The following is a 72,089-nucleotide window of genomic DNA, read 5'->3' as shown; positions in this document are numbered from 1 at the left end:
TTCTATATAGATGAATTTGCAAGAAGATTTCCATACTACATTAGTCAAGGTCGGAGACCAACTTGATGCAGGTTAGTAATTTATATCTTTACGTTTGAACTTCAGTCACAAAAACAAAAACAAAAATTTCGTTGTTTTTTTTTAAACACATTTATTATGCGATAATTGGATTTCTTCTTGAAAGCACAACGTACAGTCAAACTACTGTAAATTCAGAAACTATTGCGTGAATTTATTATTGCATTTTTTGAAGAATTATCACATTTGCAATGTTAATTACTGTAATTTGAGGAAAAGCAACATACAGATATATGTATTTGATTATTGCGATACTAAAGAAGTCGCAGTATTCACTTTAATAAAAACCTCCCAATGATTTCTAAATTTAAAGTAATACAAAATAATGAAAAACAAAGTGATTACATTAACTCCCTTTTATTTATATACAACCGCAAAGGTCGTAAAATTTTGCGGTCGTAAAATGTGTTGGCGTTGTCGTCGTCGTCGTCTTCGTCTAAAGACATTTGGTTTCCAGAAAATAACTTGAGTATAAGTATATGGATCTCTATGACCTTGTACCACAAGGTTACATACCACAGAAGGAAGGTTGGGATTGATTTTGGGGGTTATTGTCCTAATTGTTTAGAAGCCAAAAGGCTAAAAAAGTAAAATAACAAAAATACCGAACTCCAAGAAAAATTCAAATTGGAAATATCCTTATCATTGGCAAAATAAAAGCTCAAATACATGAAACAAATAGAAAACAACTGTCATGTTCCTGACTTGGTACAGGCATTTCCTTAAGTAGAAAATGGTGGATTAAACCTAGTTTTATAGCTAGCTCAACCTCTCACTTGTATGACAGTCGCATAAAATTCCATTATAATGACAAGAATGTGTGAACAAAACAAACATACATAATAGGTAAACATGTCAAAAATAGGGGTACAGCAGTCAACATTGTGTAATAATTTAATCACTATAAAAACAAACAAATATGTTTACAAAGAAAAGCAAAATGGCATCAAGACAAAGCACATAAGCAAAAATGAAAGACAAGAATACAAAAAATTACCACAGCACAACACCACATTGGCGGGATGCCTAATTACCGAGCCACGCCAAAAGGATACTACCAAAAATTGACTAAACAGTAAAGGTCAACAATTTACAGACACAAATAAAAGAACACTATAACACGTAATTAAGGAGCCACAAACAATAATCGTCTAATATTTTGTATAAATTGCTTATTTCTTGACCAATTTCAATGGTGGTTTAATTCAAAAATCTTGAATTCTTGTGTTCTTTGATATGCTGAATCTAACCGTGTAATTAGATTTCGGCCCTGTTTTCAAATTGGTCCACATTAAGGTTCAAAGGGTTCAAAATTAAACTTTGTTTGAGTTCATCAAAAACTGAATTCTTGGAGTTCTTTGATATGCCGAATCCAATCGTGTAATTAGATTTTAAATTTTGGGCCGCATTTTCAAATTTGACCAAATTAAGGTCCAAAGGGTTCAAAATTAAACTTTGTTTGATTTCAACAAACGGACGAGGGTTTCTTTTAACGACATTGACCACCCATGAGGGTCTCTCATGGTCGGTTTTCAACAAAAAATGAAGTCTTGGGGTTCTTTGATATGCTGAACCTAATTGTGAATTTAGTTTTATAGTTTTGGGCCTGGTTTTTAAATTGGTCCTTATTAAGGTCCAAAGGGTCCAAAATTAAACTTAGTTTGTTTTAACAAAAATTGCATTCTTGAGGTTCTTTGATATGCTGAATCTAAATATGTATTTAGATATTTGATTTTGGGCCTAGTTTCGTCAATGAACAAGTTGGTCCAAATTGAGGTCCAAAATTAAACTTCTTTTGATATCAACAAAAATTGAATAAATAGGATTCTTTGATATGCGGAATCTTACCGTGTATTTAGATTTTGGATTTTTAGGGCTCCGTTATCAAATTGGTCAACATTGAGGTCCAAAGGGTCCAAAATTAAACTTTGTTTTATTTCATCAAAAATGTAATTATTGGGGTTCTTTGATATGTTGAATCTAACCATTTATTTAGATTTCGGATATTGAACCATAATAGGTAAATGTCTTATTTCAAATTTTTAAGTTTTTAAACTACATTCATTCTGTGTCAGAAACCTATACTATGTCAAAAATTTAATCATAATCCAAATTCAGAGCTGTATCAAGCTTCAATTTTGTGTCAATACTTGCCCTAACTGTTCAAGGTTCGACCTCTGTGGTATCAAGCTGCGTTCCGCGGAGCATTTTATTTTGGTTATTTTATACTGCCATTGCTTTTGCGGTCATGTGTTTTGTTTGACCATATTCACGTAAATTGTAAATATGTCTTGCTATGCGGTAAGAGTGTTGTTCATTGGCGATATCAATACAGTTCCCTATAGTTGCTTACATAGTCAATTGGTATCTGGTGGATAGTTGACTCATTGGCACTTGTACCACACCTCCTTGATTTTTTAACTTCTGCCAATGTTTTGAGAATACATAGAAAAATTATAATCATTACTAAATGAATGTTATACAAAGACAGTAAAACGATAATATTAAGTCAGTGTTAGTAATATTTAGATAATAGTGGTATGATTGTTCATTATTTGACATAAACAATACCCTTTCAGCAACGAACAAAATAAAATTTTATATTAAAATAAGAAATACCATACATGCAACACTAATCCTTCTTTCCTTAAAAGTGAGTAGAAACATATAGAATGAAAAAGTCAAAATGAGTTCATACATCTCATTGCAAAAGTTTAACAATGTCATTCCATAAATGTTACGACCACCACGATGGTCTCGTGCTAGTGGGCTCGACGCAGTTGTGGGAGGTCGTGGTTTAGATCCTGGCCGGGTCAAACCAAAGACTTAAAAAATATTGGTTGCTGCTTCTCTGCTTAACACGCGGCATTTAGGTATAAGAACAAAGACTGGTCGGCCCGAAATCCAAATAATGTGTCCGGGTAGGGTGACATAGCTTGTTACGGGCTGTTATCCTGTTAACTATAACATTACAAATACGGCGCAGCGTGTCGGTCCAGTACAAAACAGGGTTCATATCCATATCACATTAACATGTTGTTGTCTTTATTATACATTTCTAATTATGATCTTGTGTTGGAAAGATATAAGAAATATAATGCATAATACTGCTAACAATTGTTTTACTATCCCGTCCCCTTTTCCTCGAATGTGACCTACCGAATCAGACTTATTACCGGGTTTATACTAACATGAGCAACACGACGGGTGCCACATGTGCAGCAGGATCAGCTTACCCTTCCGGAGCACCCGAGATCAACCCAGTGTATGGTGGGGTTTGTGTTGCTCAGTCTTTGGTTTTCTATATTGTTTTTTGTGTACTATTGTTTGTCCGTTTCTTTCTCAGCCAAGGCGTTGTCATTTTATTTTCAACTTATGAGTTTGAATGTCCCTTTGGTATTCTTCGCCTCTCTTCTGCAAATGTTTATCCAGCAAAAAGGACAACACAAAACAAAAACAATATTGTTGCGTTAAAAGATAAATCATAACTTTTCCTATACATCTAATGCTGACAAAAAGATTATAGATGTTCATATTGGATACTGATGTGACTACTCGAAATTACAAGCTAGCAATTACTATATGTCAAAGTAAGGATAGGTTATTAATATTTTAATATATTCCAATTGCACTGGAAATGAAGTTTATGAAAAGTCCGGATTTGTTTAGATAATTAAACAATGTACTTTTCCTGGCTCAATGTTCGTGTAAAAGTACATTTGAAAAAAAATGCTGAAAGACAACTGAGTAACATATTGGATTAACAACATATACACTGTAATCGATATTAAACTCGGTCGATATCGGAATGAAAAAGGGAGCGGAGAATGCCTTGGCAGTTAAACAAACTAAACAAACTGTCCCAAACTATAAAGGATAATTAAATCAACAATTGTAAACATAAGTGAACAATATTGTTGTTGCATTAACCTCTCTAATGTTGATTTCACTTAATTAAGGATGCCATCTATAGTTGTAAATTATCGCATATCACCTCTTAGTGCACCTAATTTGTAATGTTATTAGTTGATTTATCTACTTAATCAGTAGATTTTCGGCTGTTACGTTGCGTCACTGTAAATAAACAAATTCATCATTTTGTAAACCTATTATTGTAGTATTATCATGATATTTTTTTATTGTTTAACTAAAAGACATACTATTTTAATGATAAGAAATATGAATTAAATTACAGATGATTTAGAAAAACTGAAGTTTCTAGTTATCGAGAAAGATGTAAATAGAGCTGAACTTGATAGAGCAAAATCCGGATGCCAATGTTTTGATCTACTGGAAAAGAATGGTATAATCGACCAAAACAATACTGAACAACTTCAGGAGTGGTTAAAAACCTTACAAAATGCAAAGGCCTTACAAATATTACAGAACTTTTATCCAAAGGAAGAACGTTCATCTATTAAAAATCAAGGTATTAAACGTTATTGAAAAAAATGGTACATATAGTCATTAAAATAGAATGTTCGCTCACTGTCAGTTAGATCTTTAACTTATAAACAGTAACAAAATAAAAATCATTAACAACAATATATAATTATCTACAAAAACATGAATGATTTTGGCAGCAACGCATCTCAGTTATCAAATAATTTGAATATTATATTTTTGAAACATATGATTGATCTTTCTAATATTCAAGAGATTGTACATGTTGTAGCTTCCTCCAATGTCAGCTCTTCGAAGATAGTCACGCATTTCAAGTCTACAAGAAAATTGGCAGAGTTGAAAGAAGCAATTGGTAGTACATGTATCAATTTTGTCACTCTTAAAGGTATAATACTTTGAAGGATTACGAATTTCGAGGTTTTCAATTCAATTTGCAAGCAGTAAAAACAACTTTTATTTTTAAAACAAACACATTAGTCAGAATAATTTATCTTGCTCCTTTCGTAATTTGGAAATCATTTTAAACTGTCAGCTAAATGTGATGATACCTTCGCCTATTGTTCAAATAATACAATAAGTTTTCTCCTTGTCTGAATTTTGTACGGAGGTAATTTTTTTTTCTTGTGCAACGAAACATCATGCATATTATTTGGCAATGACAAACAGCGACAACGTTTAACGATTGAAAATAAAACTTGATAAATTTCTTGCGTGAGAAGCGTTTTAATGAATTTACTTTCATCAGGAACTTCAGCAATCAAGGTAAAATAAGTATGATGTTGCTCGTTTGAATTTTAAATTAGATGATTAACATCCATTGCTTGAAATAATCTAATTTGTACGAATACGAAATACAGATTGATTCTTTTTATGAAAACTCACAAATCATACATGTACGCTAGTGTCTCAACTAAAAAATGCCTGATTGTGATTAGGAAATTGAATGTACTTGTTATGTTTGAAGATAAACTACAAAAAGATATAAGAAGGTTCGACTTGTGTGCTTGAGACTTATCTGGAATAGGAACGAAGTCATTTAAATTATTAAATAATATATACAAATGGTGAAATTGCATATTAAGTATTTTTTTTAGGATTGCTCGGGTCTGGGAAGTCACAGATGGCATTGAAATATGCCTGCGAATTCAAGGAAAATAACGCTACAAGTATAGTCTGGAAACTGCACTGTAAAGATTTAACATCTTTGCAAACCTCATTAAAACACTTTTGTACAGGTCTTGACTTAAAAGTGGAAATGGATGAAAGTAAGCAAACTACAGATTCCATTGAAGATCTAGGACAAAAAATTCTACAGATCCTAAAGGCAAGAAAGGAAGCGATTCATGTATTGATTTTAGATGATGTGATGCTGGATTCGTGCCGTTTCCTTCAACGATTCATACGAGAATGCAGATCCTGCCAGCATATAAAAATTATAGTTACTACATTCCAGCCTTTATTCAATGATTGTAAAATTATCGAAATAAATGGGTTTACTGAAGATGAAGCCGTTAATTTCCTTTCTGAAGGAAGAAAGCTATCAAAGAATGATATCGAGGAATACACCAAACTAGGCTCTAAGTACAGCTTCCTTCCTTTGGGTCTTTACTGTGCTAGAACGTACATCCACCGAACACATATTTCACCTAAAAAGTTTAACAAACTTTGCGAAAATACAGCACTTCGACAAATAGAGGACAGTCACTGTATAGAAGATGATCCTGAATCAGTATTAGACAATAAAACCCTTTTTAAAGCTCTTATTCAATTCATAGATATTCTAAAAAATACGGAGAATCCAAAGGTTTTTGAAATGATACTAAGTCTCCAGTTCCTTGAAATTGAAGACATTCCTGTACTTCTTTTTGATTACTTTGTATCTGATAGTCCCGATACAAATCATGCTGTTGAAACCAACAATTTCATCCAAGCATTACAAAAATTTTCCTTTGGAAAAATTGAAGGAGAGGACGACGACAGAGTACTAAGTACCCATTATGCAGTAGTAACCTCGCTAAAGATATTTTGTGAGCAACAGAAGTCAAATGTTGGCCATATGAAACTTCAAACAAGGGAAAGAAATTTATTGAAACAATTATTGCGAGCATTCATGTATGTCATGGACAAAGATAATAGAAGTAAAATTGATTTCAAAAGGAATAAAATGATGGTTCAACATGCAAGATCAGCTCTAATCCATGCTGATGAATTATTTAAGAAAGACCAGTCATTACGGCACGACCTGGAATTTCTTATGTCTGTAATATACGTGCATGATTTGGTTGGATATACCTACAATTTCGATGGCATTTTGAATGTTGCTGCACATCATTCGGACATGGCAAAATCATATTGCTTTGTTCTATTGAATGTAGAGCAGGTAGCTTTTGAAAATGATTTAAAAGACCAATGCCGGAGAGTGGAAAGTATTGACCAGCTAGACAGGTTTTGTAAAGAAAAGGCTAAACATTTATTTGATGAAATGAAAAGCGTAGCTTCAGGCAATGCCGATAAATTTATAAATTTTGCGAAATATTATATTCTGGAAAAATACCGAGCAGAAGATGATATATCAGCACTTTCTAAAATATTAGAAAACGATCTTGAAAGGGAAACGAGACTAAATGAAAGCGAGTTCGAAACATTGCGTCATAAAGGCTATGCTGTACCACTAGAGGATATGACACGCCTATTCCTTTATGAACTCTTATTGTCTACATTCTACACACATGGAAGAAGAATATTTTACTTGATAACACCTGTTGATGTCATTAAAGCCAGGACTTTTTGCAGTTATTTGTACATTTCATATCATCTGGCTCAGATGATTACAAACAAGTTCCAACAATGGGAATGTCTATATGCTATGCTTACAGAGCGCAGTGGAACATTACAGCAGTGCATTGATGATCATTCTGATCTTAAACAACACAATATGATTGCCTTTCAAAAGGTTGCAAGCCGATGTGAAGCAATGCTACAAGAGGACAGGAGATATTTTATGTTCGGAATTTTCAAAACTGATACCAGAACGGATGACCATTGTCAAGCAATTTGGTTAAAGCAGTTAATTCGGTGTTATAAGCACATGCTACGATTTGCACAAAACGAGACGGAAAAGAAAGAAGTTATTACCAAAGGCAAGGAATGTGTAGCTCGACTGCAAGAGTCGCTACCATCAATGGAAGACAGAACATGCTTTCAAAGCTTACTGTTCAGTGTCGGCGAATTTTGTGAATGCATAGAAGATTATACTGAAGCCGAAAAAATATTGGAGACGTTGTGTCCAAATTTGACAGGCCAAGAGCTTATCAAGGAAAAGCTGAACAAATACGAGAAGAAAGCATCCATACTGTTTATAAAATGCATATGCAAGAGCAATGAAATCGATCGAGCCAAACAACTGTATGACAGATTTACACGAAATTTGCAGAACACTAAAGATACGTTTGAACTACAATCATTGGAGGAAATTAATAAAAAATACAGTTTAAGTCAATCATAGATCCATCTTTGGAATTTAGAGTATGTTCAAAATAGAAGAAATGTATTGATTTTATGGACTGTTACGTGCTGGATTAACGTTTAGTGGCTAATAATCCATGTATATGCAAGTAGGTCTACTTGAATGAAGGTTTGAAATATAATTTGACACTGGAACATATGAACGTATTATAGGGAAAGGCACTTTGATTAACAACAGGCCACCTACGGGCCACCCAAGGAGTTATTAAAAGAGTTCATCAACGTGTAGAGAGTTCAATTTCAAAATCCGATGGCAGATTTCCAGATTTACAGAGATAGCTTAAAACCTCTTACTTGTGTCAGATATTTTCCAATGTTGTACTTGTTTCCGTTTAAGGATTTCATCGAAATATTGACTTTATATTACTTCTGATCATTTCCTTTTCGATGATCCAATTAAATAAAACTGGTTAAAACATTAGGAGAAAGTGTGTGCATAATGTGCCGCCGGGGCATATCGAATAGTAAGCTGGGAAAATTAAAGTCCTTGGCATTTAAAAAAAAAACAATACCTTCGTGATAATTAGAGATATTTAAAACTGATGGCAGTCATAAAATCGTTTGAATTTTCTTGCTTGAAATATGGAAAATGATGTCGTAATCCTCAGCACTATCACTACAAACCAGTTAAAGTGTGAAATGGCCTATATCTGTACTCGACTGTACAGATTTTTACTCGACCAGTCTGAATTGGTCTGAATTTCACTCGACATAACTCGAACCCAATCTTCACCATACTCGACTGTACTGATTTGTACTTGACCCTTATCGTTGCCATTGAAAAAAGTCTGAACTATTACTCGACCAGTCTAAAACAGTCTTAACCCACCCATTCTCGATCAGTTCTCGACCTATTTTTTTCGGTCTGAACCATACTCGACCAGTCTGAACCATACTTGACCAAATAACCTCTACTTTTTTTAAATTTTAACTGTTTAAATAACTTTTTTTAACTGACATGACAACAGCCACAATAAAGTAAAGATATATAAAACATGATTATCAGATTTATCAAAGCGAGATAGTCAAATTATCTAGTTTTAAAGTCTGAGTTTTGTTAAAAAACAAAAGATTTGTTTTACCTGAGAATCATACCTGTACTGAGGGTAATACAACCTTATTAAGGTGCTTCTTGTTTGGCATGTGTTTTTTTTAAGAAACTTAATTCACCTAAATTCTTTAATAAAAACTACATAGGTTTCATGGTTACATACAAAAGTTATATAACTATCTTTTTAACTGAGGTAACAACAGCCAACAAAATCACTGAAATTGTTAAACCTTATACCAGAAATATATCTATTCTTATTATAATTTGGGATATATATAAATATATATATATATCTAAAAGGGCTGAAAAATTAAAAGAAATGATAACAATTGTTGTTCTGATCAGGGGTAAATTATAAAGCCATACCTCCTGCTTGGGGCACACTCATTAAAAAGATCACACCTGGTCAGAGTAATAAATTTAAATAACATCCATTGATAATTAAACAACATCCTGTAAAACTTAAATCACAAGGCCTTTTGAATAGATAAATAATACACGAGTTTAAAGAAAAATAAGGTTTTCTTTTTACCTGTAAAACACACCTGTACTGAGGTAATTAAACCTTATTAGAGTGCTTCTTGTACATGTTGTATTCCATGTCTTTAATTTTAATAAAACTTAATTAATCAACCAAAATTTTTACTGCAACTTTGGAACACAATTCCTTTTTTAAAAGATTATCAAGGATTGCTATGGAAATTTTATAATATTAAATGCTCGGTTTTACAAAACAAAGGTGTCATTTTTTAAATTTTATTAAGTTGCTTTCTATACAATAAAATAACATGTTCACTGCGTTATTAACTAAATTCGACTGACACCATAAATTTATATCAGGCTTAAGTTTGTGTTGAAAATTTTCCAGTAACCATAAAATATATCTGAAACATTCAAAAAAAAAAAATTAATACCATTTAAGATATTTGAATAATGGTCGAAAGTTCTAGTATTTATGATGTACATAATGCAGTGTGAACATGATCATGTATATAAAAATTCGATTAACCGAAAACTTAATTTATTACATGATATTTTTTTTAATCCGACCAGAAATCACTACCTTTTATCATCTTGTTTTATTTTCATTTTAAAGGTGATATACATTGTATATATAAGTATTGATGAATATGGATGGTGTTGATGATTATATTATGTTTATTGTGAAATTTTGGTTCCAATGCTATATTTAATACTATACATTTTGGATTTCAAAATGTTGTTCAAATTTCTAGCGAAGGGAAATAGCTGTTGTTAAAGATAGTTCCTAAATTGATGAAATACAATAGATAGATACAGAAATAGGTCTACGTTGATTAAGACTTGGTCGAGTATGGTTCAGACTAGATCGAGTATGATTCAGACTAGGTCGAGCATGGTTCAGACTTGGTCGAGAATTGTTAAGACTACGTCGAGTACGGGTCAGACACGTATTAAATGGTTAAGTACTGATCGAGTAAAGGTCGAATACAAGTTCAGACTATTAAGTATGGTTCAGACTACAGTCGAGTATTATCAAGTAAATTTCAGACCAATTCAGACTGGTCGAGTAAAAATCAGTACAGTCGAGTACAGATATAAGCCATTTCAGACTTTTACTGGTTTGAGATGTATCCACTTTACAGAATTTATGCACGTTTTTTTTTGGCCTTGGATGCAGTTGTTAAGAGATCAAAAACACATTAATCAATAAATTATAGATCTATTTATTTATTGTTTATTATGTATATGTAATTTAAACAAACACTTGATCCTCTGTGTGATTGGAGCATTATCTCAAAAATGATTGTGAGTGTTATAATTGTGAATTTGAATTATGTACAAGTTTTAATTCTAATAGAGGTTATCATTTGACTGCATGACATAGTGTTGCTTAAAAGTTTACTCAATTTTGATATTCATTAAATGATTCATTACAAGAAACTCAAAACGAGTGTGAATTGATGTATTACATTATATAATGTATAGAGTTAAATTATTAACTCTTCAATGCGTAACAATAGTACATACAATTTTTCCATTAGTCCATATCATGAAGTGAGGTCAACAAAAATGCTAAAACTCTATCATTACAATCAATTATCAAACGAATGTAAAATTTGTAATTTACTTCTTGGTTGCAAATGCTTTTTGTACATACAATAATTCATTCATCCAACTGATAAGGGACATACACGGTAAAAATAGTGTAATAAAAGAGAGGCGAAAGATGCCGAAGGGACATTCAAACTTATAAGCCGAAAGTAAACTGACAACACCATGGCAAAAAAAAAAAAAAAAGAAAACGACAAGGACAAACAGACACACGACAGTACAAAAAACACAACATAGAAAACTTAAGACTGAGCAACACGAACGCCACCAAACACTGGAGGTGATCTCATGAGCAGGTGCTCCGGAAGGGTAAGTAGATCCTGCTCCACATGTGGCACCCGTCGTGTTGCTCGTGTTAGTATAAGTAATCAACCTACTCTAACATTTTTTCTACGTTAGGGGAAGATGAAACTATATAGTAAAATTAATAGGATGTAATTAAGCATCGGAGTATTCTTACAATACCTCTGAGATCAATAATGACAGAAAATAATAGGTCCTGTTTTTAATAATATTGATATAAAAATAAGGAGATGTTAGATTATTGCCAATATGACAACTATCTAACAGATTCCAAATGAAACTATATGTGTAGGTAACCGAACGGCCTTCAACAATGAGCAAAACACATACCGTATACATGGTATAGCCAGCTATAAAAGGCCCAGACAATTCAAAAGAAAAACCAAGTAAAAACCTGATATATGACAAAACAATAAAACAAACAAGAAACAACTCCTGAATTACAGGCTCCTCACTTGGAACCGGCAGATAAAGAATGTAGAGGGATTAAACATGTGTGTGAGCGCTCAACCTTCCTCATAACCTGAGACAGTGATGTTATACTACAACATCAGAACAAACTGTTAAAGTAAGTTATGATGCAGAAATTCTAGTTACTCTTTCGTGTGTTTTTGGAATTTTTCTTTCAAATACACAAATGATTTTGGTCAGAAATTAAAAACTGGTAATAAATCTATAAGGGAAAATTAATTGTTCGTAAGATTTATATTGCGATAAAAAAAAATATGTAATGTACTGTTAATTTATCAATTATCTAAAATGTAACGAGTAAACGATTATTTTTGATTAGTTTACGAAAAGATTTTTATACACGCTATCTTCTTTTATTGTAAAATTCAGTATGTTGTTTTCTTTTCACATTAAATTGGGGTTCCATATATCATCGTCCATGTTGACATATTTGTAGATAATATTTAATTGAACATTATCATTATGAATGATTTTCCATATCAACTATAGTTTCCTAGATAAAATGCAAAAACGGTAAAATTCATCATTTATAGGCAACTAACTCATTTAAGAGGTCATTACACGATTTTTGCCAAGTTGACTTATTTGTGAATGGCGTAAATCTTATTGTTCTGGTAATTTTTACTATTTGAAATATCTATCTGTTATAGTTTTCAAGATACTTACCAAAAACTGTGAAATTTGCCCCCAAAAAATACATTTCATAGACAATGACTACAAAAAGGGTTTTATTTTTTTGAAAATTCCACAGGATATAGACATTGACCTGACGATAATTTTTATCCTATCACATTTGTTCTAACTGCTTAAGTTTTTGACATATACGCCAACTTCTGCATTAACCCCTATATATATGTTCTATTTTTAAGAATAGCGGCCATGTTTGTTGATGAATCGAATCCCTGTTTACAATTTTTGATACCCAAGGAACATTTTGATAAAATTCACCTATAAGTAGTTTCAGAGAAAATTTTCTCAAAAGTGTACAACGACAGACGGGCGCCAAATGATGGCATAAGTTCACAGGGCCTTTTAGGCAAGGTGAGCTAAAAATTAGTCCAAAAATGTAAAAATGCAAAGAAGGTAGAACTTGACATTTTGAACTCAGATTGTCTCTATCTATTAGGGTTTTCATGATATAAGACAATCAATGAATTTTTACTCTTATGTTGTATTTTTAACTTTGGCAGCCAGGTCTGTTGATTGAACGAAATTGAAATCACAAACTTTGTACTATATACCAAAGGATCTATGACCCACAGTTTAATTGAGATTGGTTCAATAGTTTCAGAGGTGAAGATCTTTGAAAAAGTTTACTAAAGACGACGAAAGACACCATGTGATGGCAAAAGCTCAAATGGCTTTTAAGGTCAGGTGAGCTTAAAAAAAGCTAAATTAAATCATTGCTTACAGTGTTGGTGCTAGATATCCAAAAATGTAAACTGTGTGAAACTAATTCACTTTTCAGAAACAAAAATACAAAAGACACAAAGATAATTCGAACCAATCTAAGAGCTACCTCATGCAGTTACTAAAAGATAGTTCTAAGCCATGTTTCAATTAATAAGTATACCTTTAAATCTCCCTCGCCATGCTCATCAAAATTTAAAACATTTCTTTACCAAAATTCTTTGTATGAATAAGACAAAAACGAGATATAGACTTGAGTGCTTGTAATTATTTTTTTCTTGCAAATCATCTTTATTAACTTACATAATAATCCAATGTACAATTAAATATCAATATTAATGCTGACATTTTCATATAATACAACAAAGAGGGTGGTAAAGGGTTATTTTCGTGCAACGTGTTTTGCCATTTTTATTTCACGTGCAGCAGTGAAAAGGGTTCGTTATACACCGTGTTTCGTGAAATCAGTAAAAAGATCAACGTGCAAGTAATTTTTAATTGTTCGTTCATCGTGAAATTGCAATTTTATTTCGCGTTCTTCCATGTAGATACCCCCCTTTACGCCCCTCAACAAACTGTCTAATACATATAAATTATTGGAAATTTTACAAAATACGATCCTTGTATTATTATTCAAGGTCAATAAATGGTACGTTGTGAGTCTTAACTTCAGTGAGCACCTTCGATACACTGACACCTCCAACAAACTCCATTGTTAATTATATATTATAATGGAACTACACCTTTTAAACTGTCAAAGTGCATATTTTAACCCAAATATTTAAATTTAGCCACCAAGAACCCCTAATGCAACTATTCTAACCAGTTTTTAACATATAAATGGTATAACTATAAGACATGGGAAAACCCTAATTCTCAACAAAAAGAATTATAATGTTTTTTCATAGACTAAAATGTCAATCAGTTCACATCAAAAGGATTTGAAAAGGCATCATAAGCAGTTTGAGAAAAGCAAGATATTGTACAATGCTATAATTCAGTAAAGTATCAAAAGAATGTAGGACCATAAGAATTACTATTTATGATAATACACTATTCTGGTCTAGTACCAGTTACTGTCAGAAATTAACAGTTTTTTTTTCAAAAACCCTGTTTGAAAACATTTTTGTTACATATAGAGGGTTACCAAAAGTTAGTTTTAGCACCATAGGCTCAAACTGTAATCAAATCCTCTTATTAATGAGGAAAAGTGGATTAGTAGTGTGGCTGTTTTTGCAAGAAATTTTAAATGTACTAGGACCATGAGTTACAATCACTTATGAATCAGTAACCTCGAAGGTTCTTTGATAAGTAAAATTAAGACATCTTTCTTGATACAATTGTTATTGAAGAACTTATGATTGTATTTTTATAAATGTTTATTTCTTACATGTCTTATGGAAGTTATTAATAAAATCAAGCTGTGTATTGATATCAAAAATTCGTAAGGGTTCCGCGGAACCCAGTGTCTCGCCTACTTTTTCTGTTAATCGCAGGCTCAACAAAAATGAGGAAGTAAATCAATTAAAATATTCCTCTTGATACTATCTTTTGATTGTAAGAAGCTTCTGTCCAAGTTTGGTAAAATTCAGGATAGTTTATGAATCTAATAAATGTTTAAAAACTTTAACTGCAGACTGAATGTAATGTTAACTGGAAGAAAACAAAATTTCCTTCTAGATACTAGCTTTTAATCATAAACAAGCTTCTGTCCAAGTTTGGTACAAATCCAAAATAGTATAAGAAAGTTATTAAAATTTTAAAAACTTTAACTACACAGTGAATGTGTTGTTTCCTGGCAGAAAATCTAAATCCATTAAAAGTAAAATAAGGAAAAAATGGATTTATTTTTTTACAAAATTTACTTCTGGATACTATCTTATGATCATAAACAAGCTTCTGTCCAAGTTTTGTACAAACCCAGGATAGTTTAAGAAAGTTATTAAAATTTTAAAAACTTAGAGTGAATATTTGTGGACGCCGCTGACGGAATGTAGGATCGCTATGTCTCGCTTTTTCGAATAAAGTCAAAGGCTCGACAAAAATGATCCCCTCCAATACAAAGGAAGACAATTCAATATCAGTAATCCAAAATTATTTCCAAGTTTATTTAACCTTTGATTATGCATAATTTAAATAACAAACTTTGGTTCTGTTAGATTTAGAAAAGTAAGAGACTATTATTCAAAAAAGACGAAGTCACATTAATATGCCTTTGAATACTTGCAAATAGAGATTCAAACAACTGTTTGGAACAGTTTTTTTAAAAAAGAAATGATTTCATTCAATTCATGTAAAAATTGAAATGTTTGTATATGCAGCTGTTTGTTAACAAGTCAGATTTGCTAGCTTGTTACTTAACAGTGCTTGTGATATGTAAATCAGATGAAACAAGGATTTGGGAGAATTTGGCAAACAGAAAAATTAATAATAGAAGAAATTAAACAAAGCTTGCTTTAATGGTTTTGTCAAAAAATATCTAAATTAGAATGGAAATATAATATGTATGACTCTTCTTGTGATTTAATAGCAGGAAAAAATAAGGATAATTAGACAATATTTTAAAACATGATATCGCACAGAAAAAGTATTTTGTTGTGACTGTTCAAAGATACCACTGACCTGATGAACAGCCAACTGAAAGATGAGGAAATTGTTTATTGAATTGCAAAATAGGCAAAAAAAAGTAACACATTACTGTTATCATTGTTGTTCAAGGTGATACAAAAAATGTCTCTTGATTTTGGAAAAAGAAAACATTGGCAACAACAATAAGACAAAAAAATGCTGATGAATAATGGTCGACAATATCAATTATCAAAAGATATCTGCAGTTTATTAAATTTATAAGATACAAATACTAACGTATGGCACATCTAAACTTAAAAGTTTATAAAACACAAAAACTAACGTATGGCACATCTAAACCTAAAAGTTTATAAAAATATTTATCAATAATTATCATTGATTATATATACACAATGGAATACAGTAGTTTCATAAAAAAACAAACATCTATATAACTAAACCCCAACACAAATCAGAAAAATGTCTTACACTATATAAAATGCAATGAAAGAAAAATTACATAAAAAAATAAAAATAACTGTCCACCAATCCATATTTCTAAAAGCAGAAAAAAAAGTTCTTTTATTTGCGTTGAGGCAGCCATCTTGATTGTTTGAATGAATCCATGATTTAATTGAGAAGGATTGTTTAATAAATGTCTAGTCCAAGCAGACTACATAATTGCACATTATAATTATAAACGTCTTAATGTTATTCATTTTTTTATTTCAATAACAACTGTCACTCTGATTGGCCAGTATTAATCATCAATTCTAATATGACATCCTTATTACCCTTTTTAAACAAATATGTTCTATTTAGCACCAAATATATTTGACACATGCGCACAAATTTACTGTTCACATTCTCGTTATTTTCATTTTTATCCTAATAAAATATATAATTTATATATTTATCTTTTTTTTTATCTGCTTAAATAAAATTTGATTATGTATATATATATATATTGTTATTAAAACATCATACATTTACCCTGCTATTAGCTTTTAATCTTATCAAATATGAAAATGTAATGTACACAATTAATGGAGAGAAAATGGGACTAGCCAAACATTCCTAAAGGTATTTTCGTATGCTTTGACCTATAAAAATAACCGTATTTTTTCTATTAGAATCGAAATAATTCCTTCATGTCATGCTCTATGCTCATTTTAACATGGGTAGGCATTATATTTGACCATATTTTACACCTTCTAAACGCAAAGTGTAAAATAGCGACAAATATAATGCCTACCCATGTTGAAATGAGCATAGAGAATGACATGAAGGAATTATTTCGTAAACATATTTGAGGGTCTGGATCAATAATGATACATGACTATAAGTATTCCTTGAACAAGAAGCCGATAGGTGACGGATGTGGAAATATGCATCATATAGCAATGGTGGATTTAGGGGTGCATAGAGGCCATACCCCTCCTTTGTTCGGAAATTTTTATTTTTTTTGCATAAAAGCTTCCAAAAATATTTTGGCCTCACTCCAATTGTCAGTATATATATTATACCATATAATTACCATATATACTTTTATTTTTGAAATTATGCCCCTTTTAAAATTCCTGGATCTGCTTCTTTGTAATATATCATAGATATAGGAAGATGTGGTATGAGTGCCAATGAGACAACTCTCCATCCAAGTTACAATTTATAAAAGTAAACCATTATAGGTCAAGGTACGGCCTTCAACACGGAGCATTAGCTCACACCGAACAGCAAGCTATAAATCGCCCCAAAAAATTACTAGTGTAAAACCATTCAAACGGAAAAACCAATGGTCTAATCTATATAAAAACGAGAAACAAGAAACACATATGAACTACATAAACAGACGACAACTACTGTAATCAGATTCCTGACTTAGGACAGGTGCAAACATTTGCAACGGGATTAAAATTTTAATGGTACCAAACCTTCTCCCTTTTCTGAAACAATAGTTTAACATCACAACATAGAAAAACACACTATAAAATATCAATTGGAAGGCTTAACTCAATCAAAAAGCGTAAATTAACACACAATGAACGAATAAATTTGACCTGTGACACCTGTATGCAAATACACAGTTAATAAAAAATTACAAGGGATAAATAATTAAAGTCAAAAGAATGCTCAAAAGAATCTTGCTTCAAATTTCAGAAAGCCTTGATTTGTAGTTGAAATCATTCAAAATTTCATACATGGCCATAATATTATGTGTAAGAATATATTCAGTAAACAGGAAGTTAATAAGTGATACATTTTGAAATGCATGATACAGTAATACAGACTCACATGAAGCTTTATACCAAATTTCTAGAAGCTCTAGTTTGTAGTCCCTGAGAAAAATGTGACCGAAATTTTATGGGACTGGCATACTTACAGAATAGTATATCCACTCCTTCAGAGACAGGGTATAAAAAAAATTTCAGTGCAGGTAGTTCTGTCCTAATGAACACTTTTACCCCATGTCAGATTTGCTAAAAATGCTTTAGTTTTTGAGATATAAGCCAAAATCTGCATTTTACCCCTATGTTCTATTTTTATCCATGGCAGCCATGTTTCTTGACGAAACAGAAAATAAAACAAAAACTTTATACTAGATACCCTAAGGATCATTCAGCTTAAGTTTGTTTGAAATTGGTTCAGTAGTTTCAGAGGAGAAGATCTTTGAAATAGTTTACACCGGACTGACGACGGAGGACGCCAAGTGATGGCAAAAGCTCACATTTCCTTTTCGGAAAGGTGAGCTAATTACATTCCCCTCCTTCAGAGCAGGGGTATAATAATAACATTAAACATAAACATGATAAAAAAAATCCAATAATTGGAAAAATATCAGAAATATGATGCAGAATATCCTCTTTTATCTATTTGGTTGTAAAAAACCTTTGCAAATAAAAGGCAAAAATATCAAAATATCAAAAGATATCAAGGCAGTAACATTTAAAGGGTTTTATTCCATTTCATGCAATCTTTACCCTAAAAAAACTAGTTTTCCTGAATATACAAGCATTTAATAAATGAAAAATATTGGCATGAAACATACTCATATAAAGAAAAAATAGCCTTCAGCCAAAAAAAAATTCTTGCTTGCAACAAAAAAAACAAAAAACAAACATTAGACATAACAACAGGTTCCATAACATGGTAAATTTCAGAAATACGACACAGAATATTTACAATTCCTAGCTATTTTCCACTTTTATCATTTGATTGAAAAAAGATCTTTGTTACAAAAATTCAAAAATATCAAAGTATCAAAAGATATCAAGGCATTAACATATATATTTTTATTGCATTTCATTCAATTTTTACCCTAAAAAAACCTAGTTTTTTTTCATATAAAAGCATTTAATAAATGTAAAATTTTGGCATGAAACACACCATTATGAAGAAAATTTGGCCTTCAGTCAGACAAAATGTTCTTACTTGCAACAAAAACAAAATATGAACATTAGAAAACTTAAAAATAGGTTCCTTTACATGGTAAATTTCAGAAATACAAATTCCTAGCTATTTTCCTTATTTTGACTTTACTACAGAAGACAATCCCAACTTCTGCATTAAATTATTAAAATGTCCTAATTCTTCATATTCCTTGGCCAATCCTAGTCTGATCTGTATTCTATTGGCTAGTGTTTTGGCGGATTCTGTTTGACCACTTAATGAATAACATTTAGCTAGTCCCTTTAGAGCTTTAAGTTCATGGTGAGTGAATTTTGCTGATTTAATCTCCTGATCATATTCTATCATATCCTCTGGCGCAACAACTTTAAATCTCATTTCAGCATCTTCGTAGTTTCCCCGACGTAAGGAAAATTCTGCCATTCTTAAATTCGCAGCTGTGACAGCTCTACATGAAGACTGTGTAATATTCAGCATGTCTTTGTATTTGTCACCCTTTTCATGTATTTCTTTCAATTTTGCTTCGTCTGATGTTATCTCGGTCATGCTAGTGTAACACTTCACCAAACGTTTGCAGCAAATATGCACATGCTGTGCATTTTCTGGTCCAGATTTTATTACTCCATAATTAAAGTTTTCAGAATTGTATTCTAATAATCTCTTAAACCGTTCAGCTGCATCTTCAAGATTTTCCAATGTTTTAAGTTGAAGATCTGCTTTGTCTTCAAATCTTAGCTGCAAGGTTCCACTAAGTTCTGTAAGCATGACATAGAGAACCTTCCACTCTGGATATTCACTGGCAATTCTTTGACCTAATGCCTTTGCCAAAAACAAAGAATGAGTAAAGGACCTTGCCAAATCTTTCTCAAAAGCATCACCCAAATAGAAAATTCTCCTTCCATATGTATAAAAAACTTGTAATACAAGTTCAAATAAAAATATGCCCCCAATCTGATCTTCTGGCAACGCAAGATGTTGTTTACAAAGGTCTTTATATTCTCTTTCTGTCAAACGATACTCTTCTTCAAGTTCATCTTCTAAATATTCTTCAAGTTTTTTTATGTGATCTTGACCCCTATATTTGTTCAATGCAAACTGTTTTGCCATTTTGCACAAAAGTGCATTTTTGTCATCATCACCAATCTGAACTTTAATTTGTTTAAATATAATGACTGCTTCCTCTTCTGCAAATTTTTCCCATGTTCTATGATGGTCGTCACGACAGCATCTTTGCATGACCTGTTTTTCAATTTCTTCTTCTGATATACCTATTATGGCAAAACATGCTTCTTTGGCAGCTGTTGAATGTTCCCCGGCATTTTTCAAAATTCCGAAAAAATTGTATGTGTACCCAACTATGTCATACACATAAGCCAAGAGCACATTTGATTCAAAATCACACAAGAGATTCAGATTTTCTGCTCGCAATTTTTTAACATGTTGTAATACTGATATAGCATGGGGTAGCAGACGATAATTCCTGTCATAATCATTTGCATTATAATTATCTTTGTCCATAAGCCACATCAAAGCTGTCAAGATATTTTTGATAAGTTTAGCTTTTTCTTCATCTGACATCGACTCTTCTATAGTTTTCACAACAGCTAAGTGTGTTGTAATAAATCGGTCATCATCAACTCCCCTCACGATACCAAATGAAAACTTTTTGATGGCTTGAATGAAGTTTGTAGTGTTGAATCCTTGATGATTCTGTTTTCTTGTAGGAAAGAAATCAAACAGAAGGACAGGTATATCTTCCAGAGCAAAAAATTGCAAGGCTTGCACCATATCAAAAACATCTTCTCCATAATCATTCTTTAAGATTTCTAAATATTCCTGCAATATTTTAAAGACTTCTCCATTTCTGGATACGGATCTTACAAACTTATCCATTTCAGACGATTTGCTTCCTCGTAAATATTTGATGAATTTCTTCGGTGTTTGATTTGACGAAGCCATACAACTCCTTGCTCCATACAGTAATAATGGATGGTTACCTAGCATTTGTGCCAACTCTCTATAACTTTTTTCCTCTTTTGAATTCAGTTCTTTCTTCTTGTTTTGTAAAAACACAACTGCTTCGTCTTCTGAGAAGCCATTGACTATGATGATGTTTTCTGTGTCACAAAATGTTGAATCCCAAGTTGTTACAATTACTTTCACATTCAGTTTCAAAAGAGCGTCTTTCAATTTCTGACATTGAATTTTTGTTTCCTCTGTGACATAGTCCAATATGATCAAATTTGGACCATCATTATTTTTAAGCAATTCTTTTTGAATTAATTTTCGTAGTTCATCCAGAGAATCCTCGTTATCAATATTTTCCTTCTGTGTACTCTCTTTCTCAAGACCTAATTTATCTGCTAGTTTCTTCAAAGAGTTCATTAATGTTATCTCATCCTTACAAAATATCTTCCAACAAATGCTTTTTACATGGTCTTTATGAAAATTACAGGCAAAGGACAAGGCCAACTGGGTTTTCCCACATCCAGTTAAACCTATAAATAAAAAAAATATATATCCTTATTCTATTAACACAAATGGAACTATCAAAATGAAATATTGTCCATCTCCATAGCTTTACTGGAAAGAATGTCACCAGCCACTGCCTATTTTTAGTATTACATTTCATGGTATAGAATTGAGGGCTCCTATAAAAAGTCCTTGAAATCTTTCTACACAAATCTTGTTGATTACTGTATTATGTGTATTTAACATTTTGAAAGTAGCTTTATACAAAATTGCTCAACTAAAACAATATAAAACAAACAAAAAACTCCTAAAGTATTTTGTTTCTGTAGCAGCTGACACAGCAGCCGATAATGTTGACATTAATATGACTAAGTACTATTTTGAGACACTCAAAACTGACATACTGTAAAAGTGGAAAATTTTCAAGAGGGGTTTATTTTTCCCCATAACAGAAAAAAAGTGAAACATTTTACTAGAGAAAATTTTATCATTAAGAAAGGTTATAATCTAGGGCAAGAAAACAAGTCAATAAAAAAATATCAAACTAATTGGGCTTTTAAAATTTTGAAATTTGAACCCAAATGAAATAAGCCACTTTACATGCTTAACTTTAACCGCATTTTATAAATAAGAGGAGATGCATCATTAAATGCAGATTAAGTCAGAAACCTCAGATGACAGAAAAATATAGGTCAACATAAATTACGATCTTCAACAGCAATCATGTGGGTTTTTATAAACCAATGAAATCTTCTATACCAATAATCGTTGTGTCTGGTATTTTTAAGGATTAACATCAATTGGCTTAATATTTGTTGTTTGAAATTCTATATATTGTATTGAAATTCTGTACAAATGTTCAAGATCTTATTTTCTCACATAGATCATGACCTTCCTTTATGGAATCTTCATAAAAGTACAGTCGCTGTAAATATGAGTGCAGGACAGGATGATTCCTATATATATATATATATTTCGACCTGTTAGTCAAATGCGTTTTGTTAAAATATACTTTTTCACTTTTTTTATCTTTTGGAAAATGTTGTTTGTGCGGTATTTAGACCCCTCTAACAAGATATTTGTTTTGCATGCACACGTATAAAAATTGCGGTTTTCTAATTATAAGCATTGTGTATAGGTTTCATAACATTTGGTGGAGGCAAACTAAAGTTAGAGAACAGACACTACATATTTAGCAATTTTTCCATTTATAAAGGGCATAACTCAAGAACGGTAAAAGTGATGACACCCAATTTCGAACTTGATCTGTGTTTTGTGGTAATAAGCATTAAGTATAATTTTTATATCATTTGGTTGAGGTAAACTAAAGTTAGAGAACGGAAACCAATTTCCTACCAAAATTATAACAATTTCATATTCAGTTAACCATTGGATCTGGGTAAAACCTTAATTTGGCATTTATTTTTAAAAGTGCAAATCATAAAAAACATTTGTCCTTAGTTTCAATTTCATGCATATGTGTACACAACTTCATGGTATTAATAGTTTAACCTGAAAAGTGGCAGATGAATGGAAGAACATACACACAGAACAAGAAACAAGTCCCCTAGGTGACAAAAAAGAGGAAAAAGATACCATGACAGCTGCAAAAATCCACAAACCAAAACCATGACTCAATAACCTAGAATAAATGTGTACCTGAAAGGACAGCAAAGTTTTCCATTTCCATTTTAGATGTCAGCTCTACTAACTTGGTGGTTTCCATAAAATGTTCCACAACCATGTCTTCTTGTATATTACAGGGACCTAAAGAAAATTAAATGTTTAAAAGAAGATCTTGCACAATAAAATATATTTTATTTTTATCTTGTCAAAACATATATGTTCAGCCTAATACTAATAGAAGCTACCCTGGAAACTTTGTCATGAATAATGCCATAATATCTGTTAAAATTCATGTTCGAATAGATATTTTATATCCTTTATTCCTAAAGGAACAAATATGATATTTTTTTTTATTAAAAATTTCTTCGTTCAAAAATTGGAGCAATAATGAAAAGAAAGAAAAAAAATTTGTTATGCCTTATTCATTATAAATTCATTAAATTACTGTAAATTCAGCAAGTAATGGCATGTATTAATTATTATGATTTCAAATAAACCTGCATACAGATATATGTATCAGTTATATATAAGAAAGAGAGTTCTTATTATAAGAATTAATAGAAAAAAAAACATGCAATAATTTCTGAATTTAAGGTATATGACTGAGAATGATGGATGAATTTGTGATAAACTTCCAGTGTCAAATATTAAATATATTCACTATCAAGGTGAGAACAATTTAATGTCACATAAATGTGGTATGCATGCAATTCCTGCTCTGTACTTAAAAAAAAAACTAAGCAGGATTATTAATGTTACAGTATATTTATAGCCCAAATATTTTTTCCTTATACTGGCTGTTGCATGGTGAATGGTACAGTACATCCCTTCGTAAATCTTACAGACGCCATCACGAGTTGGTTGACCGTTTTGGAATATCTGTTTCACAGATGATAGCAGATATGTTCCAAATGTCATAACTTCAATCCCCTTCCTTTTTATCCATCTGATGAGTTAAGCCTTTTTCAACTGATTTTTATAGTTCGTTCTTATGTTGTACTGTTACACCACTGTCCCAGGTTAGGGGGAGGGTTGGGATCCTGCTAACCTGTTTAACCCCGCCACATTCTGTATGTATGTGCCTGTCCCAAGTCAGTAGCCTGTAATTCAGTGGTTGTCGTTTGTTGCTGTGTTACATATTTGTTTTTCGTTCATTTTTTTGTACATTAATTAGACCGTTAGTTTTCTCATTTGAATTGTTTTACATTTGTGATTTCGAGGCCTTTTATAGCTGACTATGCGGTATGGGCTTTGCTCATTGTTGAAGGCCATACGGTGACCTATAGCTGTTAATTTCTGTGTCATTTGGTCTCTTGTGAAAAGTTGTCTCATTGGCAATCATACCACATCTTCTTTTTTATATTTGGTGATTTGTTTAAATTTAATTTAAATTATGAACATTTAAATATAGGATTGGTTCCCTTATTGCTATAATTTTTTAATGAAATTTAAAGCTATCCTACAATAGCATGTTCAACATATATGTTACCTGGGTTGGTTTGCCCCTCAAGCTTGTTAGGAAATTTGTTCTTGCATCAAATTTAAAATTGACTGTATAATTTGTTCAATCAAACCAAATCTCAGTGTCTTTTTTTAACCAGACAGAAACTCCCTATCTCTCTTGATGTGTGAAAATATTGAATTGTAATGCTTGAATGAACAAACTTCCCAAGAAACTTGACAAGCAAGTTGCATTCCAAATATGTGTTGTAAAATATCTTTTATAAAAACTGTAAATACCTTCCACTGGTTGTGACAGTTCTTCTTCATTTTCTGTTTTAAATTTCTCCAGCTCATTTACAAGTGGCTGCAAGTTCTTTTCTTTCAAAAAATTTATCAATAGGTCTGTCTTTGTTTTTGACAAAAGGCCATGTTTTGTCATTAAATGGAAAATGTCTTCCCCTGATGTTGCTGCATCTAGATTTTGAACTGGAATTTTATTCTCAGCTTTTAACAAAAATCTCAAACTTTTGACATCCTCTGTAAAATGAAAGCACATAATGATAAAAAATTTATCATAATGAAATATGGGACTTTACGCACCAATTCAATTTCTGGTCAACTATTTAAAGAAGGAATGTGATATAAATAGAACTGTATGTAAAGGCTATTTCTCAATTAATTGTATGCGAGAGAATAATTGGTGGAATGCACCTTTAATCTTAAAAATACAGGGCAAATTGAGTTCAAACAACATCTCCCAAAACGATGCATTTAGTTTCTTATAAGCCTTGGATCTATGATAAGCTTATTGTATGAGTGGGGTTATTGGGAAAAGTATGTATTTCAATTCGGGCGAAATTTTTTTCCTGGAAATTAATTTATTGTCCAATATACAACTTTCAAGTAAAATCAAGGCTAATAATTGTTTACCAAAATCAGAGTTAACCTAAAAATCAGAATATACAGTGGTGGATCCAGAACTTTTTATAACGGGGGGCCCACTGACTGCCATAAGAGGGGGCCCCTACAGTCATGCTTCAGTGATTCCCTATATAATCAACCAAATTTTTCCCACATAAGGGGGGGGGGGGCCCAGGCCCCCCAGCTCCCCCCCCCCCTGGATCCGCCAATGATATATATTTAAAAATCATTCCCAAAAATTTCAATACCTTTTTACAATTCAAATATGGCCCTCCACTTTTAAAGCAGTTACATCACAATATTAAAGACCAATGAAATCATTAAAGGGCAATAGTTCAAATAAACACTTGCAAGACATTTTCATTCGTGTTTATCTTGTCTTGAAGATCTTATTTGTTGTATGTAGTTTTTGTTAATTTTTATCAGTTTTCATGATAAAAAGTTTTTATGCTAAAATTTAAAAAAAAATCACTAAGGGGCGAGATGTTTATGAAGTCAGGTGATGGTTTTATAAACCCTGCCTCACTTTCATGTGCTTGTCCAAAAGAGAGGCGAAAGATACCAAAGGGACATTCAAACTCAGAAGTCAATAATAAACTGACAACACCATGGCAAAAAAAGAAAAAGACAAACAGACAAACAACAGTACACAAAACACAACATAGAAAACTAAAGACTGAGCAACACAAACCCCACCAAAAACTGGGTGTGATCTCAGGTGCTCCGGAAGGGTAAGTAGATCCAAAGTCAGGAATTCATCAGTAGTTGTTGTTTCATATACCTTAATGATCTTTTCGTTTGTTGGAGAATTTGGTTTAATGGCAGACCTCTGATTGTTTCCAACATGTTAATTTTTTTCACAACTTTTATAGATTTGACATAATTCAGAAATAATTTAAAATTCTTTAAAGACAAAAGTCCCATCTATTGTTGAAGACTGCTTGTTACCCTCTAAGATTTCTCTCGGTTATTTTTGTCTAATGGTTGCTGTCTCATTGACATATATACCTGACATCTCCTTTTGTATCAAATGTCATTATTCTTCCAGAGAAACCACAGTGTTTTCCCTACAGAGTTTATCCATAGTGGGGCCCACATACGTTTAATTAGATCCCCCATATTTTAAAATGGTAGATTCATTATTTGTCTAGATTCAATTAAAGTCCCATCCTTCAAATTTCAGGACCAACATCCTTTCGGTCTAGCCCCAATCTAGGGAAAACACTGAACAATATACAAACCTGAGGTCAAATTATCACTGATTTTTGAGAGAAGAAGCTGGAATTCTGTATCAAGTTTTGTCATGGTGAATCTAAATCTCTGGAAGTGAGAAAATGAAAACAATTATACATCTAAGTAACCAGAGGTTCTTTGGAGCCTGAATCTTTCACTACATATAGACAAAAATATGTCGTAAAATCAATCAACTGTTAATATTTGTTTTTCACCTTTCTTTGATGATAAAAAAAATTGATTAGATTACCGGTATGTAGGTTAAATAAAAGAAAAGCGTTCCAATGTCCCCCACGTTGCACATCTATCCAAGGTACAAGCGCAATAACTAAATAAAACACTTTTTTTTTCTTTCTTTAAAACAATTTATAAATATCTTAGAGAAATGAAGGCTTCAGAGCAAATATATATATGCAATGCGATTTCTGTTGAAATTAATTTTTCCAAGGGGCATAACTCGTTAAAAATATTTGATCATCACTGATTTTCGAAAGTGTCAAAGACATTGCTGATATAAACCTATGATATAAGTTTCATAAAATTCTGGCAAGAATTGTACACATGAGAGCGCTAACATCGCAATTTTCCATATAATCAATATCTCCAAGGGACATGACTCTTTTAAAAATAATTGATCGGCACTCATTATTAAATTTGTCTGAGACATTGATGATGAAAACCTGTCATATAATTTCATAAAAATCTGGCAAGAATTGTACACATGAGAGTGCTAACATGTAATTTTCCATTTATTCAATATTTCAAAGGGGCATAACTCTTTTAAAAATAATTGACCAGCATTGATTTTAAAAAGTGTCAAAGACATTGCTAATATAAACCTATGATATAAGTTTCATAAAAATCTGGAAAGAATTGTACACATGAGAGCACTTAACTATGCAATTTTCCATATAATTAATGTTTCCAGGAGGCAAAACTCTTTTAAAAATAATTGATCGGCACTGATTTTTGAATTCGTCCAAGACATTGCTGTAATAAACATATGCTATAAGTTTCATAAAAATCTAGCAAGAACTGTACACATGAGAGCGCTAACAAGACTGGACGGACGCCCAGTATTTCTATGTCCCCCGCAACACGTTCATGGGGGGCAAAAAGAGACAGGTGATACCAATGGGGCCATTAAAATCAAAAGTCCAAGAAAAGAAGACATTCCATGGTAAATTTGACATTCCAAGCATTGTTAATACCTCTGTTGAAGATTTCTTATTGTTTTATAGTTCTTAAAACTTTTTTTGTAAAATATAAAAATCCTTGCTCTGTCATAATTTCTTTAATATCATGTTTCAAGATAAAAATTGCTTACATTTTTACACTATATATGTTTCATTTTTGTCGAGCCTTCGACTTTAGTCGAAAAAGCGAGACATAGCGATCCTACATTCCGTCGGCGTCGTCGTCGTCGTCGTCAGCGGCGTCCACAAATATTCACTCTGTGGTTAAAGTTTTTGAAATTTTAATAACTTTCTTAAACTATCCTGGATTTCTACCAAACTTGGACAGAAGCTTGTTTATGATCATAAGATAGTATCCAGAAGTAAATTTTGTAAAAATAAAATTCCATTTTTTCCGTATTTTACTTATAAATGGACTTAGTTTTTCTGCCGGGAAATATTACATTCACTCTGTGGTTAAAGTTTTTAAAATTTTAATAACTTTCTTAAACTATCCTGGGTTTCTACCAAACTTGGATAGAAGCTTGTTTATGACCATAAGATAGTATCCAGAAGTAAATTTTGTAAAAAAAAAAATCCATTTTTTCCTTATTTTACTTTTAAATGGACTTAGATTTTCTGCCAGGAAACAACACATTCACTCTGTGGTTAAAGTTTTTAAAATTTTAATAACTTTCTTATACTATTTTGGATTTGTACCAAACTTGGACAGAAGCTTGTTTATGATCTAATGCTAGTATCTAGAAGGAAATTTTGTTTTCTTCCAGTTAACATTACATTCAGTCTGCAGTTAAAGTTTTTAAACATTTATTAGATTCATAAACTATCCTGGATTTTTACCAAACTTGGACAGAAGCTTCTTACAATCAAAAGATAGTATCAAGAGGAATATTTTTATTGATTTACTTCCTCATTTTTGTTGAGCCTGCGATTAACAGAAAAAGTAGGCGAGACACTGGGTTCCGCGGAACCCTTACGAATTTTTATAGCCATGCATCATAAGCAGCTATGAGGTTAAGTGTGAATGGACTGCAATATAATTCATTAACTATGATTTAGACACCCTAAAAACAAATTATGTCAAGTTTGATATAAATTTGTAAAGGGGTTTCAAAGGAGATGATTTTTGAAAGATTAGAAAATGAACATGGATAATGACTGACACTTGAAGTGATGGATAAGGCTCACCTGGCTCTGAAAGGGCCAAGTATGCCAATATAAGTTAAAGAGCAATAAAGTCATGCAATGCCATCATACAATAACAAAAATTAACAGACTTACAGTAAAATTTAACTTATATATATAGATAGTATAAGAATCCTTTTCATGTCTATAATTACAGATGAAAAACTTACTTGTCGACAAAGCTCTCACTAACAATTCTTTCTTATTAGCAGATTAACATCAATGGTCTCATTCTTGTATAGGAAAAATTTGCAGAAAAAATGCCTCAAATCAATGTATTGTACACATTATGGTTTTATCTGAAAAGTAATGTAAACATGATAACATATAAACTATATACATTTGTACATCTATCATGTTAATATATGTTGATAGAGGTCTTACATCTATGTCATTTCTTCTCACAATCGTAGATATAGACTGCAGTAGTCAGATAGTTGTCTCATTGGCAATCATATACCACATCTCAATTTTTATATTATAAGGTCAAAATTGTGAAACATGAATATATGTAACTTCAAAAATATGTTTTTGAACAATGAATCTTTTGCTACAGAAGCTTTAGCATTAAGCATTTGAACCAGATTAAAATTAAAACCAGTTGACATAGTTTTACAAAGTAGATCTGCGAAACTGAAATTTGATTCTAGCTGATATCTGCCATCTGACTTTGATGGGATTGCAAAATCATATGGCAGATTATTACATACATGCCATAACGGCAGTATAAATAGAAAAGGGAATGGGAATGGAAATGGGGAATACATTTCATCACATAGAAAATTATATCAGCAATCAATCTTATTGTCATGATCAATGTATATTTGTTCTGTCTAACAGAAGTTCCCCTGGACAATTTGTTATAAACAATGCCATAATATGCAGATATGTGTTCCTATTGGAACAAATATTCTATACCTTTTATTCCAGTAAGATAAAATACTGTTATATTTGTTACAAAATGTATTTGCCTTCCATTTTAGGGAACGACCATTTAACTTCAAGGGGGGTTAACGTTATCATGGTTATGGTTTTTTCCTAAAAAAATATTCTGATCCACCAATTGGATGAAAAAAAATATTGTGGTCATGCAATCAGATGATAAAAAAAATATTCTGAATCCAGATTTTCCCCATACCTTATTGTGTTAAATTTTGAAAAAAATAATTTGATAGCGTCGAAAAACTAAAAAAAAAAAATTTCTGCCTCAGACAAAAAACCATAACCCCCTCCCTTGAAGTTAAGTGGTTGCTCCCTTATTATTTGCATTTGGTAATATTTGCTATAAAATAAAAAATAATTGTTTTAGCACAGGAAAATAGGGTCGCCTCGATATTCCGACACCCAATTGGGTCTATAAACACCCCATTTGTCCAACACCCCATAAGTCCGACACCCCATTTGTATGACACCCCATTAGTCTGACACCCCAATAGTCCTTATTTATTACAAAGGAAAGTATATGTAGTAGAAAATCTATTTCATAGAATCATAACGTTGGCATGGTATTTGAACAACTCTTTCTTATAAGTATGTCAAAGAAACTGAAACAGATAATACTATACCATCCATCTGGTATTTAAGAAATGCCATGACCATCAGGCTCTCTAATATAAAAAGATATCCGACAACTATTGTTCACTTATTTGGTGACAGCCTATTGGGGTGTTAGAACCAATGATATGGATGTCGGATCATTGGTGTGTCAGACCCATCAGGCCACTGACTAATTGGGTGTATGACCAATGGGCTGTCAGAATATCAGGGCTTCCCCAGAAATTTATATTCCAAATAACCCATTTGTCAATTTGGGCGACTCATGGTACGATCTTCATTATTGCACAAACAGATATTACTACAGACAGCCCACAAGCAAGACTGTGTCACAAATCCCTTATTCATCACTTTGCCTGCCAAGATTGAAACTGAAAGCTGAGATATAATTCTATTTTTTACATGGATGTGCATGACCTGTTGGATTGGGTAACAGGCTATAGGCCTACAATCATTTTACCTTTTCAATTGTAATTTCCCCTTTTTTGTATTTTAATCATTTATTCTAATATTACACATAACTGAACATATTGATAATAAATAATTAATTTGAATAAAATCGAATAGATAGTGGGAAACGTGAAAAACGAAAGTAGAAATACAGATGATCAAAGTAATAAAAGTAATACATGTGACTGCTTCTGTTAGTTGAAACATTCTGTTTCATTACATTTACATATGCAAAATAAAAATGATGCCTTTTCAAATTTTGCTACCAAATCTTACAAATTTCTAAAATTCTGTGATGATGTTGCTAACTATTAATAGACACTTCAGGTGTGCTCTTCAATCGGATCTACTCGGCTTTCTGGTTGCTCCAAGAAATCAATCGGCAATCCTCGGGTGAATCCGCTAGGTACGGAATCGGCCGAGTTGTGACGAATGCCAAGAAATAAGTTATTATAGCGAGAATGGCCGAGTAGTTACGATTGGTGTGCTCTTTCCGGAAAACTTAGGGAGAAGTACTTACTTTTTAAGTAGGTCATGCAACATCTCTTGAATAAACCATTGAGATCAACAAATATTTTGTTTGTTTATTTAAACTATATAAAGTTTTGTGGTTCCAACTTTTTAATTTTTGATACATTTACCAAAAATATCCCTTTTCTTTTATGGTAAAACTTTGATTAAAGTCTCCCAATTTAACTCTTTTGTATTAGAAATGAAAAAGAAAAAAAAACCGGTCTGTACAATGACCAGAAAATCTGTAGACTCTAAGAGAAGTTTTGCTCACGGTCATTGCACACATTAACCTCCAGCTTCTGAAGGTACTAAAAGAAGATAAATTCTTATACTCATTAACTTATAGATGAGATTCATGAATTGTGAATTGCATTGAAGTTAATTTGGCAAATACAAACAATCATTGGGAAGGTCTAAAAACAGGACAGATAAAACCAGGACATTTATTTTTGATACGTTTTCATCTGTAACTTCTGTTTTACTCAACATATTGTTAAAATTTAAATTGTAGAATAAAGAACAGGGTATTTACTTACATTATCTGTAAAAAAAAATAAAATAAAAAATAAATTAGTTAAAAAAAATCTGCCAGGACAGTTAATTTTAAGAAAAAAATGGCTGAAAATTATTGCCGAGTAAAATTTACTTATAATTGAAATATTTTCTCCAAAACAACTGTCTGGCATAATATTTTTGTACGATTATAAAGTTTAGGGAATTATCATTCTAAAGATCTAAAATTTAATATATTTCGATTTTTAAAGTTAAAAAAATCTGCCAGGACAGTAGCCGATAACGTTAGAAATTTTGTTGAAATTAGCTCAAAATCAAAATATAAAGTAAAATATCTTATTCAAAATGAATGTCTGGTAAGCAAATGTTGGTTCATTGGAAAGTTTGAAGTATAAGCTTTAAGAAAATATAAAAAAATATGGACTTTTATTTCATTAACACAAAAAAAATCTGCCAGGACAGTAGCCTACTCCGTTAAATTTCTGTATACATTTGTAAATGGCGGAAATTCACAACGCAATTTCTAACTATAAATGAAATAGTTTATTTATTGCGATTGTCTGACATACTATTTTGATACTTTCATAAAGTAACAGACCCAATTAAGCTGATAATACAAACTTTCCAATGAATACACATTTTCTTGCCAGACATGCATTTTGAACAAAATATTCAAATTTATCCATTGATTTTAAGCGAATTTCAACAAAATTTCTGACGCAAAAGGCTACTGTCCTGGCTGATTTTTTTTGTGTTAATGAAATAAAAGTCCATATTTTTTTTATATTTTCTTGAAGCTTATATTTCAAACTTTCCAATGAACCAAAATTTGCTTACCTGACATTCATTTTGAAGAAGATATTTAACTTTATATTTTGAATTATTTGCTGATTTCAACAAAATTTCTAACTTAATAGGCTACTGTCCTGGCAGATTTCTTTACCTTTAAAAGACAAAATAAATATTGAATTATAGATTTTTGGAATGATTATTCCTTAAACTTTATAATCGCACAAAAATATTATGCCAGACAGTTGTTTTGGAGAAATTATTTCAATTATAAGTAAATTTTTCTGGGCAATTTCAGCCATTTTTTTCTTAAAATTTAACTGTCCTGGCAGATTTTTTCACCTTATTAATTTTTTATTTTATTTTTTTTTACAAATAATGTAAGTATATACCCTGTTCTTTATTCTACAATTTAAATTTTAACAATATGTTGGTTAAAACAAAAGTTACAGATGAAAACGTATCGAAAATAACTGTCCTGGTTTTATCTGTCCTGTTAATAGACCTTCCCACAATCATCGTCCATGCATTTCCACAGGTAGTCCAAATAGTTATGACGTCTTGAAAGGCTATTTTATTTTTTGCTTTGACGCCTTCCTGCACTTGTCTCTGAAAAAATCCAAGTGTTCCACAGGCGCTTTTCTCTGCCAAAAAAAAAACCAACTTGTATTTTTGAGTAATGTCTAATGACACCCGGTCACCAACTATGGTAAAATTTCGATGGTGCGGTTGTGACTATCCCACTGGCACTGGAACTGGTTATGTCGCAAATCTACATTGGGATTTTAATCCTCTTGCTGACGCAGGAAAACATTTGTCCATACCGGCTGTGCCGAAGGGACACCTATGTCCATATCTTTAATTTATGCAAGGTACTAGTCCTTGTTGTATCTCTTTCAACAGTTCAAATTGAATATCTAAGATTAAACAAATAATATACTTCTTCAATGGGTCCCCAAAGAAATGGTCATTTGGGTGTGACGTCATGAATCTGGGTCCGTTCGCTCAAAAACAAGTGTGCTCCCATTCACGTTCGCCCCCTTTCACGTTTGCATCCTACACGTTCACACCCTGGCTCCATTTGCACCCTACATGTTCGCACCCTTTTTATTGGTTTTGTGATAAATAATTTTTCAATCGTTTTTTGGTTAGTGTATTGCTATAAATACTTTTTTTGTTCATTGTTTCCAAATGAAGTGACTTTCTAAAATTGATTTTTGTGTTTTTAAAATAATTTTTTAATCGTGTTTTGGTTATTGTATTGCTATAAATAATTTTTTTTTCATTGTTTCAAAATAAAGTGACGTTTTTTGTATTTATAATTTTTTTAGTCGTGTTTTGGTTAGTGTATTGCTAAAAATAAGTTTTTTTCCCATTGTTTCAAAATAAAGTGACAGTTTTTTGTGTTAATAGATATAAGAAGATGTGGTATGAGTACCAATGAGACAACTCTCCATCCAAGTCAAAATTTATAAAAGTAAACCATTATAGGTCACAGTACGGTCTTCAACACGGTGCCTTGGCTCACACCGAACAGTAAGCTATAATTTTTAATATGTTTTTAATCATGCTTTGTTGAGTGTATTGCTATAAATTATTTTTTTTTATTGTTTCAAAATAAAGTGACTTTCTAAAAAGGTTTTTTGTGTTGAATATTATTTTAATGTTAGATACCAAACCGCTATTAAACTCAACATGCTCAACAACAATAACCTTTTGAATCTTCATTGTTTTTACTCATACCAAGCTAAATACATGCTAACTACATGCAGAATTCACATCAAAGCTAGTTAAAACAACAATTACGATTTTCAAACGCATAACAATAACACCAAGTTTAGCTGCGTAAACACCATATTAACAGTAATCATACATAATTAACATATATAATAATTAATCATCAAATCAATTTAAAAAAAATTCCCGAAATTTTATTTATGAAAAATATTTTGATATAAACATCTAAAAAGCATTCGTAGCAGGGTTTATCTCACAGTGAATGATTAATAGTTCTAAAAAGTATTTCCTAAAGCCTGTAAGTTTTTCTCTGAATAAACAGGTTGGGAACAAACCCCCTATATCAGTCAGGGATAAAACTCTATAGGGTTATTAGAGAAAATATCATACATGTGTTATTACAGATACTTTCATGAGTTGTCTACTCTTTATTCCTAAAATTTTCTTAATCTGTAGTAACATATGTTTGTTATTTGTTAAATAAATCATAAATATTTAAATTTTTAGTGGGCACTTGGGAAGTCTTGAAACTTTGCGCAGTAACTTATAAATAGCCTTGATAACTAATTTTCCAATTAAATTAATACATTTTTTATCAACCATGGTATATCAATGAGACAAGTCTTTTAAGCGATAAACTTAGCTGTAATAAAAAGGCTTAGTTATTACAGGCATGTAACTTATTATAGGAGACACTTGGGAATTACTTGGAAGCTTGCGCAGAACCTCATTTCATGTAGTCCTATAATATAAGACTTTGTAGGTTCATATATCATTTGCATTCAATGTTTTTTATCAGATATTTTTTGTCCTATATTATAGGACTACATTACATGCTCTGATCATCATTTCTTACAATAAATTAAAATACATTGTGATTAAGCATGATATACATGATATATGTCTGAGCAAAGGCTTTGAAGTGATGTAGAGAAGCTGTCATAACAGTTAACACCCTTTAGTTATTACAGGCATAATTTTTCTGTAATAACATAGGTGTACTATGCATGATTGGCAAACTATGAACTGTTATATCTTAAGTTTGATATAAAAAAAGACAATAATAATATTAATAGAACTTGTATACATTTTAACAAAACAAAGGATGTACATGTATATTGCCCCTTTGAAACATGTAACAAACATATATGTGATCACAGTTTTTGGAGTTTTTGGAGTTTTAGCCCACAATAACAAATGTATGTTATTTTTCTCTAATAACCCTATAGAGTTATATCCCTGACTCTATATGGTGATAATACCTGTATAGAGTGATTACCCCTCTATAGACAATAGAGGGATAACATTATCCCTCTGTAGAAGGAACTATTTGTTTAGAATGGATATAAAGCAGAACATGGCAAAAGCACATTTTCTACTTATTATGGCAGTAACCATGGTAACCTGCAACATTGGATGCACCAATTGATGTAGCTTTCATGTCGATCTGGCCCCAAGTCGATCCGTCCCAAGTCGTTTCGTCTCAAGTCGATCCGGCCCAAGTCGATCCGTCCCCAATTTAAAAAATATTTATAACATGTATAAAGAATAAATATATATATATGTGAATTGTAATATATAAATATTGATGAATTTTATAATAATATAAAATATAAAAGGTGGATGGTAAAAAAAAGTGTACCAATAAGTTTGACAAATATTTAGGTCTTTAATTTTTCATTAGATTAGACATAATTTATTGGAATACTTTTTTAGATAAGTCAAATTTATGTTTATATTAACATTCCATATAGAAATATAATATTATTTTAATATAAAATATTTAAATTCAAATCAATTTATAACCTTAAATGATTATGAGCATGATGAGTACAGATGATAATAATTATACAGTATAAAACAATTATTTTGATTATGTTTTATTACAAGTTTTCAAGACTATTGTCTATGCATACTTCATTGTCACTTATGACATGTATGATAAAAACTTCAATATGTGAATTAAGCATGTTAAGTAAAAACTGTTCCAAGTTTTTCCATGATATTCCAAGCTATCATGAAAAAATGACTTCATATTTCCATGGTGATGCTGCTTTAAAAAAAAAGTACCAATCCTACTCCTTTTCGTATCGATAAAAATCATCTGAACATTGCTGAATGTAACTCCATAATTAGGCATAGTTCACTTACCTGCTGTCATTAATCAAATATGTCACCAAATCCTCCGATGTTAATATAAATTATTCATTATTTTATTATGGGGCCGGATAGACCTAGGGTCGGATCGACGTTGGATGAAACGACTTTGGGATAGATTGACTTTGGGCCAGATTGGTTTGGGGCCGGAACGACTTGATACCTTGATGTACTTTTAAATTTAATATGCACATGACTTAAGTTTACTGCTAAACTGACTGAAAATACAATCTATTGTTCATCATAATTGAAAGCTGTGATGATCAGTTAAATTCCACTCAGTTATGCCTCAATGAACAGATTTCTATTGTTAGATTTAACATAAATTTTAAAGGTCAACTGTCCTTATTGTTGTTGATCAGGTGTTCTCTAAGATAGGTACACAATAGATTGCAAGTTCTGTCACTTTTGCAGAAAACTGGGCATCCCAATTTTAGTAAAGTGCAATAATTGATACATATGATAGTGCTATAGATTATAGTGAACATAACTAGAAAATGCACTTTTGGCATCTTACTGCTTTAAATCCAGTCTAAACAACTATATCCCTCTATAATTTTATCCCTCTATAGAAGGGTAATCACTCTATGCAGGTATTATCACCATATAGGGGGTTTGTTCCCAACCTGATAAAACTTATCATCCAGAAAGTGAATTAGTAAAAGATACTGTGATGAAAAAAAATCAAATAAGTGTTATTTGAGGTATGTTTGATGAGTTACAAGTTTCCATTTTTAAACTTTAATTTTCCCATTTCATCAATGTCATTCAGACTCTCTCTGGACTTTCCATAAATATCGAGATAAGTCCAAATACCTTTATTTTTAGCAAGAAGATTGACTAATTGGAAACAGATATATATATATTTAATCATTCATTGCGAGATAAACATTTGCATTTCTCTGTGAGCATGTGAGAAGACGAAATAATTTATTTTACAATAATATATGTTGGTCACCTTACGGCCTTACATTAATATTGAGCAAAACCCGTAAGGTATAGTCAGCTATAAAAGGAAATGTGCTAGAATTGCTTATATATATATATATATAAATGTAATTTACCTTGAAGTACATGATTTCACTATACATTTGATTAGGGTTCATTCTTTATCTTTAGTTTACTGTTATTGTGAAATGTTTTTGATAACTTTTAACTTTTTCAACTTTGTTTACCCTACAGAATACTTTGATTACACTCACTTATTACATTCTTAACAACTTTTTCAGACCTGTCAACTATCCTGAGTTCTGGGGGATATCCCCCATGAGAGAAGTTGACCTGAATTTTGAAATTCTTTATTATATAAACTGAAGACCTCAAAACAGGCATTCAAATGAGTTAAAAGGGTATTTAAGCACATATATACTCATTCAAACAAAGTAGTAGATTAAGGACACTTATGACAATAAATTGAGGAGCATTAGGTCCTCTTGCGCTTAAAATCCCCCATGGAGATTTGAAAAGTTGTCAGGTATGCTTTTTACTTGTTATTATATGAGGCTAGCTTGCACTGTCCCTGACTTAATATGAAGACGAGGTATGATTGCCAATGAGCATGATGAGACGACTCTCCACAAGACACCAAATGATGTAGACATTAGCAACTATATAGGTCACTGTACGGCCTTCAACAATAAGCAATACCCTTACCCTTAAGGCACAGAAATAACAAATATAAAACAATAATTCAAACTAGAAAACAAACAGCCTGATTAATGTACAAAACAACAAACAGAAAACAAGTATGATATACAGCAGCAAATGACAACCACTGAATTACAGGGACCTGACAGAATGTGTTAACGTTGTTGTTAATGATGTAAGCAGGTGCCCAACCCTCCCCTTACCTCTATTGTACAATGACCTTCAAAAATGTGAACTAACCAATTTAATAAAAAAAATATGTCTTTGATATACTTGGTAAGGTTAAACAAGCTGAACAATTTTCATATTTTTTTTACAGATGGAAAAATTCAACGTGTATTCAGCAATTCTTTGTGCAGTTGTAGCAGTTTGTTATCACAATGCTTTGGACTGTGGTTTTGTTTTTGATGACATGTCAGCCATTGTTGAAAACAAAGATCTGAAACCTAGAGTTCCTGTTATCAACCTGTTTTGGAATGATTTCTGGGGTACACCTATGCATATGGTATGAACTTAAAAATAAAAACTATAATATTTATTAAATGAAACATACCTTTAATTTATTACCCCTTTAGTACTTTAGATTTCATTTAGATCAGAAAAGCGATTATATTACAAATGAATGTTTACAATAATAGAGGGGCCTGATGGGTTATTTTCGTTCTTCGTGATCAGCGCATTTTCGCTATCGTGATCCATTTTTCTACAGATTTTTTTTTTTTTATATTTTCGTGATCCGTGATCATGGAAATTTATTTTCTGTGAATCGTGATTGACAAAAAAATCAACTCGTGAATCGTGATGAGACCCCCCATCAGGCCCCTCATAATACATACAAAGAATAACAGAAACAACCATGAATACTGGACAGTACTACATGTACTGACCACATTAACAAGCAACATTGGACTCATTTCCAGAAAATAATGAGACATACAAACAAAAACAACAATATATACAAGTTAGTTTTCTCATTTGAATTGTTTTACATTTGTCATTTCGGGGGCTTTTATAGCTGACTATGCGGTATGGGCTTTGCTCATTGTTGAAGGATGTACGGTGACCTATAGTTGTTAATTTCTGTGTCACTTGGTCTATTGTGTAGAGTTGTCTCATTGGCATTCATACCACATCTTCTTTTTATAAGTAATGTGATCACAATTTGATACATTGTAGCAAGTTTGAATTAATATAATCTAAATCTGGTCAAATTTTTCACAATAATCGTGAGATAATGAATACATTCACAGAAATATGAATCTACAGTATGTTCACACTATGTTTTAAGTTTCTTGATTTAGTCAGAGTCACAAATAAAAAAGGGGAAAAATAAAAATGTTATTATCAAAATAATTGGGTAAAAAAACTACAGGCAACGCCATGGCAAAAAAAACCCCCAACAACCAACAAAACAATACACAGACAGAACACTAAATATTGAGCACCAAAACTGGGGTTGAACTAGGATGCATGATGTGATCTAGAAGGATAAGCAGTACCTGCTCCTCAAGTGTATTTAGTCAAGACTATTATGTGACAAGTCATAAACATGACAAATTTACAATTTAATTTTATTTACAGGAGAAAAGTCACAAATCATATCGACCATTATGTGTACTGACCTTCCGTATGAACTATATGATCAGTGAAATTGAACCAATGTCATACCATTTAATTAACGTCATCTTACATGCTGTTGTTTGCATTGTGTTAATGAAGTGAGTATCTGTTTTGTAATTTCGATTTTCATGTTACTGGTATTAAAAAAGAGAAATTATGTTCAAAGCAAATGTTATCATAAGCCTTTTGATTCCTATGTATTAATTTATTATACCCATGGCCCCCTGCGAAAGTATTTGATAACAAGGAGATGGGGTACGATTGGCAATGAGAAAACTATCCACTAGAGACCAACAGATGTGGATGTAAGCAATATAGTTCATCGTACAGTCTTTAACAAAAAGCAAAATTCATAAGTCTGTCTGCCTATTTATGAGCTTTGTAAGCACAACTCCCTTGTAAATATTGGATGGATATTAATGAAACATTTTTAAACAGTTGAACTTGAGAACATTACTTGTCCATGTGCATAAAGTCATGTAATCCCAGTTCAACATGGGAGGTACTGTTGATTCATTTATTTTCATGGGTACCAATTTTCGTGGATTGAGGTAAACTTGCATTTTCTTGGATATTTGATTTTGTGGTTTTAAAAATTTATGCATACATACCTTTACTAAGAAAATTTGTGATTTGTTGAACACTTAAATTTGTGGTTCCCTGTTCCCTAACCCATGATATCCACGAAAAATTGGTTTCCAACAAAAATGGCTATTTCACAGTAATTGCATTTTACTTGCTTCAACATTTTCAAGATTGATCAGTTTTATAAATTTATCATTTATTCTTTTCAAAACAAATTATAACTAGTATTGTAAAATTGTTATTTTAATTGATTATAGAACTTGATGTCTTTTCGTTTTATTCTGTGTTGCTGTCTTAAGCTTATTAACGTAAGTGTGTATACCCTCATCTGCATTCATGCAAATTGCAGTATTATTTATAACATTTAAAGTGCATTGTGCTACATGCTGACACAGCTGTTTGTTATGTTTAAATTTTTCTTCTAATTCAGGATATGCACTCTTTTTATGAAAGAATTTACGAGTTTTCTAGCAGCATTGCTGTTTGCTGTGCATCCAGTTCACACAGAAGCTGTAAGTTGATTATTCATTGTTCTCTTTCTGACAAGGTGGATCCAACAGAAAATGTTAAAAAGTACAAAGGATGGACACCGGATCTGTATTTAAATCTGATTGAGCAATACATTCTATGAGACTATGTATTATATTCTGATTACTGGGCAATTAATCATTCCTCGATGTCGATATACTTGCTATACCAGACAGCAAAATCATACTTATTCCTGTAAAATTAAGAAGTGTTTGCATCATAATTGCATCAGAGATGCGGTTAAAACTATTGCATTCATTTAAAATAAAATTGTCTGGAAGTTAGAATACAATAGAATGCAGAATGTTTACTTGTAGATCTTTTTTTGTTGTTGGATTGCTGTCTCATTGAGGTATACCCCACATCTCCTCTTATTTATTTGAGAATATGTCTTACATGTTTTTCCTATTAGCAAAAAATTAAATGATCAGGTGATAAATAAATATTTGGAAGGTATCTGGTTGCCTTTACAGAGATGAAAGCATTTCCTTAATTGATGTGATAGAGATGGATGAATTTTGTCTATATTTTTCAGGTAACTGGAGTGGTAGGTAGGGCTGAATGTTTGTCTTCTATATTTTTTGCAGGTAACTGGAGTGGTTGGCAGGGCTGAATGTTTGTCTTCTATATTTTTCAGGTAACTGGAGTGGTTGGCAGGGGTGAATGTTTGTCTTCTATATTTTTCAGGTAACTGGAGTGGTTGGCAGGGGTGAATGTTTGTCTTCTATATTTTCCTGGTAACTGGTGTGGTAGGCAGGGCTGAATGTTTGTCTTCTGTATTTTTCAGGTAACTGGAGTGGTTGGCAGGTCTGAATGTTTGTCTTCTATATTTTTCAGGTAACTGGAGTTGTAGGCAGGGCTGAATGTTTGTCTTCTATATTTTTCAGGTAACTGGTGTGGTAGGCAGAGCTGAATGTTTGTCTTCTATATTTTTCTTAGCTGCTTTATGGTCTTACTCAAGATGTACAGGATACAAATCAAAAACAGGTATATACAAATAACAATAGATTTTTGTTCAGTAAATCTTCACTGTCATTGGTATTTTTCTGTCTGCATAAGAATAGGTACTTTTTTTTTTGAAAAAATATTACTTCCTTTATGAATAGTATGTATTTATATACTTTATTGTTAACAACTGATGAAAACCTTTTCTATGTTTTATTTCTTGAAAAATGACTTTGGGAGATAAATCCTAAAAAATGTGTTTTGATACAATCCCAAATTACATTAAATTTTATCCATGATATCTATATCCAGAATTCATTGAAATTTTTTAATTAAATCTTTTTCAATATTTATTATCTTTTTTTAATTAAAGGCATAAATTGTGTAGAATGCACTTTTAACCCTCACATAAGTGGCATTACTGTCATACTAGAATTGAGTTGAGAATGTTGCCTATCACAGGTCAAATTTATTCGTTCATTGTGTGTTAATTTACGTTTTTTGATTGAGTTAAGCCTTCCAATTGATATTTTATAGTGTGTTTTTCTATGTTGTGATGTTATACTATTGTTTCAGAAAAGGGAGAAGGTTTGGTACCATTAAAACGTTTAATCCCGCTGCAAATGTTTGCACCTGTCCTAAGTCAGGAATCTGATTACAGTAGTTGTCGTCTGTTTATGTAGCTCATACGTGTTTCTCGTTTCTCGTTTTTATATAGATTAGACCGTTGGTTTTTCCGTTTGAATGGTTTTACACTAGTAATTTTTTTGGGGCCCTTTATAGCTTGCTGTTCGGTGTGAGCCAATGCTCCTTGTTGAAGGCCGTACCTTGACCTATAATGGTTTACCTTTATAAATTGTAACTTGGATGGAGAGTTGTCTCATTGGCACTCATACCACATCTTCCTATATCTATATAAACATGATAAACATAAACTAGCAGAGAATAAAAATAGAGAGAAGGCTAAATGTTCATGTTAGATACTAAAATAAAATAATACACAGTGCAAATAAATTGGAAAAAAGAAATGTGATGTCTGTATGCACTTTCCTCTACTAACTAAAGAATACTGTGGACTACTGTTTGACTTTTGTATTTTGGCGACGTTGTTGTTCGTCTTTCATTAACTCATAGCTTTTAATTTTTCCCCCCTTTGATATAGTCTTACTTTTCTTAATGATTGTAAAACATATTTTTTATGAATAATGAATGCTGGATATTAAAAATTCCATGCAAATACCTCCTTTTAAGGAAATTTCCATAATAGATAAATGCATTTAGCATTTATTGTTTTTATTTTTAAAGCCCCACCTACAATAGTACAAGGGCATTATGTTTTTCGGTCTGTGCGTCCATTCGTTCGTCCGTCCGCCCGTTCGTCCAACCGTTCGTCTGTCCATCCATCTGTCCCGTTTCAGGTTAAAGTTTTTGGTCAGGGTCGTTTTTGATGAAGTTGAGAAGTCCAATCAACTTGAAACTTAGTACACATGTTCCCTATGATATGGTCTTTTTAATTTTAATGCAAAATTAGAGCTTTGATCTCAATTTCACGGTCCACTGAACATATATAGAAAATGATAGTGCGAGTGGGGCATCCGTGTACTATGGACACATTCTTGTTTTTGTATTTGTTACCACCTTTTATGGAAATTAGCATAATAAATCAAATCTTGCATGGTTTTGATTTTTTTTTTCAGTTTGGCCACCACTAATATATACAGTTATTTTGGTTACCGTAGCAATGTTGTGTAAAGAAATAGGCATTACAGTGATTGGAGTGTGTTGTGTATATGAAGTTTTTATTGTACAAAGGGTAAGTAATTTGTAACTTAACAACCAACCTTTAACTTGTCAGTGAAAGTTGTTTATACATACCTTCTTATTTCATAAAGCATAAAAAATAATCCACTCATCAATTAATCGATCACTAAAACAACTTGTCAGGTAACTAGTCACATTACAAAAAAAATATTCATTTGCATTAAATTTTTTCTCAGAAGACCGCTACATATAATAAAAAAAACTGATGAAAAAGGGAGAAAAATATTACCTCCTGAATTTGGAGATTTAATTGTACTTGCATTAGCAGGAGACTGGTCTTTAGAGAGCAACTTTTCAAATAAAAAAAATTGGAGGCTCCCAAAGATAACACTTACCAGATTCTGTTAGATTTTTTCTTAAAGTTATTTACATTGATAAAATACCTTATCCTGCTTTAACATGCATAAAATAAACTTTTCAGGAATAAACTGGATTTCCAGATTTTGTTATTTGTTCCCCAATACTTTATTTATTCCTTTACAAAATTTTTATTTTTCAGATTTTGGCACCTATGTACATTACACCCATGATGTTATCGAAGCTTTGACACAATGCTCATTTAACAGTCAGGGATATAACTCTATAGGGTTATTACAGAAAAATAACATACATTTGTTATTGTGGACTAAAAAATCAAAGAACTGTGATAACTTATGTATGTTATATGTTTCAAAGGGACAATATACATCATTAGTTTAGTTAAAATGTTTAAAAGTTCTATTGATATTACTTTTGTCTATATGTATACTTAACTATTGAAAGATATAACAGTTCATAGTTTGCCAATTTTGCATAGTACACCGATATGTTATTACAGAAAAAATATGCCTGTAATAACTAAAGGGTGTTATCACAGCTTCTCTATATCACTTCAAAGCATTTGCTCAGACATACATCATGCTTAATTACAATGTATTTTAATTTATTGTAAGAAATAATGACCAGAGCATGTAATGAGGTTCTGCGCAAGTTTCTCAGTAATTCCCAAGTGTCTTATATGATAAGTTACATTCCTTTAATAACTGAGCCTTGTTATCATAGCTAAGTTTATCCCTTAATAGCCTTGTCTCATGGATTTACCATGGTTAATCAAACATGTATTGATTTAATTAAAAAATTAGTTATCAAGGCTATGCATTTAGTTTCTGCGCAAAGTCTCAAGAGATCCCTAGAGGCCACTATAAATGAAATAATTTTACAAATAACAAACATATGTTATTACAGATTTAGAAAATTTAAGGAATAAAGAGTAGACAACTCATGAAAGTATCTGTAATAACACACGCAAGTTATTTTCTGTAATAACCCTATAGAGTTATATCTCTGACTGTTTAATCAAATGTGTTTCATTGATTTCAGGCAACATTTACAGAATGTCTGCAGATAATTATAAGTACTTTCAAAGGAAAGCCAGTTTTACCATCTTGGTTTAAAGACTCTGTAATAAGATGTGTTTTCCTTGTTGGTACAACAATGTTTTTAATGGTGGCCAGAATCAAAGTCATGGGAGCTCAACTTCCCATATTTACTAGGTAAATCAAATGTCTCTTATATATTAAAAAGTACTGCTATAATGCTTGTTAACCTTAATTAGAAAGGTAGGAATTTTGAAAGCATCAAGTTTCTAGTCTTTAAAGACATCAATACCTTTGTACAAACATTATGGAATTTTAAGAAACTTGGACAACTTTTTTTGGGATCAAAAGACAGTACCTTATTCATAGGAAAAGGTAGACTTTTTTCACTTGTCCATATTTTACTGATACTTTGTATCTTCTGCAGTTAACATTAGACATCAAAGGGGCAATAAAAAAACCATAAATAAACAAACACCCAACCACGCTATTGCCTAAGCAAAATAAAAACTTGAACAGACCACAAAACACTACATAGAAAGCTTAAGATTGTAGAATTCCTGTGCTCTGGAAGGGTAAAAACTTTCTGATTTTCTAATGGCATACATATTTTTGCTCATAGGAAGTAAAAATGTAGTTGCATCATAAGCAAGGCAAGGAGAACAAGATTATTGATATAATAAGAGGAACATATCAGATCCATGGTAATTTTTGACACAGATATGCAATCTGGATATACCGGGTAATTGTTTAATTACGATTATCAAGATCACAATAATTGTAAAACTTGTTTTATACTTTACAGATTTGATAATCCAGCATCCATGGAGCCCTTTCCTACCAAGCATATGACTTACAACTACTTGTTACCTGTCAACACTTGGATACTGGTAAACCCCTCGCACCTATGCTGTGATTGGACAATGGGAACTATACCTGTCATTAATTCTTTATTAGATCACCGTAACCTAATTACGTTGTTGTTCTATGCAATATTGGCTAGATTTGTTGTGTATATGCTGAGTCAACAGAATGATAGGAACAGAGCTGTTATAATGGTAAATATTTATTTAAAGAAAGGAAAAATACCTTATTTTAGAAAATGAAATTGTTTTATTTTCATGAAGCATAAATTTATTACCTTGAAATCAATTACCGTCAAACCTGTATTAAGCAGTCATACTTGCGAAGTATCAAAAGTGACTGCTCAAGAGAGATGACCTTTTAAGTGAGGTTAAAAAAAAAATGATTCCTACATCGCCTGTGCCTGGGATTGAGGCAAAATAAATTAGTGTTTTCAATTGGTAGAGTTATCATACTTGCAAGCAGTGAATTGAAAAATGGCAATTCCGAAGCTGTAAATTTGAAGAATAAAATAAAATATATTAATATTTTCGTGGAGAAATAAGTCGTTGATAGGGTTTTTAATCGAAACTAAAAGGAGTGGAACACTGGGAATTACAAATTCACCTTCTATTGCGTGTTTCTCAGTTGGAAGTGGGTTTTGACTTTCATTTTGACTTAGATACTGATAACATGTTGCTAAAAACATTAAAATGACTACTATTAAAAGTTAAAACGACGATTTGTGTGGAAATTAGGTGACCGCTGAATGCGTTAGACAGGTGACAGCTGAAACGAATTAAATTATACAGAGAGAACATTTGAGAGAGTCTGAAAGTGACCGTAACAAGCAGGTGACAGCTGAACAGAGGTTACCGTCAAGGCAGGTTTTACTGTATTGAAATTTGATATTCTTTTCATAGTAAGTCATGGTACCATCATACTTCAATTAGATTATATGGCAATCTCAACAGTATGGCAACCATTTTAATACTATTATTATTAAAATAATGTAATAACTAAATTAGTATGGCAGTCATTCTAAGAGCTATATCTCTTTTTAAGTTTTGTTATAATGCCACACATGTGAAAAATGTATAACAATAATACTGAACTCCAAAGTCTATTCAAAAAGGGGAAGTCCATAAAAACTAACATAATCAAACTTTATCGACCGATGGAACAAACTGAAAGCAACTGTCATATTTCTGACTTGGTACATGAATTTTCTGAAGAAAATGGTGGTTATACATTGTACCTGCGAGAAATACCTCTGTTAAAAGTTCCTTAATTATTTTATATTAGGATATTTGTCTCATGCACATTCACTTCTATCTTCATGTTTCAAAATATTATTTTTCTGTATTTGCAGTGTCTGACCATGATTATCTTACCATTTATACCAGCATCTAACCTGTTTTTCCCAGTAGGATTTGTGGTTGCTGAGAGAATTTTATACACACCAAGCATGGGATTCTGTGCTTTAGTGGCATTAGGATTTGAAATTTTAATGAATTATAAAAGGTATATTTTTAAAATTTTTTTTAACAAAATAAAAGTGAGATGCAGAACTTCATGAAAACTAATTTGAAATTCACATTACATTTGTAATCCATATATGATACGCATTTTAATTTGTTCATCATTCTGGCAATGTACAAGTCTACAATTGGTTTGAGCTTGTGGAAATTTTCAAGAAGGGAAGGTGTCATTAGAAATATGGTGTTTTTTGCTGTATTGCTCATAGGATTTGAAATGGGCTTAAAAATTAAAAAAAAATATTACTGTATCAAATAAAAGAACAGGTAACAAAAGATGACTGAAGAACCTCTTTGACTATACAGTTTGAAAACCAATAAGTAATTTGTCCATGCATTGTTCACCTTACAAATTTGCAAACTTTTATATTTGTATGCCCTTGTTACATCATTAAAAAGTTTAGGTGTTTCTTCTATTGTTATTTACTTTAAATAAACATTAGATATATGTTGCAGGAAAAATGCAGTAATTTTTGGTAAAGTAATGTCAAACATTTTATATCTTATTCTTTTTTTCAGAGAATTAAAAGCTGTTCTGTGGGCATGCATGGGAATACTATTATTGACTCATGGAACAAAGACTTATATGAGAAATTTTGATTGGTGAGAATTACTATAGATGTTTTTCGTTAGGGTTATTCCATTTAAAAGAATGTGGGAGTGTAGGAAAGAAAATTTTATTTTTAGACCATCGTCATGGGTTGTTTATATGATTAGTGCAAAAACACATAGACGTTAGAATGTTAGTTGTCGGGGGGGATTTTGGAAGTACCTTTCTTCCCACATACATCCATTTTAATGGAATATTCCTCAATGCTAGATGATGAAGAATATTTTTTACTTATAAAACTTTGTATGCGATCCTAGGTATCACAATTTTACACTTTTTAAACCCAATAATACAACAGTTAATTGATACTTTGTTTTACAATGAAATTTGTCTAAATCTAAACTAAATCTTATATTAAAGAGATATCTGTTGAAATCAAGCTGTTGTGCCAGAATAAACTTTACATTTATCACAAGTCGACCCTATCTTAAAAAGGGAACACCTAAATTTAAACTTTAGTACTCTATTTTATTTTAAAAAATGACAAAATTTTATATATACATCTTGATTTATTTTGGGAGTGAAAGACCAAGTTTACATATTAATTGTTTATTACCTTATAATTGCAATCCAATGCTTTAACAGATTTAGTTTCATAAAAAAGCAGATATGCATTTACAAAAATATGTTATCTAAATATGAATTAATCTTGTCACTAAATAGAATATATTGATGTTTAACCTTTATGTATTCATGCATGGCATTGACTAATGAAATTCAAGATTATATACAACATTGGAGTTATCATGTTTTGCAGGAAATCAGAATATTCTCTATTCAGATCAGCTTTAAAGGTGAATCAGCAGAATGCCAAGTTATTTAACAATGTAGGACATGCTCTAGAGAAAGACCAGAATTGGTCAGAAGCTTTAGAATATTTCCAGAAAGCAGTTAGGTATGTAAATGAAAAAAATGAACAAAGTACACACTTAAATATGAATCGCTATAGAAAAACTTTGGGCTCTTTTCACAAAAAATAATACGACTTACATTGATCGTAAGTTAAACTGAAATGTTCATGACTTACAAGTATTTTTCTTGTAAAATTTTTTGTGAAATGAGTTGCTGGATCACTTTCTACATGTTGTACATGATTAGTAAATTTTCAAATGTATTTCAGTGTACATTATGCACAAGTTAATGAGGTCATTGTGAAATACATATCCAAACTTAAAGCTGTCAAAATCTGATAAAATATTATGGAAATTTACAAAAGTTGACAATTGAGACTTTGATTGCAATAGACTGTAAAAGAATGAAAACATTAAGTTTTATTGGAAAAGGTCAAGAAACTAAAAACATATTGGAAGCCTAAAATACAACTGTTGTTTAATTTATTGTGGGTGTGAATTTTATTCAAGCGAAAGCATACTTAATGCATCATTATTTTCTGTTATTAGAACAACACTGATTTAAAAATGCATGTCAAAAATGTGTTACATCGAATTTTACATTGCATACTAGTTGTAGATATTTTGTAACAAAGTATTAACTAGCCAGGTAACTAGTTACATCTAATTCAACCTTTGGGGTTAACTTCTCTTTTATATTCAACTCAACATTGATTTTAAGCTTCTGAAAATGACCTAAGATATCTGGTACTTATTTGTCCATCTTCATTTTTTCATGGTGTGCTTTCCTCCTTATTCTTTTCATTCTTACTTATTTTCGATAGCTTAAAATGTGAATAAAAAATTGATGGTATATGTAAATCGGGAGACATACAAAGGGCAACATATATACATGTAGACAAGAATTTATACGGAATGTTGAGCTTTAAATAACCCTAGATCTTGAGATTGATTGATTATTTGACAAGCTTTCATCACTATTGGCTATATCATGGCTGTCAGTTTTTGTTGGTAGAAGAAGGCAGAGTTCCCAGAGAAAACTACCAACCTACAGCAGGAAAACTGGCAATCCTAGTCAATTGAGATAGGAGTCGAGTGCACCTGCCCTGTGCGGGGTTCAAACTCTCAACCTCAGAGCTGACATGCTAGTGATTCAGTAGTTGACTACTTAGACCACTTGGTCAATGAGGCCCATAGATCTTGAGAAGTTGTGAATAAATTTAACTGACACTGACAAAGATCTTGCATCAACAGCAAGCTTATAAAAATGTTTCCTGTTTTTTTTTATTCAGTGTACAACCAGATGATATTGGAGCACATATAAATGTTGGAAGAACTTACAACAACATGAACATGAGTACTGAAGCAGAAGAAGCTTATATGAAAGCTTTACATTTGTTCCCTCCTATTATACCAGGTAACACTAACATGAGTACTGAATCAGAGGAAGCTTATATGAAAGCTTTACATTTGTTCCCTCCTATTATACCAGGTAACACTAACATGAGTACTGAAGCAGAAGAAGCTTATATGAAAGCTTTACATTTGTTCCCTCCTATTATACCAGGTAACACTAACATGAGTACTGAAGCAGAAGAAGCTTATATGAAAGCTTTACATTTGTTCCCTCCTATTATACCAGGTAACACTAACATGAGTACTGAAGCAGAGGAAGCTTATATGAAAGCTTTACATTTGTTCCCTCCTATTATACCAGGTAATACTACAAATGTATCAAAAATGTAGTTATTCTTCATAAGTTATGTCCCTTTGTTTGATTTTGCAAAGAGTTATTGTTCTTAGTCTCAAGTACTCTACCCTATTGGAAAATGTTCCATTCCCACTACTTTGAGGTTGGGGACAGAAATACTTGGAGTCTCTCATTGTATGTGCTTTCATAACTAAATTTCTTGATTTTTTTTTATGAAAATTTCATTTTTGGCAATATCTATGTCAAGTTTGAAAATGTTTTTCCATTCTTACATATTTGCAATAATCAGTGCACACAAAATTTCAGAATTTACAGTAATTGTATTTAAACTTACTAGAAACATATGCTTATGTTATTATTGAATAATAAGCTTTATGTATAATTATGTGAACATTTTTTAAGTTTTGTTTTAATAGGTATTTAGCTATGTTTTAATAGCAATTATGCCATGTTTTACACAGGCACTTGTCTCTGAAAATTTTTACCTATATACTTTTAATATAACACAAGGTACTTAACTCGTATATTTGAGAAATGTCACCCAGTCACGAACTTCCAAAGGGCTGTGAGAAGACGAAATAATATGGTTGACATAGTTGGAAGGCCTTTTACATGTACTACAAATGATTCCAATAATAGAAATATGAGTGTTATTCACCATTTTGTAGATAATTCTATGTAGATTTATTGAATAACAAGTTTCAGTGGGACAGAAAACCGCAAAATCAAAATATAATGGAAGTTCATGACTGGGTAACATTTCTCAAATACACCAGTTAAGTACCTTGTGTTATATTAAATGATTAAAGTATATAGGCAAAAAAAATTCAGAGACAAGTGTCTGTGGTGTTTTAATAGGAATTTTGCCATTTTTAATAGACATTTTGCCATGTTTTAATAGGAATTATGCCATGTTGTAATAGGAATTTTTTCATGTTTTGAAAGGAATTTTTCCATCAGGGTAGTGATTTTTTTCTTTCTAACACAAATGTCAGTTATATATCATATCATCATATAAATGGTGAACCTGAAATGAAATGACAGTTAATATAAATAATTTTACATTTCTCTTCAAATTTTCATTTTACTTTAATTTTTTTTTGAACTTTCAAATATTCTGTAGTCTGTTTCACAAAAAAACTTAAGACTAAGATTGATGGTAAGTCATGAACAATTCAATATACTTATGATCAATCTTAGTCGTAAGTATTTTTGTGAAACTGACTCCTGATCATTAAGTAAGAATATTCTCACAATTTTTCAGGAAGAAGTTATACAGCCAGAATAGCACCTAACCATCTAAATGTTTACCTTAACTTAGCTACATTAATGGTGAAAAATGATTCAAGACTTCATGAAGCTGATAAGGTAAACAGATATTGAAAACTTATATCATTTACAACAGTGAAAAGGTATTTTTAAGTGTAGCTATATTTAGGAATGATGAAGAACTTTTTATAAAAGATTGATTGTTTGAAGATTAGTTTTCTATACCAAAGTGATCCTGTTAAAAAAGTGTTTTCTGTGATTATTTTTTCCCATACATTAATATTAAAGTTGCTTTTGCAGACTTTTCTTACCAAGATTAAACTAACAATCAACACTGCCCTTTCCTGGATCTTGATATCTTTATCGTTAACGAAAACTTAATACCAAAATTTATGATAAAAGAGGTGATTTTTCATTTCCTATTGTTAATTATCCATTTTTAGATGGTGACATTCCCTCGTCACCATCTTATGGTGTTTATATATCTCAACTTGTTCGATTCGCTCGTGTATGTAACAACGTTTTTGATTTCATTGAAAGAAATCTCTGCATTACTGAAAAATTATTACACCAGGGTTTTCGATATCACAAACTAGTCAAAACATTTACTAAATTTTATCATCGTTACAAGGACATCATTCGTAAATATAAATCAACATGCAGACATCTTATACGTTCAGGTATTTCACATCCAATATTTTATGGTAATATTCTTTACATTGCATATTTATTCTAAAACCAGTTGTTGGCATGATACGGGTTATTTTCTCATATATTTTATGATGGTATGATACTAAACCCTTAACCGGAGGGACTGTACATGATTTTCATATGATGAAGACATAATCTTTCAATCAGTTTAATTGAGGTCTGAAGCTGGCATGTCAGTAACTGCTAGTAGTCCTTTGTTCATTTATGTATCATTGTCATTTTGCTTAGTTTCTTTTGTTACCTATTCTGACATCAGACTCGGACTTCTTTTAAACTGAGTTTTACTGTGCGTATTGCTATGTGTTTCTTTATTCTACATTGGCTAGAGGTATAGGGGGAGGGTTGAGATCTCACAAAACATGTTTAACTCCGCCGCATTTTTGCGCCTGTCCCAAGTCAGGAGCCTCTGGCCTTTGTTAGTCTAGTATGTTTTTTAATTTTAGTTTATTTATATGTTTTGGAGTTTAGTGTGACGTCCATTTTCACTGAATTAGCACACAATTTTATTTAGGGGCCAGCTGAGGACCACCTCCGGGTGGGGGATTTTCTCACTGCATTGAAGACCCATTGGTGGCCTTCTGCTGTTTTCTGCTCTTTGGTCGGGTTGTTGTCTCTTTGACATATTCCCCATTTCCATTTTCAATTTTATTAAATAGCTGGATTACTGTCTTTTTTCCTATTCTTTGTACATTTAACCATTTCTTCTTATACTTTGTACATTTAACCATTTCTAACCAATTGAATTGTTGTGTGTGATATATGCATGATTTCTTCCCAATTATGGTCAATATACTATACTCAGAAATAAGCATTAAATAGTCAGAGAAACAGATTCCACCACTTTACCCCATTGATAATATTATTCATCAACTCTTAAACAAAATCGCAAATTTTATCATTCACAACAATTTCTCTACTGATTCTCAGATTTCATCAAAATTACTTTTCCAAATTTATAAACAGGAGTTTGTATATAATTATTCATCTCTATACACAATTCACAAAATCATTACAATAACAATTCACATGGAAAAAATTGTTCATTATGATACTGTAATAACCACTTTGTTTAAAGGGTCCCTATTCCTCTTACTTATACAAAGAAATACTTTGTAGTTTATGAGGAATATTAATCATATTGTTTTTATCTTCTAGATGTTACAGACAGCGGTCAGTATGAGACCTGATTACGTACAGGGATATATCAACAGAGGTGATATCATGGTCAAGTTAGGCAGGTATGTTTACTTTTCTGGATTTAAGAGTTATACTGTGGATTCATTATTTGTCGTGGGATACCAATTTTCATGGAGTTCATGGATACAAGTGAACCACGAAATTTAAATGTTCTACGAAGTACAAATTGTATATAGGCTTTTATGCTGACTTTGTCAAAACCAAGAAATCAGATATCCACGAAAATACAATGTTTCCTTCATCCAGGAAAATTGGTACCATTCAAAATAGATGAATCCACAGAAACATTTACATCAGCTTAACTAAGGATCATAGTATAGATAGTTTATATTAGGTGATGAAAAAATTATGTTTGGTTTCTATTTATGACCCTGAAAGTGTAGTGGGTTAGTTATATGGTCTATTACGTTTAAGATAACTTGGTTAACAACAAAAATATGAGAAACAGATTAAACTGGAAGACAAACATCCCATCTTGACAACAGTCGTTTAGATTTACAGACATGACCATGTGAAAGTGAGTGGCAGGGTTATTAGTATCCAACTCTTTATCAACGCTTTGCCTGCTGTATAAAAGATAATTTATGTTTGTTACAGCTATACTTTTTTAGATAGATATTGCTACACCTATTGTGAATTTGTTATATTCCAGTGATCAGTTTCACAAAACGTCTTACTACTAAATTTGATCGTACATATACTGCTTTCTTCATGACTTATGATCAACTTAAGTCGTAAGAATTTTTTTGAAACTGATCACAGCTGCAAAGAGGGTTGGGTAAACTGGTTTATCTCTGTCTTTCTGTCCGTCAGTCTGTTTCGTGAAATTCCTATTCACTTTTTTTCAAGGAACTACATATCAGAGCTTCCTCAAACTTACTAAATACACATTTGGTAAAAATTTCAGATTCTACTGTTATCTTTTATTTCAGAATTGACAGTATATCTTTTATTTTAGAATTCACTGTATATATATATAATTTATTTTTGGATGTAACGCGTCTTCTGATTGGCTGACGTTGTTTTGTTTATCAGCTCATAGACATAATTTTGTTATGTGACCGTGAAGTCATCAACGTTTTTTCCTGGTTTACTCCGGTTTAAAATGGATTTTAAAATGGAATTATTAAATTTTAATTTGACTGTAATATTTTTTCTGTCTATTCGAAATAACATAAAAAATGTGGTGCACACTTTAAAATAACCCGCTACGCGGGTTATTCAGTGTGCACCACATTTTTTATGTTATTTGTTCATAGACAGAAAAAATATTACAGTCATTCCTTAAATATATATTATGTTTCAGAATGAAAGAAGCAATAGAGATCTACAAAACAGCTCTGAAATATGAACCAGATAATGCTGATGTCTATTACAATGTAGGTTTCATGATAGAGTCAAAAGTTAAAGTATATTTTTTTTTTTAATTTACAGCAATTTATTATGTTTTAAACTCCAGATCAAATATTATTGAGAGCCAGCTCTTATCTCCATTTTGATTTTACTTCAAATACCATTTTATATAATTTACAAGCAGCTTTCCACATGTGATTTGCCCTAAAATAAAAAAATCAAATCACTTTTTAACTAAGTCATATATCATTTTCAGCACAAAAAGTGCTTAGAATAAATAATTTGTAAAGATATTACTAATTGTAATCATTTATATATATGGATATGCTGCTTTTTTTTTATGTCATGTCCGATTGGCTTGCTTACAGCATTAATATCTCTTTGATTTATGGTTATATTTGTAGCTTGGTGTTGTGAGTTTGGAATTGAAAGACCCAAATGCAGCAAGAATATATTTTGAAACTGCTTTGCAACATGACCCAGATCATTGGGTGAGTATTTGCAAATGTTGCTTTAAGATATGTAGTTTGTTTGAAAATCAACAATATTTTGAAATGTCTAGATTGGTCTCCCCTTTTAAGTTCTAAATCAAAGGATCAACAATACCAGTTGTCCAGTACCAAAGAAATATTTGAATCAACAAATTAAATTATGGAATGTGCAGATTTATATCCCTTCTTTAAAGATCTAAATGCAAGGATCAACAATAAAGCTTGCTTAATTGTCCAGTATCAAAGTAATATTTGAATCATCAAATTATAGAATGTCCAGATTTGCCTCCCCTTTTAAGATATAAATGCAAAGATCAACAATAAAGCTTGCTTAATTATTCAGTACCAAAGTGATATTTGAATCAACAAATTATAGAATGTCCAGATTTGCCTCCCCTTTTTAAGACTTACATCCAGAGCTAAATAAAACTTTGGATGGACATGGACGATCTCTTGGATTTTCATAATTTTTCATATATACAACTTTAAGAAGTAAATCTGACTATATAAAAATTAACTTCTTATCTTGAATATTCTCAAAAAAACCAAAAAAAAACAAGTCGAAATATATAGAATGCTCAAAGAAATATTTTAAAATATAGTTAGATTCATTTGAACATTTTTGAAAAAGAGATCCTACTTAAGCCTACAACAGTAAGTAAAATTTCACTGTAAATCAATTACTAAGAAACTAAAAGAAATCATTAGTTCAACATATTTAGAAATAAAATGGTAATCTAGAGTATCTTTCTTTAATGTGTTTAATCATAAAAACCTGGTATACCACATGTATCTACTTCATGGATTCTATGCCATTGAAATTTTACCAGGCATAAGTTCACGCTTGTCTTTGAATTAAATTATAGTCGAAAATGTTAGTAGCAAACATATTTGAGGAAGAATAGTTCACAATTTCCACAGTAACTTAAAAAACAATCAGAAGGTTTTTTTCATGGAAGGGGAAAGAAAACAAATGTTATCACGAAATTATTTTTGTGTGTGTAAAAAATTTATAATGTTAGGTAATTATAAGGTATGTTTTTTATTTCAGTTTGTCAATTGTTGGACCATTTTCTGTATTGAACAAAATAATTCCCCTCTTTATGATTTGCTTTCAGCAATCTTTGTATAATTCAGCCATCATGATACAGGAACATGGAAATGTTAATGATTGGCCAGAACTTGAAAGGAGGTATGGTTAAACCTACAATGTATATAGAACAAGGAGCTGTGGTATGATTGGCACTACTATTGACCCGAGACCCAAAAACTTAAATGTTAGCAACTATAGGTCACCATACTGCCTTCAACAATGACAAAACCTATAATTAATCTATAAACAGGTTACAAGTCTTATATATTTTATGATGTCTATTAAAGTTTGGTTAATTGATGAGTTGTTTAGTATGCCTACTATTGAAATGTTTAGAAAATAAAGGAAACCTATTTTAATGGATTAGTTTTATACATAAAAAAGTTATAGAAAAGTAGAATGCTTGTATTTGTATTTCAACTATAGGCATGAATTTTGACGGGAACATATATAGTGAGCATACTGATGAAACATGAATATGTCTTCTTCTATACTAATGTGCAAAGCTGGATTATAAACAATAATAAAAGATGATGTGGTGTATACATCAAGGATAGAGGAACTCAGCAAGACAAAAAATAAAAAAAACAAAAAAACAACTCATATATCCAGTCAGCGGGAACATAGGTTATGACACTGAGCCAATTGTCCCTTCCTTGCTATTTCTTCTAAATTAAGGGAGATAATCACTGAGAAAGCAAATGCATGGATCAGATACGAAATGTTTTCCTTAACATTGCTGGTCATTTAACTCTTGGTTTCAGAGCAGACAGTAGATAAGTATGAAAATAAGAAGATGTTGTATGATTGTCAATGAGACAACTCTCCACAATGTTCATTACCAATGCAAGAGGACATTTTTTATTTTAAAAAAAACCACAGACATTGCACCTTGATACAAGAATAGAAAATTTTAAATTCCAGCATTTATTTAAAGGTATCTCTAATTTGCAGGTTACAACATCTAGAGAAGAAAAATCCAAATGACCCAAAGATTTACTTTACAATGGGAATGTTAGATATGGACAGGAAAGATTACGTATCTGCTGAAAAACATATTAAGAAATGTCTACAGGTATAATAATAAGACTATATTGAAAAACAGTTTTGAGTTTTACATCTTTTTACATTGGTTTAGGATTGCATTTTTTAGTTCTTTTCATTTTTAAGAGCGGTGAAAGATACCAAAGGGATATTCAAACTCATAAATCGATGTAAACTTTCATGGCATAAAAACAAAAAACGACAAAAAGACAAACAACAGTACATAAAACACTACGTAGAAAACTAAAAACTGAGCAACATGAACCCTCCTAAAAACTGAGGGTGATCTCAGGCGTCCTGAAGGATAAGCAGATCCTGCTCCACTAGTGGCACCCACATCCTATCAAGGAAAAGTTACTTATTACATCTCAAAAGTTACTCAGCAGATTATTTGAATGATATCAATGATTTCAATTTTCTGATTTTTTTCAATTGTTATTAAAGAACTATTAAAAATTATATGTAAAATTACCAGTTTCAAAATTCTATGAGCATCAAGATTTGACAAAATGTCATGTAAGTATCCAATTTTCAAAAGAGGATATTATCGGATTAACAATAAATCAACATTTAATAATAAAATTGCAAAATACATTTTGTTTACAATTACCTTGCTATACTGTAAAACCTATTATATATATGATATATTATAAAACTTAAATCAAAATTTCTATTTTCAGTATGAGCCTACATTTAGAAGTGCTTTATTTAATTTAGCATTGATGTTAGTCAACAATCTCAATAAACCACTGGAAGCATTGCCTTACTTAAATACTTTATTACAGGTAAGTTATTTTTTATTTTATCCCTTCCTAGAAATATATGAGTAAAGGTTTAGGTCAACGAGTCGGCAACACATTGACACACAAAACCAAAAGACCTTTCAGGTCAAGATGTGGGCTTCAACAAAATAAGGGTTCCTATAAAGTATGTCTAGCTTTAAATAACCTCTAAGTGAAGTCTATATGTTTGGTGTCTGAAATTTTCCTGACTAGCTTAGACATGAGTGTTAAGATTCTTACTGTCCATAATAAGAAATGGTCTACACTTTTTGTTTGCGCAATCTTTTAAGATAATAATGTGTGTTTAAATTTGTTTCAATTGCAAAGTGTTAAGATCGTTGCTACACTGTATATGTAGTTTATTTTTTCTTCATTTGTATTCAAATAGGACGTAATGTATTGCAAATAAGACATTTGATGTTTATCTCATTTGTCATGTGAGCTTCATTTAGAACCTTGAATTAGTTCATTTTGCTTTTCAAATTCAGTATTTTTCTTGGGAATCACTGCTGCGCAGAATAAAAATATACTTGGCAGAGATGTTACAAGACCATTTCCATGTGTTTGATAGGTCTTTTCTAAAAAAATAGAACAGAGTGTCAAAAGTATTAGATTTATCATAATTATGATTTTAATAGTCACTTAAATCTTAGTCAGTCAGGGATATAACTTCATAGGGTTATTAGAGAAAAATAACATACATTTGTTATTGTGGACTAAAAAATCAAAGAACTGTGATAACATATGTATGTTACATGTTTCAATGGGCCAATATACATCATTTGTTTTGTTAGAATGTATACAAGTTCTATTGATATTTTTATTGTCTTTATGTATACTAAACTATAGAAAGATATAATAGTTCATAGTTTGCCAATCATGCATAGTACACCTATGTTATTACAGAAAAAAATATGCCTGTAATAACTAAAGGGTGTTATTAAAGCTTGTCTACATCACTTCAAAGCCTTTGCTCAGACATACATCATACTTAAAGGGAAAATTCGCGATTTTTTACTTATCATCTTATTATGTTCATAATACCATTAAAAACATATCCACCAAGATTTATCTGGATATGAAAACTAGTAAAGAAGAAAATTGGGAATTATTAATTCTATTTATTCAAACTTCCTGACTTATGTGACGTAGTTTAAGTCTTTTTGCATGCCGGGAGTGGATTAATCTCATTTAAAGTCTTGTTCGTTAATCATCTAATAACGCGATTTAAAGCGCATCAACGACTTTTGGTGTAGCTATTAACCAACTAACAATTCAGAAAGAAAAGTGATCAGCCGTGTATTTTTTTAAATTAAAATTTACGATTTATATTTTAAGGATTTCTGATATGATTATAGTAATAAAAGCAAATCATACAATAGAATTTTTTTATGATTTTTTTTTCGACAGATATTTTTAACAACATATATAACTGATAGTATAATAGAAATTCACGTTTGTATTCTCCCCTATTACTTCAGTCGAGGATTTGTCTTACTATACAAATCATTGCTTCAGTCTAGTACTGTGTAAATACAATGCATGTGTATTATGCTGACACCACCTGGTAAAGGCGTGGTTAAATTCACGGTAATTAAAAGATTAGCATTATGTAATTTTAATCTTTTGATCTTCACTAGAGTGGTGTTTGTCCTCAAGGGTTCACCGTTGCAGGTATGAGACAGATTTTTTTTAATTATTAAGGGAGGAATATGGTGGCAAAATACCTTAATTATATATATATTTTTTTAACATTTTGCATTTGCTCAGTTTTTAAATAAATAGGTGAGTATTTTATTGTAACATCGAAATTCTGAATCACTTTTAATAAAATAATTATATAAATATTATAAATGGCCCATGAAAACGAGCGTATAAATCAAAACAGTACTATTTTAAATTATCATCGGTAACCTTGAATATTTAAATGTGCAGAGAAAATTATCAGTTACAAAAATATAGTTTTGTCGTCCAAAGCGATCTTCATTTACCTAATCAGGAATGCCCTTATTAAAATATTATAAATCTCACAACGTATTTATATAATTCTTAAGCTATTTGACCAACGGTGTTTAAAAAAATTAACAGAATCAATCTAACGTCAACTTTCCTTTTTTAAATGGAGACAGAACGTCGAAATCAATTTTCAATGTGCTTGATATCTTGTACCTTTGTAAGACTTATCATTCATTCATAACCCCACTCTAAACCAGAGACATATATACGTCTGTTTAAACTGACAAAAAAACTCCTAAAGCGGACAAGCAGTATATTCTGTAAATTTCTGAGATTTAATACAAAGAAATAAAAAAAAATCCCGAAATGAATTTGATCCTGGAAAACCTCATTCGGTCTGAAAAAAAGATACGAATTTGGTATACAGAACATGCAGAAATGTGAATGTTATAAAACCTAATTGTTATATCAGAAACCATTATAAATATGAACATGTATACGTAAGACCTCATGGGACGTCACCTAACCACATTCAGGTAATATACAAGTAGCTCTGTTATACCCGGAAATGTCCCCCCCCCCCAAAATCAAGGAACAGTATATCTTACAATGTGTATATTCCTGCAAAAATAAAAATAAAATGAGAAAAAAGAAAGAGATGAACGGTAAGTCACATCAGATTCAGATATTTATATAGTTGCTTGTCGTTAAATAGAGATCTAGTGTATACATGTCTCTGCGTTAACTTATAAAAATAACAGGAAATAATAACCTTGAAATAGATTTATGACGAATACTTTGCAACTGCGACACCCCTTTTTATCACAGCGTACATGCATGCATTTAAATGACTGTCCGTTATGCGATTAAGAATGACAATCGTACGTACAATCCTATAGTTCATGGTGAGTCCTTTTCTATCAGATATGCGACTTTTCGTATTTATATTTTCTCTTATATTACCGGTACTGTCATTTAATATCTAATGCATAAGTGCAATATTAAGAGTGGTTAAATCCCCTACAAGCTAACTAAATAAATAAATCAACCCTCTAGCTGACCAGACGTTAATACAACTACCATCAGTCTATCCGGAGTGAAGTTTCTTTATTTCTTCAAATAGGCTTTTGGGTATCATTAGTGCACGTCCAGTGGCATATATATATAACATGCATGTCGGACTAGGAAAATGTGATGATGACGAATTTCTTAAACTGTTCGAAATAATCTTATTGAAATATAAATCTGTGATTTTACTATGTCTATAGCTTCGATGAACCAAAGCAAGTTAGATATCGACCTGTATTTAAATCAGATTGGTTCTGGATGTTTCTCTCGTATATCCAATATACTTGTATGATATTAGTTCTATATTGCGACTATCCATAGTTCCGTATTAAACCTTCCATCTAGGCGTATAAACCAATGATCGATAAGTGCCGCACATTTTGTTAAATCAATATTTGTATGTTTCAAAATGTCCATAATTATTGACAACGAGTATATACTTACATTTTCCCCAATTTACACTTGGAAAATGTGTAAATAGATTTTTATTTCATCAAATCTTTTTTTTTTTAATTATTTAAATTTTCATAAATATCATTCTTTACACCAAAAATGTTATTTATAAACAAGCGTATGAGTTTAGCAATGACTAGTATTATTTTGAAAATGTGTAAATAGATTTTTATTTCATCAAATCTTTTTTTTTTTAATTATTTAAATTTTCATAAATATCATTCTTTACACCAAAAATGTTATTTATAAACAAGCGTATGAGTTTAGCAATGACTAGTAGTATATCACTATCGGATACGCTATACAAAGTTGTATATTACACCTGATAGATTCAAAATGGAAGTTACATGTTATCGGCCGTGTACACTGATCAATACCCCCAGAAAAGAAGTTATGCACGAACTTGTTTTATGTAATTGTGTAATAACAGTTTTAAAGCCCGACAGGAAATCGCTTGAATACCTGTACGTGTCACCTCACAATACCTCTGGGAACAATCCCTTTAGCCATTCTGGTGATCAGATAAGGGAAGGTCCGAATTTATTTAAAAAAGTTTATTACATAAAACAATTATGAACAAACTAGATTTTCAAAAACAATTTAACACGGAACACTTATTTATAACTTTGACTTTTTAACTAATTTCAATTTCTTGTTTTAAATACTTCGTAAACAAAACAGTTTCAAAACGACAGACCATACTATTAGTACTAGTTATTTAAAAAATAATATATATAAAATTACATTTTCCGTATCAAGTTAGTTAGGAAAGGTTGCACAACCATGTCTTTCATAATCTTTTTTGTGACCCGGGAAACTGTTTATGCTTTTCTTGTCGGATAAAACAACCGTACGCTTGACAAGATATCGACACTCAATTACGGCTACGTTAGGTTACTGCTTGTTTTGGTCCTTTGTGGTTTATAGATATATCGTGGTCAATATTCGGGGAGGATGTCAAAATGGCCGCATGCGGAGAATTGATACTCTAAATTTAAAATCGATGGTGATCTCTTAACTTGTAGAATAAAACTTTAATATCTATGAATTTGTGCTTTTATATACATAATGAACAGAATATGAATTTTTCATTTTTTTGCGAAGTTTCCCTTTAATCACAATGTATTTTAATTTATTGTAAGAAATAATGATCAGAGCATGTAATGAGGTTCTGCGCAAGCTTCCCAGAAATTCCCAAGTGTCTCATATAATAAGTTACATGCCTTTAATAACTAAGCCTTGTTATTACAGCTAATTTTATCCCTTAAAAGCCTTGTCCCATTGATTTACCATGGTTGATGAAAAATGTATTAATTTAATTCGAAAATTAGTTATCAAGGCTATGTATTTAGTTTCTGCGCAAAGTTTCAAGAATTCCCAAGTGCCCACTAAAAATTAAAATATTTATGATTCATTTAACAAATAACAAACATATGTTACTACAGATTTAGAAAATTTAAGGAATAAAGAGTAGACAACTCGTAAAAGTATCTGTAATAACACATGCAAGATATTTTCTCTAATAACCCTATAGAGTTATATCCCTGACTGTTAGTAAAGAAAAATAGAATTTACTTTACATTTCAGAATTATCCTGATCATACCAAAGGCATGATGTTATTGGGAGATATCAATGTTAATGTACAGAAAGATTTAGATTCTGCTGATAAAGTGAGTATCAAATGTGTTACAATTGGACAGAGTTGCTGGCAAAATTTCTGAATATACAAAAATATTATAAATGAGAGAGATCTCCAAATTTGCAGAATTATTTTGTGTGTATTGTACAGTACATGTTAAAAGTAATAAAAACTATTTGTCAAGATATCAAAGCACAAGTTATGTATACTGTTCTGGAATAACACCACTAATTCATAGCCCCATTGCTTTCTACGTTAAATTCTGCAACTTCAAGCATTCATAGCTATTTTGTCTTAACACTTACCATGCTGAATTGTTTTCAGAAAATGTCTAATTTTCGTTTATTTGCCAGGGGCGTAGCAACCTTCTTAATGAAGTGGAATCACAAAGTAAAGGGCAAGGGGCCTTGGGGTTGCTAAGGCCCCCAGTGGGTACAGGGTAAAGCCCTGGTAGGGTGGGGGGGTGCTGGGGCAAAGCCCTCTTAAGCTCCATATATATAGCATTTCAAAACAATCACAGCCGTAATAAAACTTGTACATTTTTGTTGTGGTTTTTTGGTGAACTATTTTTTTAACTTCGAGTCGAATGAAGACTAAACATTTTCGTTTGCGTTTTTTGCACGCCGTGAGAGCTTTTAAAATCGCGGAGATTTGTTCCATATGCTAATATTTGTATTGAGCATAGTATATGTATTAAAACAAACAATAAACATAAACACAATATAAACACAATACTAAATGTGGATATATTGGGGTAGGGGGGGGTAGGGGGGGTATAAAGTTTTGAATACCAAGGGTATTCTGAAGGATATGATTTTATTTTCATCGTATGAGGCATAACTCTTAAGCCTTTCAACCAATGAGCTGAGTCTTCCTTTTACTAAATACAAAATCGACAACTGTGAGCTATTGCTTACTGGTTACGACTAACTCTAAGGAAACCCTACATCACAAAGTGGTATCAGTTGGTAGACAAGAAGTAGGGAGGGGACTGATAAGTAAAACATTCATGAAGCTTGTTACTAAATATTAGATTTCTGTCAGAAATAGTTCCTAAGAAAATGCCACAAAAACTTCCATGTATGACCATATGTACGAAAGTAGCCAGAGGTCGGGAAAGAGGAAGTAGGAATTTTGCTGTGATGAATAGTTGCTGAGAAAAAATGTTGTAACTGACGGATGCACGGACAGAGAATACACAGTAACCAGTATACCTCGTAATCGGTTGGGCAAGGAACGGGAGGATAAAAAAAATGTCATTCACAATAAGTGCATTATGTAGGAACCAAACCAGCCGTTTTTACAGATGGTGGCCACAGATTGCACAACTAATCTATTAAGTTAAACATAGAAAATACATTCTGTATATATTGTTTAACTTCTTTATAATTGCCTGTCCCAACTCATGGACCCAGAAATTCTAAAGGATGAGTGTTTGGGTATTTTTTTTTTACAATAAGGCTGCATTTTTTTTCATTTTAACTACAAGAAATATAAAGAATTTCCAGGTAAAAATGGGGTGCGGTCCACCCCTTTCTTTGCATCGGCCTTAACTTTAAGTTGCAATTTTACAAACACACCGATGGTGAGTCATCGTTTTTGTCGGAAGGGGACGCAGGCTATGGGTTTTTAAAACTGATCCTAAAGTTTGAGGAAAAAAAATAATTTGGCTTCGATGGGTTTAAAAAAAATAAATAATTGGATGCTTTTTTCACCAAAGAAACAATGTTAAACTGTTAAATCATGAAATAGTTTGTTCGGTGTTTTTCTTCTTAGACTTAGATCTACCTTTATTTGCTAAAAAATACTTCTGTTCGTAAATTTTAAATTACCTAAAAGGAAATTTACTTGTATTTTGCAACATTTTCCCATGATTTTTTTGTCAGCAAATCTAGTATCACTCTGTCTTGTTGTAAACATTCTATGGAGATATTGCCTATATCTGGATAAGGTGGGTGTTGAGATGAAGACGAGTCAGTTAATGTGTGTGTGTGTGTGTGTTGTGGGGGGGGATGGACTCAAACAGTCTCCGAATGTTAAACAAATATCAAGTTCCATAATAGATAATAGATGCATCACGTTAATACCCCTCCCACTTTGTCCAATTGACTAATTCCTATATGTTAACTTTGTCCGTCTCTCTCTGTTTTTTTTTTGTTGGTGAAAACGACGTGGATGCACGTGCTGTCATGCCTCCGGGTAGCTATGCCCCTGTTTGCAAAAATATGCAAATTATATGCAAATGAGCTTTACCCTGCTGCTGAAGCATATTGATTTCTTTTAATCTAAGGTAGGGGATCACAGGGCGGCCTGGTTGGGTGGGCGGGAATTTGCCCCAAATTTGGTCATCAGGTGCAAAAAGCGTCATTTTTGATGATTTTTCGTCCTATTTCTTGACCCCCAAAGACCGAGGGATGCTGATATAGGTATCCAGTTGTAGTCTGCATGTACAGTGGACCCCAGTACGCACATTAACCCCAACAGTTCTTAGGTTGGAGTGAAACTAATCTGGGAACACCAGTCTAAAGAAGGTCATTTGGACAAAAAATACGGAATTTCACGATTTTTTCCGATTTTGTACTTCAACTGGACCTGAAACCTGAAGTAGTCTTTTCTTCTGCGTATTTCAATAATAATTATGATCAGTAGATATATGCCTGCCGGCTGACACTATTTTTGAAAGTTTTAGGCCTCTGAACTTCCTGTGTAAGACACCGAAGTGAAGCCCACCCCTCCAGAAAAACCAGTTTTATCCGATTTCAATTTTCCAAGTTCGTATTTGAGCTCAAAATGCAACTTAAACATGAGAAACATGACAATAGATAGCCTCAGGTTGAGGGAACATGCATCAATTTCGAAATAAGTATCATAAAGTTGACCTCTAAAAGTATGGAGAGTCATTGGAGCCAAATAACGGTGGTTTGGGTCATCCCATCATATGACTGGCTCAGCATGGTAAGGTTTAACTTCAAATAAAGTGATATATTGTATAGTCATTGCATGTCAAAACTTTACGTTATCCTGACTTGTGCTGAAAAAAATCAACATACCTTTAATTGCATATTAGAGCCCACTGGTTCCCAAAAGTTGGGTAATACAAAAACAGGTACTTCTGATCTGAGCAACAGGTTAAATATGCCCTCCTAACTTAATTTCATTTTTCGTCGTCGTTGTTGTTAACTTTTTACATTATGAACTTCTTCTAGAGAACCACTGAATGGAATGAAACAAAACATGGCATGCATGTTCCGTATGAGGTGCTGACCAAGTGTTGTTACTTTGAAGCCAATCCATCATCCAAGATGGCCGCTAGCGGGGGCCTTAGTTTAACATAGGATCCTATGGGAAATACATACAAATGTCTTCTTTTAGAGAACCACTGAATGGAATGAAATCAAACATGGCATGAATGTGCCTTATGAGGTGCTGACCAAGTGTTGTTACTTTGAAGCCGATTCATCATCCAAGATGGCCGCCAGCGGGGGACTTAGTTTAACATAGGACCCAATGGGAAATACATACAAATGTCTTCTTTTAGAGAACTGCTGAATGGAATGAAACCAAACATGGCATGAATGTTCCTTATGAGGTGCTGACCAAGTGTTGTTACTTTGAAGCCGATCCATAATCCAAGATGGCCGCCAGCAGGGGACTTAGTTTAACATAGGACCCAATGGGAAATACATACAAATGTCTTCTTTTAGAGAACCACTGATGGAATGAAACCAAACATGTCATGAATTTTCCTTATGAGGTGCTGACCAAGTGTTGTTACTTTGAAGCCGATCCATCATCCAAGATGGCCACCAGCTGGGGACTTAGTTAACCATAGGACCCAATGGGAAATCCATTTTCAATTTTAAATGTCTTCTTTTAGAGAACCACTGAATGGAATGAAACCAAACATGGCATGAATGTTCCTTATGAGGTGCTGACCAAGTGTTGTTACTTTGAAGCCAATCCATAATCCAAGATGGCCGCCTGCAGGGGACTTAGTTTAACATAGGACCCTATGGGAAATATTTACAAATGTCTTCTTTTAGAGAACCACTGAATGGAATGAAACCAAACATGGCATGAATGTTCCTTATGAAGTGCTGACCAAGTGTTGTTACTTTGAAGCTGATCCATCATCCAAGATGGCCACCAGCTGGGGACTTAGTTTAACATAGGACCCTATGGACAATACATACAAATGTCTTCTTTTAGAGAACCACTGAATTGATTGAAACCAAACATGGCGTGAATGTTCCTTATGAGGTGCTGACTAAGTGTTGTTACTTTGAAGCTGATCCTTCATCCAGGATGGCTGCCAGCGGGGGGACTTCCTTTAACATAAGACCCTATTGGAAATACATACAAATGCTTCTTCTAGAGGTGCACTGAATGGAATAAAACCAAACATGGCATAAATGTTTCTTATGAGGTGCTGATGAAGTTTTGCTAATTTGTTGCTGATTTACTGTTAAAGATGGCCACCAGGATTTTTTATTAAATTACAGGGCCAATATTAAACCAAATTTGGCCTCACTCATTATTAGGGTATCTGTTATGATTTTAATCTATTTTAACATGATTTCCAAAACCAAAGTAGATTCGGGTGAGCGACACAGGCTCTTGAGAGCCTCTAGTTTTGTTATTCAAAAGAAACTTTTAACAAGGGTTCTCCAGTGATCCCAAGTACTTAAGCTTTCATTTGAGACCAAAATTACCCAAATATTTTTCTGATTGACAAAGTTACAGCTATGCTTAGGAACTATTTTGTTTATAATATGTACTACTTTCTTGTATGTTTTTTCTTACTGGGCAGAATTAGTGGTTCTATACCTTCTACTTTCATTTATCTGATTCTGCTTATTTATCAGCCAACTTCTCTCTACATTCCATTAAATTGCAATGGAAGACTAACATATTAAATTGATTAACCCCCCAGAAAAAAGATTAAAAAAAATTATATATCATTTATGTAATGTTTTAAAGTCTATATTTCTCTTTACTCTTTTTCTAGCATTTTAGGAGAGTTGTTGAATTGGAGCCAGACAATATACAAGCCAATCACAATCTGTGTGTTGTTATGGTAGAGAGAGGTGATTTATTTGGTGCTGAAAAATGCCTGACAAAAGTGTATAATATGGCACCCAATGAAAAGTACATCATTAATCATTTAAACATTGTCCGGACAAAACTTAATCAAGCAATTAAAGCTAGAAGAGAACAGAAGCTTAAACAACAAGAACAACAACAGCAACATGGCAAACAGTCTCAAACGAAAAATTAGGGAGGAACAGGTCAGAGAAATATTAAATTTCAAAAGTATAAGGAGAAAGACTGCAGATCTGATCTCTGTATACGTACTGACTAGAAAATTATGGTAGAAGGTATGGGTATAAACACCTGGGACATCATAGACATATAGTCTTCACGATAAACTTATGCAGCCACAAGCTCTAGGCTCATTTTTGGGAAAATTTTGTTTAGATTCTAGTAGCCTTTTTGTAGAAATTCTAATTGGCATGATAGAAATTTTACAAGCTTGGGCTTGTGGTAATGTGGTCAAGTGTAAAGATTGGAAAATTTTGTGGTATACATGTATATGGTAATCTGGTCTGAATATTCAAATTTTGATACATTGTTTTATTAAACAACATAAGCTTATGTCTAAAATTGAGAATGGAAATGGGGAATGTGTCAAAGAGACAACAACCCGACCAAAGAGCAGAAAACAGCTGAAGGCCACCAATGGGTCTTCAACACAGCGAGAAAATCCGCACCCCCAGAGGCGGGCTTCAGCTGGCCCCTAAACAGAAATGTGTACTAGTTCAGTGAAAATGCATGTTTTAAAAATACCAGATGCAAAGATTTACTTGAGTTTACAAGATTGTAAAATGATGATGACATTTGACGTAGATTTCAAACATTATTTTTCTAAAAAAATAATCCAAATTGTATAAAACCAAGAATGATATTTAATAGATATTTTATATTGTTATAATTGTTACTTGGAACTGCTGCTGTTTTTGTGCTTGCCAAAAGATAGTATGGTGTTAACATGTGTGGGAATTGATTGCTCTATTATGTATCTCAGATTTTGTTACAATCATTGTGATTCTGAATATATATGTATTGTTATATTTCAATTTTTTGCTCGACTGCAACAAAGTCACAGAAGACAAAACATAGGTATTGCTTCTCCCACGAAGATGTTGTCATTATCATCATCATCAATAATTGTTAAGTTTTCTGCTTAAATTAGTTTGATTGGAACTATTTGTAATAGATTAATGTTATTTTATATGAATTTGCATTACTACCAGTACATATCAGTTTGATGCCTATTTTGATTCCCTGCCCCATAGCTCATGGTCCATTGACTTTGAATAAATCGCCAATTACCAATGTTAAGTTTTCTGCTTAAGTTAGTTTGATAGAAACTATTTCCAATGAACAATAATATTTTTTATAAAGTTCCAGTATTGTCTGTACATCTCAGTGTGTTGACCATTTTGAGGCCCTGCCCACTAGTTCATGGTCCAGAGACTTTGAAGTAATGAGCAATGTTCCTGTCAATCAGATTGTCTTTTTTTCTGAATTTTATGCCGACAGGCTAGACATATCTCTGTGTGAACAGTTTATCATAAAAGTTACTAAAATACTGTAATAAGGTTATTCACACATTAGGTTTTGTTCACGGTTAAGGCCCTAGAAGGAATTGTCTGAATTTGGCCATGTTCTTTGTTTACGGTTTATGGCTTTTCACAAAATATATTTTACAACACATTGTATTATTTGTGATGCATAAGTACTTTTGTAAGATGCCAATCAGAACATAGAGAAAATTTCCTGATGTTCTGTAAAAAAATTTCATAAGAAATGAAAAAAATACAAAAGCGGTAATAAAAAAAAAGTTCAGGTTTTTACTTTGGTTTAAATTTCAGCTGGTCAGATTCAGTATTTGGTGTTAGTTTTGAAGAACTTGCATAACGGAATTGACTTGTAAACATTCAACATCCATCAAATTTAGGCATCACTTTCATTTTAAAGTCAGTCTTGGGGAATTTTAACCTTGTTTGAATGTGTATAAAATTAAATTAAAGCAGTAATAATTTTCAGGTGTCTTACATGAACAGGCTCAAGGTTACTGTAAACCACTTTTTTTTTTTTATAGATTTCTGCAAGGATTAAGAGTGTACCAAACATCTTGACTAAAATAAATTTGGCTTGTTTAATTTTCATAAAATTTTGACAAAATATTTACTTTGACCCTTTGACAAAAATGGAAAAATTTTAAAAAACTTGAATCACACACTTAATTGAAAAAATTTCATTGGATATATAGATGTTTGACAAACACTCGTTTTGATCATTGGGAAGCTTAATATTTCCAAAACAATAGAATGTGATAAAAACGTTCAGCTGGATTTTACACAGTTATCTCCCTGTAGTGTTTTGTACCACCTAAATCTTTCTTGATCGTTTAACAATCATGCAAAAAAATAAAATATATGGATTCCTATAATTGTATGCTCTAACCTTTTGATGAATATGTATGACTTGAAAATCAGCATTCATTGATCATTGTGATATTTTCAGTTTTCATTTTATTTAGGATATATATATATATACATTTTTTTTAAATTATCAATGTAGTTAGTTTGCTTTTTTACTAGGGTTTTAAATAAACTAACCAAAACAGGAACAAACAGCATTGTTACTAGGAAACCAAATTGTGTTTTTCTAAAAAATCTTTCACACCTTGAGATGAAAAAAATGGTTGTTTAATTGTTGTTGCTTTTTTTTTTCAAGTTCAAAACTTTTTAAAATCTTTAATGATTTATAATTATGAGGAAAGCTTTATTTAAAAAAAATCATATCCATTTATT

The 72,089-nt window shown here is 31.7% G+C and overlaps 3 protein-coding genes across 4 annotated transcripts in view; 2 read left to right on the top strand and 1 right to left on the bottom strand.

Annotated features, from left to right (window-relative positions):
- LOC127724345 (uncharacterized) overlaps nt 1-10,767 on the top strand; it is a 17,205-nt gene extending 6,438 nt beyond the window's left edge. For both annotated transcript variants that reach the window (XM_052231283.1, XM_052231284.1), the window contains 4 exons: nt 11-71; nt 4,274-4,507; nt 4,754-4,867; nt 5,577-10,767. In XM_052231283.1, coding sequence (XP_052087243.1) covers nt 11-71; nt 4,274-4,507; nt 4,754-4,867; nt 5,577-7,987 — 2,820 coding nt within the window. In that variant the 3' untranslated portion in view covers nt 7,988-10,767. The remainder of the gene's footprint in view (nt 1-10; nt 72-4,273; nt 4,508-4,753; nt 4,868-5,576) is intronic.
- A 5,379-nt stretch (nt 10,768-16,146) lies between these two features.
- LOC127724346 (uncharacterized) lies at nt 16,147-31,744 on the bottom strand. Its single transcript, XM_052231285.1, has 6 exons — nt 31,666-31,744; nt 29,556-29,684; nt 27,013-27,091; nt 25,148-25,387; nt 23,441-23,548; nt 16,147-21,807 (listed from the first exon to the last, which is right to left on the bottom strand). The coding sequence occupies exons 3-6, from the start codon at nt 27,074-27,076 to the stop codon at nt 19,427-19,429; spliced, it is 2,793 nt and encodes a 930-aa protein (XP_052087245.1). The 5' UTR covers nt 27,077-27,091; nt 29,556-29,684; nt 31,666-31,744; the 3' UTR covers nt 16,147-19,426.
- A 360-nt stretch (nt 31,745-32,104) lies between these two features.
- On the top strand, nt 32,105-69,661 carry LOC127724357 (protein O-mannosyl-transferase TMTC3-like). The gene is made up of 21 exons (XM_052231298.1): nt 32,105-32,207; nt 39,065-39,250; nt 40,327-40,463; nt 41,381-41,462; nt 42,366-42,465; nt 44,121-44,236; nt 45,604-45,776; nt 46,405-46,657; nt 47,815-47,966; nt 48,500-48,583; nt 49,348-49,485; nt 50,734-50,858; nt 52,417-52,520; nt 54,288-54,370; nt 55,636-55,708; nt 56,087-56,173; nt 57,292-57,365; nt 58,221-58,341; nt 58,991-59,095; nt 64,157-64,240; nt 69,218-69,661. The coding sequence occupies exons 2-21, from the start codon at nt 39,065-39,067 to the stop codon at nt 69,485-69,487; spliced, it is 2,547 nt and encodes an 848-aa protein (XP_052087258.1). The 5' UTR covers nt 32,105-32,207; the 3' UTR covers nt 69,488-69,661.
- Nucleotides 69,662-72,089: the final 2,428 nt, after the last annotated feature.

Source organism: Mytilus californianus, unplaced genomic scaffold (assembly GCF_021869535.1).
Source record: "Mytilus californianus isolate M0D057914Y unplaced genomic scaffold, xbMytCali1.0.p SCAF_14, whole genome shotgun sequence".
Classification (NCBI taxonomy): Eukaryota; Metazoa; Mollusca; class Bivalvia; order Mytilida; family Mytilidae; genus Mytilus; species Mytilus californianus.
Note: the sequence above shows the minus strand (reverse complement) of the source record. Positions and strands in the feature narration are given on the sequence as shown.

Bases quoted from the DNA above. Each gene is read 5' to 3' on its own strand.
- LOC127724346 (XM_052231285.1), bottom strand. From the start codon at position 27,076: ATGACAAAACTTGATACAGAATTCCAGCTTCTTCTCTCAAAAATCAGT. The intron at 23,549-25,147 runs GTATTTACAGTT...AATTTTCTTTAG, and splicing joins ACTGTCACAACCAGTGGAAG to GTCCCTGTAATATACAAGAA. The intron at 21,808-23,440 runs GTACACATTTAT...TTTTATTTATAG, and splicing joins AAACTTTGCTGTCCTTTCAG to GTTTAACTGGATGTGGGAAA.
- LOC127724357 (XM_052231298.1), top strand. From the start codon at position 39,065: ATGGAAAAATTCAACGTGTATTCAGCAATTCTTTGTGCAGTTGTAGCA. The intron at 49,486-50,733 runs GTATGTAAATGA...TTTTTTATTCAG, and splicing joins TATTTCCAGAAAGCAGTTAG to TGTACAACCAGATGATATTG. The intron at 56,174-57,291 runs GTGAGTATTTGC...ATTTGCTTTCAG, and splicing joins AACATGACCCAGATCATTGG to CAATCTTTGTATAATTCAGC.